We start from the raw sequence: 58,840 nt of genomic DNA on the forward strand, positions 1-58,840 counted from the left end.
CATATTTTGAAACATAGGCAGGACATTGTTTTTATTTACAATATTACCATAACAAGTGTCTTGATTATACATAGAATGCTTTTCTCTGAAACAAAACCTCAGACATCAAAGGCGGAAGTTATATAAGTTGTGAAAAATAAGAATTCCCCTTGGGTCTTTCCCATCAACCTCCTTTCCTACCAACTGTGGAATCCCTCCAATGCATAAACCTATAGTGGTCCCATTAATGTCACAGGAGTTTCTTCAATAAGGAATAATTAGAGGTAGTTTTCCCAGTCCATTCTTCTGAAACATTGCCCGCAACACCTGGTATTCATTGACAGTCTCCCATGCAAGTACTAACCAGGGCTGCTCCTGCTTAGCTTTCAATATCAGACAGAATCTGGTGTTTTTAGTATATTTAGATACTTTTTGTGTGTTTAGTATTGCTTTATACACATATCAATCTATGCTTTGAAGGTATGACAGCTGTGTGATCATGAACAGACAAAAATCTTGTCTACTATTGTGTTTAGCTTCCTGGATTCTCTGCCATAAACTTTCATACTTGGCAGAGGCTAATTTCTGGTATTTGCCTACCACCCACTTGCCCTGTTGCTCTTCTTCCTTGCTGCCACTGCCTGCTCCCTTACCCTGTCTGAGAAGGCAATGAGTGAAAATATGAGACACTGGAACAGTATCCTGCCTTTGCCTTCTGTTCTTCTTCTTGGTGCTTGTGTGCATTAGGTCCAATGGGAGAAGGTCTTCATTCACAGTGATGAGGTGGAGGGCCTCTTAGCAAAGAGTCCCCAGTAGTCGAAGCCAACACTGTAGTACTTCCTGGAATTAATATCTAAATGACCATTTCCCCCCTCACCCTAATGTGGTAAATATATTCAAGTGGCAACATCGTGCTACTTTATCTTTTCTGATGATTTCTTGTCAGGCATTTTGCTATGAAATTGCTGTCTCCACTCTTTGGTGCTGGAGAACAAAACAAACTTTAATGCATAAATGCCCTTTGGGGGCAACTAACTGAAAAATAAAATAAAATAATGTATTAAATTCATGTGCAATATTTGGACTGTGAAAGTGTTTTCAGTATTCCAATGTAAAGTAAAATAGTGATTTTGTTAATTAACCAAAAAAAAAAATCACTTCAATAGAAGGCAAAGGTTTCCCCTGACATTAAGTCATATCGTGTCTGACTCTGGGGGGTAGTGCTCATTTCCATTTCTAGGCTGAAGAGCTGGCATTGTCCATAGACACCTCCAAAGTCATGTGGCCAGCATGATTGCATAGAGCACTGTTAGCTTCCCGCAGAAGTTGTACCTATTGATCTACTCACATTTGCATGTTTTCTAACTGCTAGGTTGCAGCAATATTATAGTTTCAGGATCTTTTATTGGTGTGTTTTTATAGCATTTTAAGCAATTGCAAGTCTCTTAGATGGGAAAAAGTGAGAGAAGCAGTATGAACCACAGCTGAGCTTAGAAATATTTTTTATAAATCACAACTCTCTGAATCCCACAGCTATTATAGCCACTGACACAGTCTCTGACTGTATAGCAGAATAACTGAGAAATGAGATCTGGTGCAGGGAAACAAGAGCTCACAGAGGAACTTTTAGTCCCTGTTAGTTTCAAAAAGTCCCTTTGTTTTCCCATTAGCTATGCAGAACCACACACTTGTCTCTCACATTAAGACCAGAGCAATGGGACAAGAAACAAGAGTTCAAAATCTGCTGAGTGAAGGCCAACTGGCATGGTTTGGTCTCCCCATTCTGTTTTCGCCGTCCTTCTCCAGTGTTGCCAAGTACACGATCTCCAGCTGACCAGAAAGCTTACTATCATATACAGCTTTTGAAGAGGAAAAGATTTCCATCAGATGAATATCTGGCTCTTGCCATATCAATCTGTTGATCTACCTCTCAGTAGATGATGGCAGATTGCAGAATTAGCAGTCACAATTCCAGCTGAACACCAGAATGCACAATGGTGCAGAATCTAACAAAAGGGAAAAATGTACCAATTTTTTAAAATAAAATTTGGAGCCCCCGGTGGCGTAGTGAGTTAAACCCTTGTGCCAGCAGGATTGAAGACTGACAGGTCGCAGGTTCGAATCCGGGAAGAGTGCGGATGAGCTTACTCTATCAGCTCCAGCTCCTCATGCAGGGACATGAGAGAAGCCTCCCACGAGGATGGTAACACATCAAAACATCCAGGTATCCCCTAGGCAACGTCCTTGCAGACGGCCAATTCTCTCACACCAGAAGTGACTTGCAGTTTCTCAAGTTGCTCCTGACACAACAAAATAAATAAATAAAATTCAATAAATGGGAAAAAATGTGGTCTATTGGCTTAAAGAAAATTCAGTGCTACGATCTTATAGAACATTTTTATAAAATGATGAACAGATGGTGCCTGACCCGAGCAAAACTAGCCAAAATGTGTAAGGGAAGAAACAACAAGTGATGGAAATGTAAAGAACAGGAAGGAACTTTCTTCCACATATAGTGGTCCGGTAAAAAAGCAAGAGAATTCTGGGGCAAGGCACAAAAGACACTGCAGGAAATTTTTCAATAAAAGATACAATTTGAGGCCAAATTATTTTTACTGGGGGAAACTAGACAAGTGAGGTTTATATATCTGTGGAATGATGTCCAGGGTGGGAGAAAGAACTCTTTCCTGCCTGAGGCAAGTGTGAATGTTGCAATACATGATCATAGCCGCAAGAACAGTATATGTACAATTCTGGAAAAAGGCAGAGCTCCCAACAACAGAAGAGTGGATGGTTAAAGTCTTTAAAACAGCAGAAATTGAACAAATTAGCAATGATGAACAAAGAGAAAAAACATATAGACTTTATCAAGGACTGGGAACCATTTCGAAACTCTGTAAAAAAAAAAAAGAAGGAAAGAAAAGTGTTTTAGAAGGCTTCATAATTTCACCTGTTAGAATCGGTGTAGGGAATTTATAAATACTGAAAATCAGACCAGAAGGAAGAATAGAAAAACAATGTAATATGAAGGAAGAACTAAATTATAAATGGATATCTCTAAGCCAAGGGATGGGAAGTCACGAAATTGGGAGGGGTGGGAGCAGGGGCGTCTCAACCATTACGCAATGTAAGCATTTGCAGTATAGTTGATTTTGTCCAGGGGCGCTCTTGAGGCGCTCTTGGGGTAAAATAGATTTTGACATATGCGAGTTGTAATTACTGGGATGTATAGTTCACCTACAATCAAAGAGCATTCTGAACTCCACCAATGATGGAATTGAACCAAATATGGCATACAGAACTCCCACGATGAACAGAAAATATATATCAGGGATTGGTTTGGGGTGGGGGGTGGGGGCAAAATTCTGTCTGCTTACCTTTGAAAATTACCTAGGGCTGCCTCTGGGTGGGAGGAGGGGAGAGTATAACCACATACAAATTTTGTATAGATTTTAGGAAGCATTTAGTTTCTCTCTTGTCACCATCTGAACCAGAGATCAGTGTCTCCTAAGCCTCATTTGATAAGATATACAGAACAGCAATAAAACTGCATTAGTGTATTCTGGCTTTCACCTCAATTGATATTATTATTAATATTATTATGTGATACATAACAAGATTAGTACACAGCAAAAAATATCAATACGAGCCTCCTTCGGGCTGAGGAAGGCGGTTTATAAATATGGTAAATAAATAAATAAATATGCTGGCTTTTGTATTTGATCACGTGTCGGATACTACCCATGCGTGCAGATCCGAGTAGGGTGGCATTTGCAACTGACAGATGGTAATTTTGTCAGTGTTGATTGTTTTTAAGTGCAGGCCAAGGTCTTTAGGCATTTCACCTAGTGTGCCAATCACCATTGGAACCACCTTTATTGGCTTGTGCCAGAGCATCTTGGGGCCATTCAAGGAAATGTGTCATTTATTTATTTATTTCAAATATTTGTACTCTGCCCTTCTCTACCCTCGAAGGGGGACTCAGGGCGGCTCACAGACGGCAACAATTCGATGCCCCCCATATATAAACAGTTAAAACAACAGTTACAAAATAGGTAAAACATTAATTTAAATTAAAAACCATTTTAAAATAGTGCAAATTGAATTGGTTGGCCAAATCTAAATCTGAGTTCTACGATCAGCAACTTCGTCCGAAGCCTGTCCATAGTCCATTTTCCATATTATTGTCATCATTTATCAGCCTGCTATTCAAACGCCTGGTCCCATAGCCACATTTACAACATTTTCCTGAAGGAAAGGAGGGAGGCAGTTGACCTAATTTCACTGGGGAGCGAGTGCCATGACTACATTTCAGCGCATTGATTTACATGCTAATCAATTACCAATAAAGTAATATTTTTTATTGTTGTATGCTTCAAGTCATTTTAGAGTCATAGTCCAGCACACTTAAATCACTACACCATATTGGCTTTATAATACATGAGGCTTATTTGTCCCATTACTTGTACCTGCACCTTTTAAAACCTAGATAGATAAGTGTAACCCATGCACCTTTCGCCACATGCCAGTTTTTGTGTGGGGTGGATGCTTTGCCTCCTTTTGAAGCTGAATGAAACTGACTTACCCAGAGTTACCCAATGGCCTTTGAGCAGAGAATCGGGCCATGATCCCTCAGAAGACGAATCTACAGAATGGGATTAATGAAGGCTGATACCACTTTAACTGCCATTGTTAAATGCTGTGGAATCCCGGGCTCTGTAATTTTGGCAGGCACCAACACTCTTTAGCAGAGAATGCTAAAGATCTGATAAAACTACAACTCCCATGGTTCCACAGCAGTTAAAAGTGGTGTAAAACTGCATTGATTCCACAGTATGGATGCTCACAGAATCCTAATCATAGAACAGGGGTCCTCAAACAAAGGCCCGGGGGTTGGATACAGCCCTCCAAGGTCATTTACCCAGCCCTTGCTTAGGGTCAACCTAAGTCTGAAATGACTTGAAAGCACACAACAACAATCCTATCTCATCAGCCAAAAGCAGGCCCACACTTCCATTGAAATACTAATAAGTTTATATTTGTTAAAATTGTTCTTCATTTCAATTATTGTATTGTTTTACTTTTATTGCAATACAAATAAGATATGTGCAGTGTGCATAGGATCTCATTAATAACAATAATAAAAAAAACTTTATTTATTTATTTGTTTATTTATGCACTTTATTAATGATCTAGGATTGTCTGCACGCCCCTTCCCTCTCTGAAAACTCTATCCTAGTCATATTTCACCTGTTCATGCTCAGCAAATTTTAATTATTACGTTTGGCGCAGCCATAGGTTTTTAAACGTTGTTGTGTTACTGTCAATGTTTATTGCTTATTTTTTGTTATGAGTTTTATTTTATTGTTCGTATTACTGTTGTTATTGTTTTTATCATTGATGTATTGTGGGCTCGGCCTCATGTAAGCTGCACCGAGTCCCTTGGGGAGATAGTAGTGGGGTATAAATAAAGTTATTATTATTATTATTATTATTATTATTATTATTATTATTTATACCCCGTCACCATCTCCCCAAGGGGACTCAGGGAGGCTCATGTCATTCACATTTTGTTCAAATTATAATCCGGCCCTCCAACAGTTTAAGGGACTGTGACTTGGCCCTCTGTTTAAAAAGTTTGAGGACCCCTGTCATAGAATCATAGATGTAGAAGAGACCTTGTGGGCCATCCCGTCCAACCTCCTGCCAAGAAGCAAGAAAATCACATTCAAAGCACCTCTGTTCTGGAACAGCTGTTCCAGGAGCTCCAATTTTATTTGCTTTGAACTAAAGGTTTGTTTGCAATCCCGGGCTTGGGATTTTGCAGCAGGGTGGCTTCCTGTTATAGTTTGCAGTCATAGGGCAAGCCCCCTGTCCATCTTCATTTAGCATTGGTTCCGCCCCTTTTCCTGGGTTTTGGTAAGAGAGAGGAACCATTTTAGTCAGTCACACAAGGAAGCCAGCCTATAGGACGCAAATCAGTTTGTCCCATAGGAAAGGCTTCATTCATCAAGACCATCCGGGGTCCAAACTGACTATCCAGTTCCAGGGAAATGGAAGGAAAAGGTCCCAAAAGGCTCTGGCTGAGAGCTCACAGCCTCTCAGCCTCACACCGCCAGGGGGAAAATTCCCACTAGACAGCATCGTAGAACCACGGAATTCCAGCTGCTATATCTTCAAGCCTCAGTCGGTAAGGTCTGCTCGATACCCAGACGCACATGGATTTCGGTAGCAGCACCAATGCCGACTAGGCATAGATGGAAAGCGGCCTGGGAGGGATTATAAAGAATTCTTCCTTATGCTGAAATAGTACAGTTAAACCAAGACAGTTTCAGTCTCTTAAAGACTAGAATAGTAAAGCCTTGAAGTGTTGTTTGAAGATTTGTTCCTTAATAAAGACTTTTTGTACTTTAAAGAACTCTAAAGCCCATTACTTCTGGAAGTCTCTAACAATCTCTCTTCGGGCACCCCAGCTTCCCATTGGGTTTAAAGTGTGCGTCCTATAGAATAAAGACATTGTGTACAGGCCCAGTGGCGACAGAACAACCCCCAACAGATGGCCATCCAGCCTCTGCTTAAAAGCCTCCAAAAATAATTGCAGACCATCACACCACAGTGGCTCCAGATAATCAATTCAGACTTGAATGGAACCACAAGTGTCTAAAGGGGGATCCAGGCAGGTTAATGTCCTAAGAGGAAGCACACTGCCTTTTCTTTCTTTGGAGAGATGCAGGTGATTCCTGATGGGGTCAGGAGAGGAGCAAAGATAAGCCAAATCTGTGCACAAACAGGCAGCCCACGCCAGGTCAGAGGGCAGCCTGGATAAGGACAGGCCCTGTAGAAGAAGAGCCTGCTCCGAGATAAAGGCGGAATGCGAAGTATTCTAGTGGCAGCAGGGATCAAGCTGAAGGGAGATAACCCCAGGACCACTTTCCTCCGAAGGATCAGAGGTCGGCTCTTCCTAGACCGGCCTCAAGGGGGAGGTAGAGCTTTAACAGTGAAAGCCTTCCGTGATTGGCTGGCGGTGCGTGACTCGGTAGCCAATCGACAACCGCCGCCACAACAGGTTGCTTGCGTCACGTTTCCGCAGCGTGCGTCGGAAAACTAAAGGCGGGGTTCCAGCCGAAAGGGGCGTGAGGAGCCTGGAAGAGCGACAACCACGCTGCCCAATAGAAACGAGGCGGAATCGAAAGCGGGGCCTGTCTCAGGACGCGATTGGGGGTTGCTCTGAAGAGGAGGACCTCGCGCAATATGGTTGCTATGACGGCGGAATGCCCACCTTCCCGGCGCCGCCATCTTGTTGTTGATTCGAACCGTCGGGAGCGGGCGAGGGAAGTGCAGGAGCCGGCCTGGGGGGACCCAGCAGCAGCGCCCCCCGGCCGGGCAGGGCAGGTTTGCGGTAAGCGGCCGGGGAGGACGGCGGGGAAGCGGGTGGGCGGATGCACGGAGCCAGGAAGGGAAGGGAAGGCCGCCTTGGCTGAGGGAGCAGAGGGCGCGGAGGGGGCCCTTCAAAGGCCGCCCTCGGAAGGCTGGAGGAGGAAGAGCGGCGTGATCTGAGGCTCTCCCTGCCATAGCAGCCCCAGCAGGTGCCAGGAGCGTCGCCTCTTGCAGGACCCTAGGCTTCGAAGAGACCTCAAGGGCCTCCCATGCAGAAACGCACAAGCAAAGCACACCCCACAGATGGCCATCCTGCCTCTGAGATTCCACCGCTCTCCGTGGCACTGCCGAACTGCGCTAGTTCTTCCTAATCTGGGTTGTTGTAGGTTTTTCGGGGTGTATGGCCATGTTCTAGAAGCATTCTCTCCTGACGTTTCGCCTGCATCTATGGCAGGCATCCTCAGAGGTTGTGTAGTCTGTTGGAAACTAGGAAAATTTCCACAGATCTATAAACCCAATTTTCATAGTTCCCAACAGACCTCACAATCTTTGAGGATGCCTGTCATAGATGCAGGCGAAACGTCAGGAGAGAATGCTTCTGGAACATGGCCATAATAATAATAATAATAAAATTTATTTCTATACTGCCCTATCTCCCCGGGGGGACTCAGAAAATTGGCAAACATTCAATGCCGGCATAACATAACAAACAAATCAAATCATAAACAATAAAATAAACAATATCAGTTGTACTTATAAAACAACTCAAAAATAACAAACTTAGATATTTAAATATATAAATCAACCATTTAGAACATGTTTACTACTAGATCTAATGATAGCAAACACTCAAAACATTAAAAGTAAAAGTATGCAGCCTGAAAAACCTACAACAACCCAGTGACTCCAGCCATGAAAGCCTTCCACAATACATTCTTCCTAATCTCCTTTCCTGCAATTTGAATCCATGTCTCTGAGCAGCTAGAAACAAGCCCGCCCCCTCTTCAATGTGACAGCTTTTCAGGTATTTAGACCTGTTTCTCATGTCTCCTCTTCACCTTCTCAAGCTAAAGCTACCTGGCTCCCTCTTCAAAGGGCTTGGCTTCCAAACCTTTGGTGTTTCTGGTCGCCCTTCTCTGGACATCTTCTACCTCAGGTATGGGCAAATTTGGGCCCTCCAGGTGTTTTGCACTTCAACTCCCACAATTCCTAACAGCCTCAGGCCCTTTCCTTTTCCCCCTCAGCCGCTTAAGCGGCTGAGGGGGAAAAGGAAGGGGCCTGAGGCTATTAGGAATTATGGGAGTTGAAGTCCAAAACACCCGGAGGGCCCATATTTGCCCATACCTGTTCTACCTGGTCAGTATCCTTATTGAATTGTGATGCCCAGAACTAGACACAGTGTTTTCCAGGTGATATCTGGCTAAAGAGGTCTGGATCCAGGTCAGATGCCAGGTTTGAGTGCAGCTGCTGCTTTCTCCTTTGCACGGGGCCTTCTGATGAGGGAATGGGGCATTTGGTTTAACATCCCTTATCTGGAATTGACTTGCGCCGCAAAAATTGGCCACCTGAGTGACTGAGGATGCATCGACACCACTTCAACTGCCATGACTCAAGGCCATAGAATCCAGGGAGTCTAAACCTCCCATTTTATTTATTTATCGTGTCAGAAGTGAGCTGAAGGTACAGTTAAAATGCAATTAAAAACACAAAGTTTTAAAAAGAACTTGGCATTATGTAGATGTCCTTTGACCAGAAGCTGGCCACTTGAAGTGCCTCTGGTGTCGCTGTGAGAAGGTCCTCCATTGTGCAGGGCTCAGGTTGCATTGTAGTAGGTGGTCTGTGGTTTGCTCTTCTCCGCACTCACATGTCGTGGACTCCACTTTGTAGCCCCATTTCTTAAGGTTAGGTCTGCATCTTGTGGTGCCAGCTCCCATGAATTCATAGCATTTAAAATGGTCTCAAACTACATTCATTGTACAGTGTAGGTACATGCTAAGATTGTGACACATTTGCTTTCTGGTTATTCAGAGTGTACAAATCGTGCCTCATGTGCAGTTATTGAAAATATTTTGTATGTGCTCAGTGCTATGGAATCATGGAAACTGTAGTTTGCTGACACATCAGCACTCTTTGGTAGAGAAGGATCAAGACCTTGTGAAACTGTAACTCATGATTCCACAGCATTGAGTATTGGTTGTTAAAGTGCTGTTAAACTGCATTGATACTACAGTGTAGGTGCACCCTAAGATTGTGATACTTTTGCTTTCTGATTTTTCAGTGTATACAAACTCTGCTAGTTGAAAATACTGTATATAAGTTTCCTTCAGGCTATGTATATCAAATATATGGAGAATAATTTTTTTGTATTTAAATTGGGGTCCAATCTGTAAGATTGGATCCCAATTGTTTGTATGTATATATGTATGTGTATGCAAATATACACAGTCTGAAACCTGAAATCCCAAACATTTCTGATAACAAGCATTTTGTATAAGGGATATTCAACTTGTCAATCTGCATTATTAAGTTAAAACAGTGGTTCCAGACCTCTGGTACCCCAGATGTTTTGGACACCAACTTCCAAAAGTCCCAGCCAGCTTGGCCAACAATCAGGCATCCTGGAATCTGAAGCCCCAAACATCTTGAGAGTCAAAGATTGGGAATTACTTGGTTGAGGGAGACAGCAGACAAAGAAGAAAGGCTACCATAATTTTAAATATTTGAAAGATTGGGAGGTGAGTTGTGCGTGAAAAATTGGTACAATGCATTTTACCCAGAAATTGGTACAGTGCATTTTACTCTCTCCTTCCCCGTCTGCCTGTGGAAAGCTTTAGCTAGCAGGAGACAGGTTGAATTTGGAAGGTGATTCAAGATATCCACTAGGAAATGGTACAGTGTTTCAACAGGAGATGGCATCCTGGCACTCCAGCTCCAATAAAGGACACTGGCTCCAATCCAGGGCACTGTATAAGTAGTAGAAGGTTTGGGCCTTGGCAACAGTAGACATTTTGCAAAGGAATTAGATTGATTTCATTGTGGAGATTTGTTAAAGACAATTATAGTACTGAATTGTGCTGCTGCTGAAGTAATAATTAGCCGTTATTCTTTCTTCCATCTGCTGTTCATTGCTTGTATTTTTCCAGAAAAAAAAACAACCACCGTCCAAAATGCTTGTGCAGGAGAATCTATTTATGTAGTCCAGGTGTCTTTCTGTAAAATAGCTTTGCATGAATTTTCCTGTACTTTTGTATTGCATTAGCTTAACAATTTTGGTGTAGAGAAAAAGTCAGTTTCCTTGAAATCAGCTGATAAATGTTATACAAGCAAAACGTACTTACAGGAAAGTGTTGCACTGAGTGAATTCTATTTGCAGAGATGTTTGCAGTTAATAAGTACTTATGGCAAGAATTTATACATGAGTTTGCACGTCCTTTTTAGACTATCTTCAAGGAAACACTAATGCCATCACAAAGATTACCCTGTAATTTTTCTTAAGGTGATATTTCCAACCCAATTACCTGCGGTAGTTAGTAGCATTTATTAGTGTAGCAAGTGTCTTGCAGTACTGCTTGAGCGTATATTTATAACTGTTCATTCGGTTAGATTAGACCAGGGTCCTCAAACTTTTTAAACAGAGGGCCAGGTCACAGTCCCTCAAACTCTTGGAGGGCCGGATTATAATTTGAAAAAAAACCCCATGAATTCCTATGCACATTGCACATATCTTATTTGTTGTGCAAATGACACTTTAAAACAATACAATAATTAAAATGAAGAACAATTTTAACAAATATAAACTTAGTATTTCAATGAGAAGTGTGAGTCTATTTTTGACTGATGAGATAGGATTGTTGTTGTGTGCTTTCAAGTTGTTTCAGACTTAGGTTGACCCTGAGTGAGGACCGGGTAAATGACCTTGAAGGGCCACATCCGGCTCCTGGGCCTTAGTTTGAGGACCCCTGGGTTAGACTGATAACTTGCCAAAGTATTTAGATTTCTCATAGTGTAGATCTGCTTAGGCTTACATTCTTCTTTATCAAATTGTCATTGTTACTGTTATTTATAACCCACTTCCCTCTCTTAAAAGGTTGCTATAATCCCTCTCCAATAAACCTAAGCAATCACAGTACACCATGCATATATTACAGCCTCAATTTTGTGATATTGAATATTGGGAACACATAAAACTAGCACTTCTGCTTCTATACTGTAGCTTTCCAGTGTTGGCTGTAATCTTTAACATTTTAAATGGATAGAAGTTAGTTTGTTAAAATGACTGTGGCCACCTCTCTGTTTTATTACATTTGGCTATCCAATGGGAGCTTCCCTTGATATGCAGATAGCATATTACATTTGGGGACAAGAATATATTTGTTAGGATTCTGACAGGGAGACATAGAATTAAAACTTTCCACCCACCTCCATAGTTCTTAGATTGTGGAGACTTCCCTGCTGCAGCTACTTAACTGTGTGTCAATTGAATTCATGTAGTTTGAGCTTTGAGATCATTCAGCACAAAAAGTCTTAACTACCATCACTATGTCATATCAGAACAGCAAAAGGTATGTGGTTCTGCTTAAAACGTGTTGCAGTTTGAGACCCTTTTTTGGAAACATACAATTTTTGGCTGGGTTCAGAAAGCAATGAATAGTAAAGATAAAGGGCTAACAGCTTGGGTTTTTTAGCTGAATTGTCTATTATTTGCACTTGCCTGAGACTTTAGTAGTTACTTTAGTAGAGACTTTAATAGTTACATCTTAATTCACTGATGATTCTCTCAAGCCTGTGTGATAGAGCTATGCATGAATCATTACACTGTTTTGTTGGATGAGTAAGATAGAAGGTGAATATTTTTAGTTGTGAAATAGAGGCCGAAACTGGAGAATATTAGTTATTGTTAACATTTCATTTTCTATGTTAGTTTCAAGATTTAAACATTGATCCTTCTCATATCTACATTCTTTGTAGAAGGTGCAATCTAGCATAAACGATTTCCATTCTTATATTATTTTCATTATACGCATATATGCCTGAAAGGGCTGAGGCGTTGAAGAGCTGGCAAAGCTTATATAATTTGTCACAGTAATAATCCAGTCATAGTGCCTTCTTAAATCAAGCAGTCACCCTTATCTCCCTGTATGAAGTCCTGAGGGAATCCAAGTAATACAGATTTCAGGGCCAAGAGTTTGAATGTTACGTCTTGTTTTGCTCATATTATGCCTATTCTGTAAGAGCTCCACTGGTTACTTGCTTTGCTCTAAACCTAATTTAAGATGCTAGTAAAAGCCAGCTTGGGGCCAAATACCATGGTACACATTCCCCTATCAATGCGATCATCCTTTAAGGCCATCTGTCAAACCCATATATCTTTGTCTCTTTTGCCTTGGATGAGGCTGCCATCAGTAAGAATGAGACTTATTTGACTTTGTTGTGCTATGTATTGAATGCCAACTGCCAGAAGAGATTTGCCTGGTACAAGGATTGCAGCATTTCGGTAGTCAGAGAAAAACATTTTCTTTTTTTTAACAAGGTATTTTAATTTTTGTCTTTTCCAAAGTTGTTTGTTTTTCTCTCTCTTATTTTTATATTATTTCTTGAACTTGTCTTATCGTTGTATTATACTGGGCGTCATTATTTTTTCCTTTATACCTCCCTTGAAATTTAACATGATGTAGAGTACTGTATAACTTTAAATAGAGAGCTGCAGTTAGTGAGGTGTTGAAATATTTGCAATACTTTTAGACAAATAAAATAGTTTTTGCAAACTTTCAGTCAAGTATTTTCAATGTTGGTTGGTTGAAGTCCTCTTGTAATGTAATGAGCATGTGCAAGAAGTTCCTATTTGAAAACAAGTGATGCATGGGGTTACCTCCGCATATTTGGGTTGGGGTTTTCAAACATCTTCTTTATAAATATTGTTAAATGTCTTTTGAGTAGTCTGTAAGCAAGGCTGGATCTTATATAATATTTAAAATTCGCACTTCTGCTGCTTCCTCAGATACCAAATAGGATGGCAGATAATGAAAGACTGGATATTTGTCTCAGAATGCTTTAGTTGAGAATATTTGGAATAAATATTCTACAGTGGCTCCTAGTTTCACAAGTCCTCTTCCTGTACTAGATCAAAGAGGATGACCTTTCTGGGATGCATATGATGGCATTTCTCCTTCAGATACCACAAGATTGCAATCCCGTATATATTTACCATGAGCACAGTACTGAATGCACTGGATCTCATTATAAGTAAAATGCCCAAGAATTTACCTGAATATGGTTCTGAGAATGAGCCACTTTAGGCAGACATTTGGGATAGAATGCTATTTCTGGGCTGGGGGGCTGGGGGAGTCTAATATGGGAGTTCTACTCTGAGATCTGTATTGCAGTGATGCAGATTTAAAATGTTTGGCTGTATCTGTGTTTGCTAAAGATTTCAGAATTCCTGTGCTTTTTGGCACTGCTTCCCTGCCACTGTTTCTCTGTCACTCCTCTGGCACAATATAATCTAGTTCATTATGTAACTTTCAACATTGTATGAAAACTGAATTTGTATGAGTTCTCAGTCTCACTGTTCTCATTTCTCCGGACAGCAAGAGAAGTAGAAATAATGTTTCATTTCCTGTTATGTGTCATGCCAAATCACTAGTAGGTTTCTTTGGCCAAATGGAAGAACCTTCACACATGAAATATACTGACCAGATTAGGAAGAGGGTTGTGTGTAAGTAAACATGTTGTTGACAAGAGAGGGCCGGATCAGGAACCACGTAGCCTGAATATGTTTATAAGTTGTAAATGAAAATCCATCTATAGCTCATGAAAATCTTTATGATGCATCTTCTTAATTGTAACCTAATCTCTTGGTAGTCAATAAAAATTCATGATTGAACAATTGGACTGGCACCAGCTTTTGGGTTGCACCCAATTTGAAATTAGATATTGGGCTGCATTTTCTCTCATGAGCAGTTGTGTTACCTTGGCCTGATGGGAATTACACTTTAACAGCATTTGGAGGACCAGAGATTCCCCAGCTCTGATCCATGTCGTCTAGCTGTCAGTAATATGTGTTTTGATAACTTTCTCCCTCTGGATATTGTTGAATTCCAGCTCCCATTGCTCCTCAGTTAGCTGGGCTGGTTAGGAATGAGCGGAGTTGTAGTGAGAAATATTCAGATAGGCACAATTGTTCATAGTTTGTTTGCAGCCATTTTCTTGTAGGAGAAGTGCAACAGATGCTACTATTCTTAGAACCCACCATTGGGTCTTGACCTTTTTAGCAGGGACCACACTGCTTTTTTAAAATAGCTGACAGTCTTTCAATTCTGATGAATGACTGCTTGCTTTGGAGTTACACTGTTTGCCACCAAATGCCTACAGCATATTCATTGACAAGAATATAGGACTTACTTCTGGAAACGGCATGTATAAGATTGGACTATTAACAATCTTTCACTCCCCAGCTTACTGCAGATGATATATTCACAAAAGTCAAGCTATCAATGTTACCTTACAAAGACCTAAAGCCCTTAAAGAACTCAGCAGTTTCTACTTTGGGTTTCTTGTGTGAATTTAGCTAGAATTTTTATTTATTTATCGTATCAGAAGCAAATTGAGAATACAGTTATAACTAGACAGTGACTACAATGAAAAGAGTCTCAGAAGAGTGGTTGAAGTCTTGGGATGTAGAGAAAATAAGAGACAGGGTGGAAGAGTAAAGGGTGAAGGAAGGAAGCCGAACAGGAAAGGGGCTGAGAGTTAAATAGTATGCTACATTAAGTACATACAATCATCCCTTCATGTTCACTGTGGTTAGGAGCTCAGGACCCCCATGAAAGTAAAACTGTAAATAAAACAATTGCTGTTTTTCCCCTCTGAAAGAACATCTCTCTAGGAATTTCGAAGTCTTCCAGCAGAACACTATGGTAAACATCTTCTAGAAACTATTGAAAACTTTGGAGGAATTAGGTATTCTTAGAAAAAAATCATTTTAAACCAAATCCGCAAATGTGGAGGGATGGTAGAGTTTTATATCCCTATTCTTTAGCATTAAAGCACACGACCCTGCTCAAGATTACCCTATATTAGATTCATGCATAAATCTAGAAATTATCGTTTAAAAAATCAGTCCAAATAACCTGAGTCAACTTATCCATGGATTAATATGAGTACTGTCCTGTAACTCTTGTATATAAATAAAAAGGAACCATTCCCTGGGTAGAGGAGTGAAAGGGAACCTCCCAGGGAAACCTAATAAAAATCTCAATCTCCTCTATTCTTTCTGCCATTTTGCCCTTTCTAGCCTTTTTTGAATTCCTAAGTGGAAAAATGTTGATAGTAGCTAGAGGCAGGTGGCCCCTTGAGTTATTGGTGCTTTCTCCTTTGCAGAATGACCCTCAGCTTATCTATGGGACATATAAAGTTCCAGAATTTTGGCCGCCAAACCTGCCCTTGACTTTTGAGGTTGACTAATACATTGAGTATATACAATAGATCCTGCTTTCCAATGTGCGTTACTTATTCAGGGCATTATGTAATGTAGCCCTATGAAAGAGGAATGGCAGCTTTCTAGGAAAATGGGTGGAGGAGATAAGTAACTGAAACTTGAAGGAAGGTTCACAACATTTCAGGTCAGGAGAGCACGTGTGCTATTGCGGGTGAGGGAAAGAGGGAAGAGCAAAAAGGAGGGTGGTGAAAAGACTGCATATCTCAGAAAAGTGGTTGCTAGCTCTGGAACTGAACTTTGATAGATTCTGCCAGTTATGACTTCAGTTGCCAGTGAGCACTGTAACATGGCAACCCATACTAAAGAGCCCTGCATTTGAAGTGTGTGTGTCAGTTCTGCATTGATTTTCATTGTCTTCTTGTCTTCTGTCTGCCTAGTGGTGGTAAAACCTAAATGCAAACAAATCATGCATCACTGAGAAAGGCTGTCGTACAAGGTACCAGAGTTAGGATGGGGCACTTAAAATACGTTTGGCACTATTTTTTCTTGCATGTTTGCTGATTGCTGCCCTTTCTTATCCAGAGGGAGTTAATAACCAGTATTTCAGCAACAGTTATATTTGAAAAATGCAAAGAAGTTACTGATTTTTTTAAAAAAATATGGAGGTAATGCAAAGTACCAAAATTAAGTAATTTCACTACCTCCCCTCCAAATATAAAGAACAAAAATTGTTATGTTTATTCATTCTCATGGGGGGGGGGGGGTGTTTTATTGGGACATTTGCAGGGGATTCCCTCCCCCATAACAGATTTGTTTGTTTCTGAAAAGTAATGAGTAAATTTGTTTCAGAATATAGATAGATAGATAGATAGATAGATAGATGAATTTCATGTTTAGACTTAGGTTGCATCTCAAAGATATTGCAGTATGTACAAATAAAGGTATTGCAAATCTGGAAAAAATGGAAATTGAAAACATTTCTGCTCTCAAGCACTTTAATTAAATAATACTTTTATTTCCCCCCCCCCCCCCCCGAATCCTGGCTTGTCCCTCTGTCCGCTCCCATGATCACTCTGTACTTGCAGCTCATTATGCTGCAAGGAGGTGGCAAGTGAGTGCAGAAAGATGCTAAGAAGGTAGTTCACTGAAGAGGACTCATATTGAGATAAGTCCTACAATCATGTGGAAAGCAATGCATAAGTTAACCTGGTTGCTACCATTATTACCTGAGGCTGCAGCTAACCAATCGGTTTTTAATGGGATTCTAACTCTACATACTGTGCATAGTCTGGAACGGTTTTTGCTCAATGACCTACAGCCCTGAAGCAGCACAGCAGCTCAAGATTCACATTGGCAGCACTTTAAGAGGGGCACTCTCTGTTTCCATGACATATAAAGTGTCATTTCTCTGGCAGGACATGCTAGAAACTACTGTTAATTTGAAAGTTCTGGTGCTACTGGCAGCTGTGTAGTGAGGTAAAGATTGCCTGTGAGTGAAGAAATTGAGGTTTAGACTCGACAGTACAGGAACTCCATCTGCACTGTGTTCACATTTGTTTCTGGAAGTATTCTTTGCAAAAAGAGTTTTGTTGATTGTTGCTTCTTTCCCTCCCCATGCTGTTAATCATGTTAGCACTTATATTTGTGAAATACAGAGAAGTAGATGTAACTGTAACAGATGCAAAGCTCCTGAAGACAATCTCCCCCAATTCCTTGTTTACATAAGGACCATCACTTCTATACTACACTTCTACCCACATCTTAAAACTAACACGTATTTGTCAGGTTTGCACTTACCAACCAAAACTGTATTATGCTGTATAACTTTTGTTTTTTGCAAATGGTTTTTAAATTGATATTTAACTGGCAGTTAATAACGTATGAATCAGCACCAGTTCAGAAACCACCACATTATGTAGCTCTGGTCTAACACAAATGCCCTTTCTAAACTGTCATATACAATCCTGATTATCTGTTTTGAACTGGATTGTATGGCAGTGTAGACTCATACAATCGAGTTCAAAGCAGATAATATAGTTTATCTGCTTTGATAATCTGGATTATATGGCAGTGTAGAAGGGGCCATATTTGCCTGATCATACTGTGTTTTCATTGTACCTGCTATGTTGATGTTGTTTATATACACTATGGTAATTCATTAGCGTACTCATGCCATCATTTCTTGCCCATATCACGAAGTGAAATATTAATTAAATAGATTATAGTTTAAGATGTCTCATGACATAAGAGGCTGAAATAGTACTGTGGTGGCAACACTTCCATTATAAGGAATTGTTTCCTTAGGCATGAAAGCAGGAATGGCAGTTGTGAGATATCTCTTTCTTTAAAATGACTTAATTTAAACAAATGGAAAACTCTGGGGAAAGCATATGTTTCAGATTATTCGGCAAAGGAGTCATATGAAATTGTCCTTAAGTGTTTTGTCCTTTCCAATGTCCTTTACCACAAATAGTTTTTTAGGCCAGTCTGCTGTTCTCCATTTATTCCTCCTGAGAGAAGTGGATTGATTGCATTACAAAGTCATGAACAAGGAGCATATCACTTTGAAAATACCTGAATTGTGTTCATAGCCATGTTTCCAGAAAACAAGCATTATATGTAATATATATTATAATTTCTCATAGAGTATAAAGGCATATTTCTAGTATATTTTGATGGGGGATGGTGAAGGAGAGGGAGGAAAGGGCAGAATCCTCTGTTGGCATTAGGCTCCCATCTTTGCAAACATGCAAGTTTCATAAATTCAGCATCATTATTGTGCATGCTTCAATAAGACTTAGATATTGATCTCTCATTTATCCTTTTTTCCAAGTGTGTGTTGTTGCCGGGGGACGGGGGGACGGGGGGGGGGGGGGAGATGACATGAAGACTCACCAAGTTAAGTAGGACTTATTCCCTAATAATATACAAATTGCAACTTATAAGGTCAGCTCTTCTTTCCAGTTAAAATAATTTTCTTTTCTATAGTTTCTTTGGTAAGTTTGTTTTCAGCTAATAGTCTATTTTATTTATATGCCTCTAGAATAAGAAAATATCTCAAAATCTACTTCTTCATTGACCTCCTGCAAGCATTTCAGATTTGGTAGCTTTTCTAACTGGTAAGATTCATTGCCACAAAATATTTTCTTTTGTAGAAACTTGTAATAAACCAGAAATAACTTCCACTCAGTCTTTATAGCTGCTACTAATTTGAAATGGAAGAAAAATGGAACAGAAAAATAATGACTTAATTGGAAAACTGCATAACCATTTCTGCTGCTGTTTTTCCCCATCTCCATCTTTGGTTTGCATGGGCAGATAAAGTACTGTACTGTTAACTCAGCCATGGTTATAAAAATCGTTGTGTAGAATGCATCCATGTGCCATCAGTTCATATCTTCATGTAGAGGCATGATTACATGAATAAAATGCAGCTTAAACTGGTTCAGTTTCTCAGAAAGCACATTCACCCTGTTTGATAAGCCATGGCTTGTTGTAGATAAGCAGCTTTCCTTCATGTGATGTGAACATAGTTACCGCTGCAGGGGTAGAATCAAAAGGTTTTTTTAGGTTTTGTTTGTGAATTCCATCACAGGTTTGTTGATAGAGAAACAAATGGGGGAAGAGGGCATCTGTTCCAGGGTTTGCATGTTAAACTGTGGAGCGTGGCCATATGGCCACTCATGCTATAAGCAGAAGCAATGAAATTGTGTGCATCAATTTACTCTGTTGTACAAAATCCAGAGTTCTTAGAAATCTCTGACTTGTTGGGTCATGCAAACACACACATACATAATGTTCTTCCAATGTTCTTCAAAAGGATTTTACTTACCGTTTTATCATGCAGAATTGTTTCAAATTGCATTAGAGCTTGCCCTTTCAGATTACAGAACAAGCAATTTGCATGCATACCGGAAAGATGGCAGGATTTTCTAAAGACTAATTTAGATATTCCATTTTGCGATATTGCATAAGTGCTGACTCTTTCAACTATTTAGGATAGGTTGTTTTTCTTAATTTTAATTTTTATGAAATAAGAAATTTATTATGACTCAATAACTTTTTTACTGAATAGGCTTCAGACAATATAAAAACCAATATATTCATCAAATGCAACAGTGAATATATTAAAACATCAAGATTAAAATAATAAAAATACTGAAAATTATATATACATTTTAATATAAATAAGATATATTATTAAAACAGATACATGATTCGTGCAATCTGAATGTGAGACTTTTCTCTTAAATTATCCTGTTTCAAAAAGGAGAACTTCTAAATCATTAACTGGCCAAATCTTTAAAGAGAAACTTAATTTTTACCTTCAATCTCCCAGTTTCTCATATTCCCAAGAAGCCAAGAGAAATAATATTCCTTACATTTTGCATGTAACTGGCATTTTAGTAAATAGCAGGCCAGGTCTTGTGCTGGAATGCCCTTAATTTTTCTTTATTGTATCATTGTGACCATATGTTGATTCCATTTCATTGGAGGAATGGGTATTCTTCCTGAATCGGGTCTTTGCCCTCACTAGCCATTTCATAAATGTTTTAATTGATCCTCCTGGCTAGTGTCCATCTAAACACTTGTGTAGAATATTGACATACTGGCTGTGGTCCATCTGTACACTGCTGCCTGGTATTCATTGTTTAAAAACATGTCTTATGTTAGAACTAGAAACAATGATACTTAGAGTAGTGATCCATGGACCCGTACTGGTCCACAAGCCATTGGCATCCAGTCGGCAAGCTTTTTGGAAATGAAAAGAACTATTGTAGCTGTCAAATACATATATATTACTGGTTCTAGGTACGTTGGGAGCAATGGGAGCCCGTCCCCATGTCGGCTTGAGAATCAGTATCTTAGAACTTTCACATTAAAATAATAATTAATCAAGAATTTTGAGAAATTATATATCCAGATTTTTTGAAGAATTAATCCACTTTTTAATTTAATACGTTTATGGCTGCTTTTGTTTTTGTACTATGATTTGTTAATTTGAGTTGCTTTGGTTGCTGATTATTACTATGTTAGTATACTGCCCCGAGTCCCTTTTGAGGGAGGGGGTGGGATACAAATAAAGTATTTTTATTATTATTATTATAAACCAAAGATGGGTATAGGGCACCCCTGGGGCACATGTGTATTCCAAGTTCATGCTTGTGGTCTTCAGCTGTTCTAGGCTGCCCTGGACTTGCTTTTTCTGTCCAGAAAAAATGGGGAGCTGTCTCGTGATAGCCACCAGGACTCATAACTCACTTTTTCAGTAGGTTGCTTATCCTACATATCTTTTTCATTTTTAAGAAAACTTCATTCCCCTCCCAGCAACCAACAATGCATCTCAGTCTGCTGCCAATTTTTTTGGGAGTTGGTGCTGTTTCTTGAGTCTTTCTTTCTATTAAGTTAATATTTGTGAGGTCATGATGTATTCCTCTTTTAATTTTTAAGTATATGCCTATCTGTATAAGGCCCTTCACTAAAAAAAGGAGTTTCTAATTTACACTTCAGTAAGTGTAAATTAGAAACTCCTTTTTTAGTGAAGGGCCTTATACAGATAGGCATATATAATGTATATAACACCATCCCTGTACATGGAGTGTTACAAGTAGAAGAACAACAGAACAGTTCCTTGCCAACAGGTTTACTGTCCTATTAAGACATGACAAAAAAGGAAAAGAGGATGGCAGTGTGGAAGATGATTAAGTCCACCAGATATTGCTTCCTCTTCTCTCTCTCCAAAGCCACAGCAGGGCAATTGAAGAAGAAAGAGTCAACAAACAGCACTGACTCCCAAAAACCTGGAAGCAGAAATGTATAGTTATGTGCGTGAGCATGATGGAGCTCTCTGCCTCTTCTTACTTCTCTCTGAGGCTGGGCATGGCAGTTAGTATGGAGAGAGGGCCTTCCTCTCCTTTGGGATCAAGGCATGATAGAGCTGTGCCTGTCTCTTCTTCTCCATTCAAGGTCAGGACATTGGCAGTTGGGATGAATTAAAGGCCTTTCATCTGCTTCTGGTCCAGGGCATGATGGAGCTGTGCCTGCCTGTTCTTTTCCTCTGAGGCTAGGCAGTGGCAGTTCAGAATAGGGGTGAGGGGCTCCTGTCTGCTTCTGCTCCCTGGCAGGATGGAGCTGTGCCTGTTTTCAGTACTTTTTCCTTGGGAGATTTCTGTTTATCAAATCAAAAACATATTTTAAATCAATGAATAACATGTAAAGTTGTTTACCCTTAAAATTTTGTTTTGTTACTAAATTAGACAAGAAAAAACATTTATCAGTAACAGAACCCATGTGCATAAACCTTGCCTGCTTTTAGGATGAAATAGAATTCTGTCCTATCTAATATTTTGCTCTTTTAAAAAGAAATTTAACATTGTATTTCTCTGCTTGTCAGTTAAGCAAACTGATCTTATTATTTCTAGAGTCCCCTCATTTTCATTTTTTAAAACAACAACAACAGTGGGCCTACTATTCTAACCTTCCATGTATCCGCTATTATTTATATGGATGAATAAGCTGACTTGTAAAGCTGTGCTATATTTAAAAATCTCAGGTGGCATCTAATCCTCTTTCGGAGCTTTATTATTCTTTAGTGTCTCTACAAGAACCTTTTATTTCCTGCATTGTAACAGGTGACCACTTGGATAAATTGTTAATATTTGCAAAATAAACCATCCATTATAGGAAATGTTCTTCATTTTTTGTCTTTTCCTTAAATAACTCTAAATAAAAATCTTCCCAGACCAATCTTAGTGTCTCAAAATTAAAACTCAGTTTTCCTAGTCTGTCAGAGCTAAAGATGCACTGAGTGTTCCTATCCTCCATTTCTAATTCAGCCCAGCTTTTAGCAACATACTCCATTCCCTTAGTTTTAATTTATTTTCATGCTACTTCATCACACTAGAGAATGAATCCACTTTAAATCCGGTTTCTGCCTCCTACAGAATTCTGAGGTTTGTAGTTTAGTGAGGCTGTAGTGTGATATGGTCCTATAGTCTTATCTATGAGCAAGCATAGATGTATAAGATCTGTAATCTGGACTATCATGTGTTTTTATCATGTGCTAAGATGAACACTATTAGAGCGAACATATTTCTACTGCAGGAAATAAAGAACAAGTATTTACTACCTATTCATGGTTTCTAAAAATTCACAAAGGCAGGAAGAAGATGCACACTTCTGCTTTGTGGTTTCAAAGTTGATTTTTTTCAATTATTTCTGCTGCACAAACTGGAATTGTATACTATTTCAGGTCATGGGGATTTCTTGCCAAGATTCATTCTGAAGAGGTTTATCTTTTGCCATCTTTTGAGTCTGAGAGAGTGTGGCTTGGCCAAGGTCACCCAGTGGATTTGCATGGCCAAGTGGACATTTGAAGCCTGGTCTGAAGTCATTGTTCAGTACATGATGACAGCGACAATATTTATTTGTACCTTACTTTTTTCTCAGGACTGATACCCAACACTAAAACTATACAAACCACTACATTCACTAACTCCCTTTGTTTATTAATGTGCTTGTCTATTACTGTTTTTTTTAATTATAAGACTTCATTTAAAATTACATGATTTTAAAAACTGACTTTCTTAAAGTTGAACATAATAGGAACAATTATTGATAGGTTACTATTGTTCTTTTGAAATGTGATTTCTGTTATGTGCTAAGCAGAGGGAAAACAAAACTCTTTCACTATAACTGAGGTTTAAATGATATTTACTCACAGGTCATGCACACAGTTTTTTCTTATGTATGGTGGTGAAAAATATCTTCGTGACAGGTACATGCTTTGCAAGCCTACGATACTAGATTCAATCCAGGCATCTCTAGTTCAAAGAATCAGGTGGCAGGTGATAGGAAATAATATTTCCATCAAAGACCTTGTGTTGCAGCTGACAGCAAGAATATATAATCCTAGATTTAATAGACAGATATGACCTAGTATTTCCAGCATCCAGGTGCCAAATCCTGGATGCGGCTCATATTTTTGACATACATTCTGCAGCAAATTAATTATAGTAGCTCAAAGGGTCTCTGGAGTTCAAGACAACTTACAGAAATTAAAATATATACAGATGGTAACAGATAGGTAAAAACATATATAAGGTTATTCTTAAAATATAATTACACTACCTGTAGATTGAAAACAGCTTCAGACATATCCATGTGAAAAGCCTTCCATGACTTGGTCCACCTGGTATGTTGGGAAATATATACAGGTGGTAATGTTTCTAGAAAAACATTAGGTAATGATATAAGAGAAGCTGATTCATATGCATGATCACAGATGCACACAACAGAATATGAATATGGAGCTCACCCATGTAGGATTTTCTAGTCCTTTTTTCTGCCAAATGCCATGGCCTCAGCAGTTGTGTGATTTGGCTCTTAGCCTATTTGAAGGCTGAAAATAAGAATAACATTTTGAAAACTCCACAATATAAAAATAACCTTCCAAAGTCATGCTAAATAGGAACAAAGTAAAAAGCTTTATTGTAAATTGTCTTTTATATGTTGTACACCGCCGTGAGTTGCCCTAGGGCTGAGAACGGCGGTTAACAAATGCAGCAAATAAATAAATAATAAATAAAGTGTTTTAATATTAAGAAGCAAGTATCTGGAAATGGGCCCTGAAATATATTTTTTGCTGGAAGATCCCTAAATATACTGGACGCTGCACAAAGACAGTAGAAAAGATGCAGAACAAGGTGCACAGGTAGATTTATTGCCAGATTTATTACATTTGTTGTTTATTCATTCAGTTGCTTCCAACTCTTCATGAACTCATGAATATATGCTAAATATATGCTAATATTGTGTGTGAATATATAAGCTATGTGTGGTTTGAAAAGCAGGTGCTGAGTGAGGAGAGAAAGATGGCATATAAATGCAATTTAAAAAAAATAAGGAAATAAAAGAAGAAATATATGGCTTTGCTGAGAGTCTTGGGTATGCTGTGTGTGTGTAGGTAGGTATGTGTAGTTGCTTTCAGGTCACATGGTGGCCCAATTTCATAGGATTTCTTAGGCAAGGAATACTCAGAGGTGGTTTATCATTGCCTTCCTCTGAACCAGAATCTAATCATGTATAGGACCATCCTCATCGTTGTTGTTGTTGTTGTTGGTCTTCAGGTGCACTCTTCACTTATGATGAGCATTTTATACAGTCTGAGGCAAGGGATGTGGTATTGCATTACTTTGAATGGAGCTTACAGCAGTGCTATTCAAAATAAAGGGTAGTCTTTGGGCCATTGACTACTTGTTCCTGGCAGGTATCCAGGAAAGAGAGAGAGGAAGAAAGAGATTTTGCTAAAGGACACAAGTTTAGTGCCGGTTTTCGGCACACTGGAAAACAATCATTTGCTGGTCCCCCACATCACATAACTTGAGAAACATTGCACTGCACCACCAAGCTATAATCACCTGGTAATTCTCCATTTAAGTACTCACCAATCTCCTTAGCTTCTATGATTAGATAGAATCTCAATTAAAAATGAGGGGGGAAATATCAAAACCATTTTATTGAAAGCTGCTTGACAGTAGAATATGCTGCCTCCAAGTGTGGTGGAGTCTTCTGCTCTGGAGGATTTTAAACAGAGAAAGGCCGTCTGTTGGGAGTGCTTTGGTTGTGTTTTCCTGCATGGCAGAAATTGGACTGGATGGTCCCCATGGTCTCTTCCAACTCTTATTCTTGGATAAAAATATTTTATTAAAAGAAATGAATGGACCTTTTGAATGTATAGTCTGTGCAAAATTATATTTGTCATTCCTGGTGAAGAGCTTCACTTCTTTTCCAAAACTACAAATTCACCAGTTTCTTGCACTGGGAGTTTCTAGTCCACCTCTTTCTCAGCTTTGATCTTACAGCGTCCTGTTAGCATGGCATGTCTTCAGTTATGTCTAGCAGTCGGAAGGAATGGGCTCTGTCAGCAGTTCCCAATTATTTGTTGACAGCCTTATGATCCACTAAAGTAGAATTTGATCTCCTGTGACACATAAATACTCTGAAACTGTTCTGCAGTTGGTGGAGCCAGTATGTGGTGCCTGGGTGCAAGATTGCCCAGCACGTTGTTATATCTTGGCATATGTTGTTTCAGAGTGTGTTGCATTGGGGGCAGGGAAAATGTGTGAAGGAGAAAGCTTTCAGCCTCTGAAATAGAAGAATTGTGGTTTTGCTTGACTGATTTTGTGCGCTGGTTGAATGGAGCCTTGTACTTCAAATAAGATATTAGCCTGTCTATATTGTTGTCATATGCTGTCAAGTAGGCTTCAGTTTACAGTGACTATATGAATAAGGGACATCTGAGAGCCTGTTATTAACTTGCAAGCCGAGGACTTCAATTTCCTTGGTGGAGTCTATTCACCTATACTGTGTTTTTCCTCTTTCCCTATTCCTTGCATTTATAATGCTGAAAACACATTAGAAAGCAAATGATACTTTGAATTTTCTTTGTAATTCAGATAGAGCAAGAATGTGATGAAACACTGAGGAGAGCCAATTGTTCTCTAATTCAAGAAATTAATTTCTAAAGTAGCAGGCATTTTTTATTTCAATAAGACTACTCCTTTATGCAACTTTTGGTTTTTGCTATATTTTAAAACTAGTACTGATAATTGAAGCTGGATGCATATACTATTAATGTAGCCAGTGTAATCAAGCAACTAAGGAATTATATATTTAGTGTAGAACTTATATAAATCTCTAAGCCAGTCAGCAATATATTTGTCACATCCCATTTTAGTTAGTGGCTTGAAAAAAAATGTAACTTTATAATTGTTTTTCTCAAGCTTAAGGTTCTGAATTAATCAATGAGACTGGATGGCTGTTGGGTAGCTACAAAGACTGTAATAGTTTATAAACACAATTTATATTATTCTACCTCACCATCCTATGTGTTTTTATTTCAGATTAAGAGTTAACCTAAGAAAGCATAGGGAAATATTTAATGGTGATGTATTTTCATTAGTTTCTTTGTCTTTTGAAGAATATTAATAAAACCAGATGCTATCTTGAGCTTCTGGTTGAAATCCTTATGTATTTTTTTATCTTTCAATCACACATATCAGTGTTGTGATTTAAATGTAATTTCAAACAAAGTAATCTTTCCAGAAATAGAATTGATTTGAAATTGAATGCTCTGTGTTTTACAGTGTTGAAAACGTTGTGCATTTCCTCCATTTACAGGGTAACAATGTTGTCCCTGTCTGCAAAGTGTGACAGTCTATTTGTTATTGTATTGTCGAAGGCTTTCATGGCCAGAATCACTAGGTTCTTGTGGGTTTTTTCGGGCTATATGGCCATGTTCTAGAGGCATTTCTCCTGATGTTTCGCCTGCATCTATGGCAAGCATCCTCAGAGGTAGTGAGGTCTGTTGGAATTAGGACAATGGGTTTATATATCTGTGGAATGGCTGGGGTGGGGCAAGGAGCTCTTCCTTGCTGGAGCTAGGTGTAAATGTTTCAACTGATCACCTTCATTAGCATTTGAAGGCTTGGCTGAGCCTGGGAAAATACCCTGTTGAGAGGTGTTAAGATGTGCCTGGTTGTTTCCTCTCTGCTGTTTTGCTGTTATAATTTTATGGAGTTTTTTAATACTGGTAGCCAGATTTTGTTCATTTTCATGGTCTCTTCCTTTCTGTTGAAATTGTCCACATGATTGTGGATTTCAATGGCTTCTCTGTGTAGTCTGACATGGTGGTTGTTGGTGTGGTCCAGCATTTCTGTGTTCTCAAATAATATGCTGTGTCCAGGCTGGTTCATCAGGTGTTCTGCTATGGTTGACTTCTCTGGTTGAAGTAGTCTGCAGTGCCTTTCATGTTCCTTGATTCGTGTTTGGGCGCTGCGTTTGGTGGTCCCTATGTAGACTTGTCCACAGCTGCATGGTATACGGTAGACTCCTGCAGAGGTGAGAGGATCCCTCTTGTCCTTTGTTAAACGTAGCATTTGTTGGATTTTCTTGGTGGGTTTGTAGATTGTTTGTATGTTGTGTTTCCTCATCAGCTTCCCTGATGAGGATACTCCACCTCAGACATCAGAAGAGCTGCAAGACCAAGAACAAGCCACGAGAGTAAAGATGAAGATCCACCCAGAGGAAAAGTGTTCCTGCCATACATAGGGAAGCTGATGAGGAAACACAACATACAAACAATCTACAAACCCACCAAGAAAATCCAACAAATGCTACATTTAACAAAGGACAAGAGGGATCCTCTCACCTCTGCAGGAGTCTACCGTATACCATGCAGCTGTGGACAAGTCTACATAGGGACCACCAAACGCAGCACCCAAACACGAATCAAGGAACATGAAAGGCACTGCAGACTACTTCAACCAGAGAAGTCAGCCATAGCAGAGCACCTGATGAACCAGCCTGGACACAGCATATTATTTGAGAACACAGAAATGCTGGACCACACCAACAACCACCATGTCAGACTACACAGAGAAGCCATTGAAATCCACAAGCATGTGGACAATTTCAACAGAAAGGAAGAGACCATGAAAATGAACAAAATCTGGCTACCTGTATTAAAAAACTCTAAAATTATAACAGCAAAACAGCAGAGAGGAAACAACCAGGCACATCTTAACACCTCTCAACAGGGTATTTTCCCAGGCTCAGGCAGGCCTTCAAATGCTAATGAAGGTGATCAGTTGAAACATTCACACCTAGCTCCAGCAAGGAAGAGCTCCTTGCCCCACCCCAGCCATTCCACAGATATATAAACCCATTGTCCTAATTCCAACAGACCTCACTACCTCTGAGGATGCTTGCCATAGATGCAGGCGAAACGTCAGGAGAAATGCCTCTAGAACATGGCCATATAGCCCGAAAAAACCCACAAGAACCTATTTGTTATTTATATATATGTGCGGAATGGCAGTCCTAAAAGGCAGTGGTTTTCCACCTTGGGGCCTCCAGGTGTTTTGGACTTCTGCTCCCACTATTCCTAACAGCTGGTAAACTGGCTGGAATTTCTGGGAGCTGAAGTCCAAAACAACTGGAGACCAGAGGTGGGAACCCCTTCTCTTTGGAAAGACCATCCCATATTGGATCTACCTGTGAAATTACTTAGTTGTGGTTAGCGTTAGGTGATCCGTGGGTGTAATTATAGTTGCTGAGTTAGGACAACCCACATTTGTATATTTGTAATTTAGCAAATGCATGATGGTCAGTAAGAACTCTGTGTAATAGGCAAATAAAAGAAGGAAGCAAAAAACATCTTGATTACAGTAAAACCAGAGTAACAGTGATGTCAGACAATGGCCTTGACAATTTAGAGCTTGGTAGAAGAATGTCTTTTTTGCTAGCTGTCCAAAGGAAGATTAATGCGGAGAGTGCTACATTGGGTGGTGCCACACAAAAAACCCTGTCTTAAGTACTAGCCAAGCTCACCTTTCCACCTGATAGATGAGTAGCAAGCACTTGGGAGAATTACAGCAAATTGCAGACAAGAGTCATATTGCTGTAACAGCTATCACATATTTAGTATTGGCTTACCTATAGGTTTAAGATCAGAGTCAGATTCTTTCATGTTCCCCAACTCAAATTCGTGTTTTGACTAGGTCAGAGATATCTCTTTGTTTGCTTGTAGTGAAGGGTTGCAGGGTAGATGTGCTCATGGAAGTTCCTGTGTCTTATTTTTTTAATGCTATGCATTAATTGGGTGCCAAAATATGGTAGCATACAGTAAATAATCAAAGCTCATTTTAGTACCTTTTATGTAGCTTTTATGAGGTGCAGACCATGTTTATGTGCTTGTGTATTTTATGTTTGTTGCACTCTGAGTGCTTTTGTGAGCCACCTCAAGTACCTTTGAGGAGATGGTGGTGGGATGTAAATAAAGTGTTGTTGTTGTTGTTGTTATTTGATACACATCAAGAGTAGTACACAGCAAACAAGGTCACTATGCTGGCTTTTGTATTCAATCACACACTTCCCAAGTATCTAGGGTTATGTGATTATCAGCGAATAAGGAGTGCAGATCCAAGTAGGGTGGCCTTTTGCAGCTGACAGATGGTAATTTTCTTGGCACTGATTGTTTTTAAGTGCAGGCCAAGGTCTTTAGGCACTGCACCCAGTGTCCCGATCACCACGAGATCATCTTTAGTGTCCTTGCAGTTCGATCTTTAAATCCGCATATCTTCTAAGCTTTTCCAGTTGCATCTCATCAATTCTGCTGTTGCCTGGGATTGCAACTTCGACAATCCATACTTTGTTTTTTTCCACAATCGTGAGGTCAGTAGTATTGTGCTCCAAAACGCTTGTCAGTCGGGATTCAGAAATCCCAGAGTAGTTTTATGTGTTCATTTTCTGAAACTTTTCCAGGCTTGTGATCCCACCAGTTTTTTGTTTTTTTTGTCACAAACAGATGGTATTTGTAGCATAGGTATTATTATTATTATTATTATTATTATTATTATTATTATTATTATGTAGAATTTGTGTGTAAACAGTATGTACTCACTATTAAATTTGGTCTCCAAATCCAAAATTTTGATGTGAATTTTTACACTTGTGAACATAAGGACATGAAAATGCAATTAAGGGGGGAAAGCGCCTACTTTTGCAGAACAAAATAATTTAATATGCATCTCTCTCTTATGCAATTTATTTATTTATTTATTTATTTATTTGCAGTATAGCATGAAGCTCAGCTCCACCGCTGCTTAAGCCTTTAAAAGCATCTTGGATTCATCTGATTTTTCAGGCACTGTTGAACTAAGCATTTTCCCTTAAACAACTCCCTCTCAAAAGTCAGTCTTTTATTTGAAGTTTAAAAATGTGCTATTCTGAAGGTAACATTCAGCAGCAAGCTCAATGCAGTAGTATTATACAGGAGAAGGGAGGCTAGAACTTCCTTCTTTCTGACCTTCTTCACCCATTCACCCATTCAGAGAAGCAGATGGCGGAAACAGAAGAACAGCTTGCCTCAGGGGAGCTGCTTGCTCCATCAATGTTCAACATTTACACAAATGACCAGCCATTGCCAGAAGGGACGGAGAGCTTCATCTATGCTGATGATCGTGCCATTACTGCTCAAGCAGGGAGCTTTGAGATGGTTCAACAGAAGATCTCCAAAGTTCTAGGTGCCCTTACTGCCTATTACAGAGGAAGCCACCTGATCCCTAACCTATCTAAAACACAGACATGTGCTTTTCATCTCAAGAACAGACAAGCATCCTGAGCTCTGAAGATTACCTGGGAAGGAATCCCACTGGAGCATTGCAGCGCACCCAAATACCTGGGAGTCACTCTGGACCATGCTCTTACCTACAAGAAGCACTGCCTGAACATCAAGCAAAAAGTGGGTGCTAGAAACAATATCATACGAAAGCTGACTGGCACAACCTGGGGATCACAACCAGATACAGTGAAGACATCTGCCCTTGCGCTATGCTACTCTGCTGCTGAGTATGCATGCCCAGTGTGGAACACATCTCACCACACTAAAACAGTGGATGTGGCTCTTAATGATACATGTCGCATTATCACGGGGTGTCTGCACCCTACACCACTGGAGAAATTACCCTGTTTAGCCGGTATTGCACCACCTGACATCCGCCGGGAAGTAGCAGCCAATAGTGAAAGGACCAAGGCAGAGACATCTCCAGCTCATCCCTTGTTTGGGTATCAGCCAGCACGTCAACGACTTAAATCTAGAAATAGTTTTCTAAGAGCTACAGAGACACTCGCTGGAACACCTCAGCAAGCGAGAGTCCAAAAGTGACAGGCTCAAACCCAGAACCTCAATCAATGGCTGATACCAAATGAGAGACTCCCCCCATGGCACACAGAAAACTGGGTGATTTGGAAGGCACTGAACAGACTGCACTCTGGCACCACGAGATGCAGAGCCAACCTCAAGAATTGGGGTTACAAAGTGGAATCCACAACATGCGAGTGTGGAGAAGAGCAAACCACAGACTACCTGCTGCAATGCAACCTTAGCCCCACCACATGCACAATGGAGGACCTTCTTGCAGCAACACCAGAGGCAGCTACTGGTCAGAGGACACTTAATCAACTACCAAGCTTGCAAACTCTGTTTTGTCTGTTTGTTAAAAATTTGTTAAAAATGTAATACAATTGTGTGGTTGCTACTGACACGATAAATAAAATAAAATAAATAAATTCACTCATTCATGTGATTAGGTTGCTAATCCTTCAGTATTTCTTCACCTTCGCCTTCAAGTCACCAGTCAAGTTATGATAACCCCATGAATTTAATTGATTTTTCTTAAACAAGGAATATTCAAAGATGGTTTTGCCTATTCCTTCTCTGAAATATACCTTATAGCACCTGTTATCCAAGTATTAACCATGACTGAGCCCGCTTTTCTTCCAAGATCAGTTGTTTGTGGTTGCAATTAAGTGTGCTGATGTTATGCCATCTCCTTTTTGTGTTTACTATATATGGATGTTTGCAGGTTTTCTCATTCACTAATCATGATATTAGACATATTCAAGGCATTTTCTGAGCTTTTAGAAAATTATACAATGGATAATCTATAATATTTTGTTCTTGCTCAGTGAAGAAATGAAGCATATAAGAAGGGGTCACGTGCTTTCCTTTGAGCTAGAACCAGAGTGAAGTTTATGGCTTTTAATCCTGCCCATTGTGAGGAGAGCCCTCAGTCCTTTGTCTCTGCTCCCCAGAGCATTAGAGTCCTTGCTCCTAGGATGCGGGGAGTGAAGCAGTTTTGTATGTTGGAAAGGGGAGGAAGACAATTTTGTCTTCTGGAAATTGTCACTTCTGTCTTGTTAAAACACTGTAGGATACAATTTGTGTCTTTGACCAAATGTTATGCACCTTATCAATTAGTAGATGGATGGAGACTTGGGCTGTAGTAGGTGTTTCATCTCCTCATTCTTGCTTTTAGATCACAGTAGGAATGGGAGGAATTCAGGTGTAACCTATTATGTGTGTATGTCTGAAAATTGGGCAGCCACTATATTACTCCTTCACTTGCTTTCACAAATGTCCCCATGAAGAAAGATTTCCTCAGGGCAGCTGAGAATATATTCATGTTTGCTGTGTATATGTTCTCCTTTCAACAAGTAGGAGAGGCATCAAATCACACATCAGCACCTGATCTTGTGAGGTGTTCTCCAAGTCTGATCAGCTTATAACACAGGATGACTGGCCAAATCAGAGCTCTGCTGTAGCTACTTATCAGTGTGGCAGTTGGACTAGACTGAAATCATTTTTTCACCCTCAGTCACCTTCTATTTTGACCCTTTATTGAGATATGAGAAGCACAAGTCTGATTGCATCCTATGGGATCCTGTGATTTGTTGTTGTTTGAGGAAGCCACTAGAGCTCTTTGGCTGAGAATTCAAAATGCCTCTTCTAAACTGCAGTGCTTGTCACGGGAGGAAACATACAGCATGTGTCTTTCAAGCAAGCAGCCTTCCCCACCCCCCTAAACTTCCAGGAGAGAGTGTTGGTCACCAGTGAAATCCTGGCCAAGACAGTTGGAGCAACTCTGGGACAGTAGTGATTCCAAGGTCTCCTTGGTGTAGCTGTAGTGCTTGTGACATCAAGTAACATCTTGCTTTGGGAGCTGCAGTCCTTTGTCCTAGTAACTGCAGTGTGGTACAGTTTGTAAAAGGACAGTTTTAGAAAAATAGCAGTCCATTTCTAGTAATCTTTATCATTAATTGGAGTGAAGGGAGTACTGCTGTCAAAAAAAGGAAGGATGTGAGTGAGCTACAGGTAGTCAGAGAGAAACCCTACTACCAGTGGCTAGTTTTCTGGAATGTACAATGAATGCATTGTATGTATACATATGTGCATGCATCTAAGATTCTTAGGACTTCTGATAAACTTTGATGGTGTTTCCTCTCTGTTTTGCAGACTTCAGACGCATGTTTACTTTCTGGGCTCTCTGAGTGGTGGTGAGTTTACTCCTTGAGAGACCACTCCTTCCACCCCATGCAGCTCTCCCCATGCCTCCAGTGTGTGACAGGCGTCCTACGCAATGTGTGTTTGTCAAACCATGGAGGTGGGGAAGCACGGCAAGAACGCAACCCACACAGGGGGCCGAGGGGTCCTGCTGGAGCCTTTTATCCATCAAGTGGGCGGCCACAGCAGCATGATGCGCTACGATGATCACACGGTGTGCAAGCCTCTCATCACCAGAGAACAACGCTTCTATGAATCCCTGCCTCCAGAAATGAAAGAATTTACACCCGAGTACAAAGGTGAAATGCCCAACACTTTTGGCGAATCCCCCTGCTTTTCTGGTATTTTGTGCTCATCATCTATTCCAAAAATCTCAAGCAGGATCCAAGTGACATTCTCCCCTGTGTTTTGAGAAGATGTCATTCATAAGAACCATAACTTCATGTCCTGAGGCAGCTATTTACTAAACGAACGCTTTATGTCATAGAAAGTTGTTATTAGTTTTAGAGCCCAGCCCTGAACATGTTTAGTTCCAATAAGGCATCTTTGGTTCAGTGGAACTCACTTTCTTCATGCTCAAGGCAGCAATCTCTAGGTTACATGCTAGATTTCTCAATCACCAGAAAAAATAACATGTGTGAGACATTGAATTTAGTCAGCTTCCTGGTGGGGAATCAAATGTGGCAAGGAAAAAAAAAGGTGTCACTGAGCTCATATGTATTTACTGCTGGAAAACATATATCCTGTATGAGCCTACTTTGTGTTAGACAGGATTCCAGGTTTTGTTCCCTGGACCTTAATTATGTGATTTTAAGTGAATACAAAAAAAAAAATCCAATAATGCAAAAGGTAGATATTCAATTTGAAAATGTTTATCTATAGTAAAAAGTTTGTTTTACGGGATTTTGAATCCCATGCTGAGAGAAAGACAGGATAGCAGTTAAATAGCTACTTGAGGAATTCTTGCCTGTAAAGAATTTCTTAACATAATGCAGGGATTTTGTTCAGAGCTCTCTTAGTGTGTGCAGTTCTGCCAAGTTACTTGGCACCGAAAGCATCTCTTACCATTTCTGATAAACAAATATAGTATAATTCAGCTATCAAAGAGGAGTGTTCACATTCTTTGCAAAACTTTTTTTGGGCTTGGAAATGATACTTGGTGGTGCAACTACGATTTCCAATTCCAGAAACTTGAAAGCGGTGTTAAATTAATGTTATCTTTAACAAAACATTGATGAGGAGAATGATTGTTCTTATAAGTCAACAGAAGTGAAATGGAACACCATGAATGGGCACAGCATTCCTTATGAATGAGATTGTGCATCATGTCATAAGGGAGGAAAAAAATAAAGGTGCGTCACGTTACAGCAAAGGAGCATGACTCTTCTCAAATGCATGTTATTCTTTTGATAGGGTTTAATAAGCTATACATTTAAAAAATGCCGATGTAGGACAAAGGAAAGGCAGTCTGCTATTTGTGACATTGATATAGTGTGTGATAAAATTCTTTTCTTACTGAAACATTATCCTGTCACCAGTAGAAAAATTAGATTGCATCTCAGCCTGAAGCCATTCCAATTTATTTTAAGGATCGTTCCCAAGAACTTGTGATTATGCCAACAAATTGACAGAAGTGACCTATGAACACTTGAAAGACATTGTTTGGGCAGATTCTGTGGATTTGAGCTACAACTGAAACTGTACCAAAAACAGAGAAATATTTACTTACTTCGTCTTCAAGGAATATGCAGATAAATCTCTCATTGTAAAATACATTTAACTACCAGTCTAGTGGAGGGTTCTACTTTTTGTTTTTTAATAAACTGAGACAGATTGAAAAGGACTGATTTTCTGATCTGGAATTTAAATTCTAGTATTTTAAAGGTTACATTTCAAACTTATTTCACATTTTTGTAAGACAATTTTAGTCATGGGGTTTATTGCTATTGCATTGGCTGTACCAGAGATATCCATAATGTATGTCCCACTGATGAATTCCTTCACAGAGATTCAGACACCATAGTAAAAAACACCATCTTGCAGTTGAGAGTCTTGTATAGTGCTTCCTATGGATATGTCCATTTATCTGTTACCTACATACTTCATACACAGTTCCAAAGAGATACAACATCAAATTGTATAGTCTTCCATGCAAAAAGTCCCTTCTCCTTTGTTGTTACTGATTGCAACTAGTCACTTTTTTCCTAATAACTAAGTAACTGGTATGCCTTCAAGCTATCCTCTGGACAGGTAGCTGCTTATACAACTCGTTGTCAATACTACATAATTATTTTAAGCCGTATTGTCATTTAATACAAAATATTTATTGATTTGCTTGCTTGCTTGCTTTTTATCCTGTCTTTTTCCCTGTTATGGACTCCAAATCCTATAGGGACTTTCTACTATGCAGCAACAGTCCATGCGAGTAATTGTTCAGGTATGCAAAGAATACCTGAACATCTCGTTGTTTTTGTGGCTAGAACAGAGAGCATGAAGTTCCTGGACAGAAGTCACAGTTACTTGGTCTGTGGATACACCTGTACCCACACAAATGCAAAAATCTCATGCCTTCCCTTCTTTTATTTTCTTGGGAACCTGTTTTATAGTAATCTCTAGTCCAGTCCTTGGCGGTAGTATCTTCCTTGCAGTGCCAACTTTGTAGTTGTTGCTGTAGTTGTTGGTAAGAGTTGTCTTCTGAGACATGTCTCATACAGTCCTTGTTTCTGGCAGGTGTGGTGTCTGTCTGTTTTGAGGGAGACAGCGATGGCTACATTAACCTGGTAGCATATCCCTTTGTGGAGAGTGAAGCCTTGGAACACGAGGATACACCAGAGAGGGACCAGCCTCGTCGTAAGCACTCTCGCAGGAGCCTCAACCGGTCAGGCAGTGGCAGCGATCACAAAGAGGAGAAAGCAGGATTGCCTGCTGATTGCATGGAAAGGTATAATGTGTTTCTGCTTCTTCTATATTAGTTCAATCATAGTTTATTCAGAGGTTGTTAACCTTTAATCTTCCCTTTGTTTTTAGTTTGATTAAATAATACACTTGTGTGTCCCTATTGGGTATCTTCTGAGACAGTGAAATGTCTGCAAAGAGGAGATAGTTCCTAGCCAATAGGTGAAGTGTGTAAACTGCCCCATTTCCCAACTTAATCACTTAGGGAAGACAGCTGGGTTGAAAATGTTTGATGTTTGCATTGAATTTTTGCCGCTACTTGTTGTTAACCGCTCTGAGTCGCCTAATGCCTGAGAAGAGCGGTATAAAAATTAAGTAAGTAAATAAATAAATAAAATCCAAAAATCTGTTTTAATCTAACAGCAGCAAAGGTCTTACTTGTGAATTATGTTGTGCCAACAGCAACCAGGACACAAAGAGTATGAAGAGTTTCCATTCAGATGTTCCATTTCAGATGCTAGATGGAAACAGCAGTGTGGGTTCTGAAAAGATCACCTTTAATCCATGGAGCCTGCGTTGCCACAAACAACAGTTGAGCCGCATGCGTTCAGAGTCCAAGGAACGAAAGCTCTACAGTATCCTCCAAAGCCAGAACTTAGCATACTATAGTGTATATTTGGTGATTCCTTTCATGGTGAGAACCTTGGGCTTTGTGGTGAGCAGAGTTTTTCCTTCAGCTAAAAGAGACTCCTGCAGGCTTTCATGCTTCTAGATCAGAAACTCCCTTTTTTGCTTATCTGTGGCCTTTGTGCCCTTTTTCTGTAGCCCAACACCAACATCTGCATGAAAGGAAAATGGGCTATTGCTTTCAGAATTAGGATTTTCTCCTCCATTTATGGGGTCTTTTCCACTGAATAGGCCACTTAGTTTGAAGATGAAAGGCTGATTTCCTACATTCCCACATTTTTATCACTGGAAAGATTTTGTGTTTGATTTCTTCCCTCTTTCTGTTTGAATATATATTATCTGCCAGAAGGTTCTCTGGAAAGCAAGAGACAGGCCCTTGGGGATCTATAGTAATCAAGAAAGGCAGTTTGCACCTTGAGAGAAAAATTCTCCTTGACCATTCCTTCAGAATTCCTTTTGCTGGAGAATGTGGTACATCACTTTAAACTTCCCTGCGTGCTTGACCTGAAAATGGGGACCAGACAGCATGGCGATGATGCGTCGGAAGAGAAGGCTGCTCGACAGATGAAGAAGTGTGCACAGAGCACCTCGGCCACGCTAGGAGTACGAGTTTGTGGAATGCAGGTATTGTATGAGCTGCTACTAAATTGTGGCTGCTGATATCCTCCTGTGCACAGGACAGATGTTGGGATTTGACAACTGTTGTAGACACCTGAAGAATGTTGCTTCCTGATAAAAACACTATATGAGAGAAAGAAATGACAGAGGAAGACTTGTATGAGGGATAGTACTGGTTATTATTAACTTACTTTATTGATTGTTTTGATTTAATTCTATCCCACCTTTCTCTTGAGATGAAAATCAAAGTGGCTGACAATCATTTTTAAAAGATTATGCTAAAGCACTGGTTTACAAAATAAACAATACCATTAAAATTACATTGAAAACATCTTTAAAACAAAATTGTTAGTAAAGGATTTAAAATCATATCACATCACTTCACACACAGACTACTGTTCCACAATAAAAATTCCAAGCCTACCTGAATAAAACTTCTTCACTTGTCAGCAGAAAGAGAGCAGGACGAGGGGCAGCCAGACCTTGCATGGAAGGGAGCTTCACAGCCTGAGAACAACCACTGGGAAAGCTCTCTGGAATCCTCACCAAAGGCACCTGAGAAGGTGGTATGACTGAGGAAAAGCCCCCCTCCCCTGCAGATTGTAAAATTCAAATTGGCTTTCATTAGGAGATAAAGGTTTTTCAGATAGTCTGAACCCAAGGCATGTAGGTCTGTAAAGGTAAAAATCTGCACTTTGAATTCTCCTTGGAAACAACTGGTAGCCAGTGGATCTGTTTCAGCCGGAAAGTCACATGATCCTTCTATCCAGCCCCAGTCAACAATTCAGCCAAAGCATTTTGGAGCCACTGAAATTTTCAAACCGTTTCCAAAGGGAGACCCATATTATAGTGGCCTAAACAAGATGTGATCAAAGCATGTTTCACCAAAGCCAAATCTGACTTCTCGGTGAACAGGCACTGCTGGTGCACTAGTTTTAATTATGCAAATACACTCCTAGCCACAGCTGAAGGCTGGCCATCTAGGCTCAGATCAGAGTCTAGGAGTGCATCCAAGCTGTGAAACTGAGATTTCGGGGGCATGTAGTCCCATCCAGTACATGATGAATCCCTAATCCATGATCTGCTTTTGGATTGACTAGGAGCACTTTTCTGTTTTGTCTTCGATTGGATCTACACTGCCATATAATAATGCAGTTTGGAACTTTATGATATGGTCAGTATAGACTCATATAATGCAAGTCAGTGCAGTTAAATTGTATTTTATAGATCAGGACTGCATAAAAGTTTATGTTTGTTGACCCACATCCAGTCCATTGTTGGCAGTAAACACTGGTATAATGTAGAAACAGCTTCCTTGGAATCAGATGGAAAGGAGAGTTGTGTGTTATCAGCCTGCTTATTTATCATATCAGGAGTGAACCAAGGATACAGTGGTAATGCATTTAAAAAAATACAAAGTTTAGAAAGTTGGCATTATATTAAATGTCCTTTGACCAGTAGCTGGCCACTTGGAGTGCCTCTCGTTTTGCTATAAGAAGGTCCTCCATTGTGCATGTGGCAGGGCTCAGCCTGCATTGTTATAGGTGGTCTGTAGTTTGCTCTTCTCCACACTCGCATGTCATGGACTCCACTTTGTGGTCCCATTTCTTAAGGTTGGCTCTACATCTCGTGGTGCCAGAGTGCAGTCTCCTGTGCACCCAGCAGGGAGTCTCTTATTTGGTATCAGCCATGGCTTGAGGTTCCAGGTTTTACCTTGCCACTTTTGGACTCTTGCTTGCTGAGGTGTTCCTGCGAGTATCTCTGTAGATCTTAGAAAACTATTTCTTGATTTAAGGCGTTGGCATGCTGGCTGATATCCGAACAGGAGTGGGCTGGAGATGTCACTGCCTTGGTCCTTTCATTATTGGCTGCTACTTCCCGGCGGATGTCAGGTGGTGCAATACTGGCTAAACAGTGTAATTTCTCCAGTGGTGTAGGGCGCAGGCATCCTGTGATAATGTGGCATGTCTCATCAAGAGCCACATCCACTGTTTTAGCGTGGTGAGATGTGTTCCACACTGGGCATGCATACTCAGCAGCAGAGTAGCATAGCGCAAGGGCAGATGTCATCACTGTATCTGGTTGTGATCCCCAGGTTGTGCCAGTGAGATTTTGTATGGTATTTTTTCTAGCACCCACTTTCTGATATTTAAGCAGTGCTTCTTGTAGGTCAGAGAACAGTCTAGGGTAACACCCAGGTATTTGGGTGTGCTGTAAGGCTCCACTGGGATTCATTCCCAGATAATCCTTAGCGCTTGAGATGCTTGTCTGTTCTTAAGATGAAAAACACATGTCTGTGCTTTAGATGGATTAGGAATCAGCTGGTTTTCCCTGTAATAGGCAGTAAGAGTGCCTTAAGCATCAGAGAGCTTCTGTTCAACCATCTCAAAGCTTCCTGCTTGAGTGATGATGGCACGATCATCAGCATAGATGAAACTCTGTTTCTTGTTGAGAACACTACAGCCTAAATCCGGATGATACCTCCCAGCAATTTCATATAAATATAAAACAGCATGGGAGACAGAACCGTGTCCCAAGGGAAACCACAGGGCATGGTGTTGGATTGGCATCTCCCGAACCACCTTCTGATTTCATTACTCCAAAAAAGACTAGAGCCACTGTAAAACGGTGCCGTATTTTGTAGTGGCTGTACTCTTACAGCAGTGAATATTTATTAGCTTACCAATCTTGTGGATACTCACCTGAGATTAGGGCCCACTGCACATAGTGTCAAGTAACAATAGGATGACACCTTTGAGTGGAGCTGAGGACTTGGTGCAGAATACTACCAGCTATTTAACAGCAGAGATTCCAGTGCCTTGCACTGACTTCCTATCCTAAATTTGTTCAACCCCCTTGAATTGTTACTGGTGTCAAAACAAGCAACTCAACTGGGAATTGGGCTCCTTGAGGTGGCAGGCATGCTTTGAGGTTATTATCTTAAGATGTTTGGTGTTGTAAAATGAGTAGGAGAACTAAACATGGAAAACAACACGTAATCTCGGGCACAGATATTTATAGTCCATTCATGGCCATGGTTGACAAGACATTTCGTATTATGAAATCATGAAGGGCTGCCTGGTGTTTCAAGTGTGTGGTGTCACACAGCGTCCCAGACTCGGAAAATGCACGGAGTATCACCTCACAGGCAGTTGCCTCTCTTGCTTTGAGTGACAGTGGTCCCCCAAGCGTACCTTCACAGCTTGTATGGTAGTGCCCTCTGCTGGAGAGTGGCTGTCTGAAATATCTTGGTTGTGTTCAAGCTTTCTATGGATTTTGATGGCGGCTGTGATTTTGTACTATTGATTTCATGTATTTGGATCTACAGTATTAAAGAAACTAATGATTCTGTGCCTTCTTCATTGGTTTGTTTTACCCAACAGATTTACTTACCTGAATATATTAATAAAGCATTTAACTAGACTGTTAGTTTTTCCACAATTTGTGCTTTGTATTCAAAGGATTCTGTGTTGTCTTGTGGCTAGTTACATTCTGACATATTTAGCAAGGAAGCAGAAAAGTTTTTTCCGTCCATGAATGGGGCACTGAAGAAGTTTGCATCCATTTTAATGCCATGATGGAATTGTTATAATTCTTGTGGTTCCTTAAAGGAGTCAACCAGATTTGGCCAGGCAGTCTGTGGAGATGTGTCATCATATTTATTTTGGCTACTCAGGATCTGCCCTGCTTGATTCTAGCTCTGGAGTGTCTTAATGGACTGTATAGAACATTCTTTAGTAGAGGTTTGAATTGGCGAAGAGGTCACTTCCTTATTGTACTTGTCACCCACTATGCTTTGAAGATCTGGTCTGATATTTGTTTCCTTTGGCCAAGACACTTCAATACTGGTGTCTCAGAAGTGCAAAGGTTTTCTTGAGCTACTGTAAAAAAGAATCACTGATCAGCATTTGTAGATTCTTATTGTACTTGACTATCCATATAAACCATGTAATGCTTTGTCTCTATGTTGCAGGTATATCAGTTGGACACAGGGCATTATTTGTGCAGGAATAAATACTATGGCAGAGGGCTTTCCATTGAGGGCTTTCGCAGTGCACTCTACCAGTACCTGCACAATGGCGTTGAGCTACGAAAGGACCTTTTTGAGCCCATCCTTAGCAAACTGCGAAGTCTGAAAGCTGTATTAGAGAGGCAGGCCTCTTACCGGTTCTACTCCAGCTCCTTGCTCATCATTTATGATGGAAAGGTTGCCCGGTCTGAGGCAAACATGGAGTGCAGACCAGAGGCGCGCCTGAAGCAAGTGGACCTCTCTCACCCTGAGAGCCTACAAGATGCCAGCAGCACAGAGTCCTCCACCACCAAGCCTAAGGTGGATGTACGTATGATTGACTTTGCACACAGCACATTCAAAGGCTTTCGCGATGACCCTACTGTACATGATGGCCCCGATATGGGCTATGTGTTTGGACTAGAGAGCCTTACCAACATAATAGGACAGATGCTGGATGAGAACCAATAGCTGTGCACTGGACTCTTTAATCTTCTCCCCCAATGATAGGAACAGAACGGACTACCACCCTTACAGAGAAAGCAGACCCTGCTGCTTTGAAAATATTCTGTTGCTCCAGTGCATTTAACCTCATCAAAGGACATATCCTGGATAATCCCGGCAAAAAGGCTTTCACCATCCTGGCCTGGACGATTTGTGGGGGGAAAAAGTCCACGGACTCCAGTGTTGGGCATATTGTACCTGAGGGTTGGCATTCATTGTGTACAGCACCTTGATTGCATTTGCTAGGCATGTGGAGACTGACTCCACAGGAAAACACCGATGTGGCGTTTCAGGGGTGTAGATTTTGGGGATTCCGGTGTCTCTCTTCCTTATCAACTTTCCACTGAGGCACTATGGTTTGAACTTCTTTCATTTGAAAAAGGCATTCAGATCCAAGGAAACATTAGTTATGGGGCTGACTGAGGCACATGATTTGCACACACTCCACTCTGCTATTGCTGCCCCTGAGCAGATGTGTGAGAATCTTCTAAAGGTTACAGATGAATACTTCATTTATCTTCTCCGATCTGGGAGTTATCGGATCATCCTACCTGGGGAAATAAATGACCAAAGGAAAATCAGTGCAGTGCTTTAATGGTTTTGCTTTGCATCCTGTTGATGAAGTGTGCCAACCTCCTTCTCATTGTTTCCTGAAATCGATAGAAATTCCAGAAAGGCCTGGTTAGGTGTCAGCCACACTGTCCCACCTCTTAATTCCTGTAAGTTTCTGGCTAGCTATATATTGTTTGATAGCACAATCAGACACGGTAGTCATGTGTTTATTAGGTACCAACCCTGCATGTCATTTTGGGACGTGTAGGTACAATAGTATCTCTCCAGCCTTACTCAGATCCAAGCACTATGGTGCTGGATGGCAGTATTCCTTCCCCATCTCCTAATTTCCTACCAGAATGATACACTTCCATCCACATTAACAAATTTTTGATGAGGGAGTTGATGAGAAACTGAGGGCACATTCATTTTCAGAGCATGTTCCTTCTGTAGAGGGGAGCATCTGCCTGGCTTTGGTGGCCTTCTAATGGAATGAGCTGCCACCTGTGCTTGTTTTCACCTCAGGGAGTTGGTGTTTGCCGGCCTTGTTCCCATGATTAGTGACGTCTTGAATGCAATTGGGCCATATTCTGGCCCTGCATACATGGATGGGCTTCTGTGTATGGGGTAAGACAAGGCATTAGTGATTTTTAATATTAACCTTGACAGCATTAGTTCATTTTGTGAATGATCACAGTTAATTCATAGCTCTTGGAAGTGACAACCTTAAGAGCTGTTCCACAGACTTTGGATAATAGTTGCTCTAGTTAGAGCTTGGCCTAATATAGATGGATGCACTAGACCTCTTGGAATGCACTTTTTGGGGAAGGGAACAGTTCTATGGAGAACTGATATTGAGGCATTAGGGTTGAGGACAGCAGTTGTTTTAAATGTCCACAGTTGTATACTTACAGAAAGGGTTAGTTTTTGTCCTGAAACCCCTGCTTGTTGGAGGCATGTGGGCCTCCCTTAGGGTAGTTGTGGCCTTCGCAGGTCTGTCCTGAAAGTGTTCTTGGATCTTTTTCAAGGAGCAGCTGGCGGAAACCTATTTCTCTCTCTTGCCAATGTGTAGTCTGCAGAAGCAAAGCTTCCTGACTCAGTTCTGCAAGAAGAGCAAATGAGAGAACCACTTTGTGCATTGACCAATCTAGCATTAAAATCGGATCTCACTTTTTTCCAGTGGGAGCCTCTGTAGTGAGACATTTTACACTTTGAAGAAAGTAATGCAATTTTTCCAACATTACTTTTGATTCCCAAATCTTAAGGAAAAGCTTTGCTTTCTGCCAGCCACTGCTTGGAAGTCTCCATATTGAGTTTGAGGTATCACAATAATTTCTGTACTTTTCATGTTTTGGTTAAACAAAGACCTGTAACATATGAGAACATTTTTTACTTCTTCCAAGATGTACTTCAGTAACATAGGGAAGACTATGGAGAACAACTCTGTTTTAAAGTCTAAATTTTATCTCCTGTTGTGGTGACCACCTCATTTTAAAATCCTTTTACAAAACAAACAAACAACAAACATATACCCACAGCTCTCTGGACTGTTCTGAGCTTCACTCTGCGAATTCCAGAGCATGTATATAGCATTATCCCTTTCCTGTTGCTAGTTTTTTTCCTCTTTTTTTTTTTTTAACAAAGCTAGTAATTCTATTAGTTTGCTCCATAAGGAACCAAAAATATTAAAGGACACAGTTTTCTCTGTATTTTAGTGTTGTGGTTACTTTCAGCCAGCATAACTGCAAAGCACAGTCTTGTTCAATAGCAATAAGCTTTCCAGGTTCAAGTTCTTTGAGTTAAGAAAGAGACCTGGTTGTGACTGTTCTTTGGATTGAGTACTTTGCTTGTCCTGAAAGGATTTGCCTCCCTCTGGCCCAGAGATCTGCTTGCAGCCAGGCAGAATATTGATGGATCTAGCTTGTTTTGTTTGAATCTTTACTCGACGTGTGCCTGTACATTTCACGTTTGCAGTTTTTTTATATGCAGGTATATTTGTGTATAACCTATATATTTGTGTATAACCTGGCAGTACTGGAGTAGCTGGATGGAGGCATATTAGTAAAGCTATGTAAGAAAACATCAACAGAGCTCTGTAGGAAAGTACCCATAACTGTCACAGTAGATAAATGCAAGTGGACTCCCTTTGAAGAGTTATTGTTAAGCCATCCCTTTGGGCATGCCGCGGAATCAGTCTCTGCAGCCTGACATTTGCTTTTGGTTGAAAGCAGCTCTGCAGAGTAAAAGTGCCTTTTAACAGGCACCCAGAGAGACAACAGGAGATAGGATGGTCGGAAGCAGGAAGTTTGCTGTCAGTGACCCTCTTCCCAGTTGAGGGACACGGTTCACTATAAATTCGAACTTGCACCTGTCAAACTAATGGAGTACATTAGGCTTATTGCAATATCGTCTGGGGCTCAACCCATTTAGGAATTCATGAAGTCGTGCTAATTATTTATTTTTTCTTTTGGTATTATTCCTCTTGGCTACAGTGGAAGTTCCTGCTTGTTTGCTGGGGGTGGGGGGGGGGGTGGGATTTGAGGGTGAGGGTGGATATATATGCTGTGTTTAAAGAAAGTTGTTCAGAAGATTAGCACACCCCTATGATCCTGTTCTGCCTTGAAATAAAGGGAATTGAGTCTGTCCCAAACGAAGCCAGCTTGCCCTAGGGCTCTGTGGAGTATCCCATCCCATTCTGTTTGTTAAATGAATGTGACAATATGTTTGCTAAGATAAGACCCCCATCTGTTACGCTGGAGCCAGTCTCCTTATTATATTGGTCATTTTGTGAAAATCTGCCACTTCCCAGTTGGTTCTACCTCATTATCTCAAGTAAATAATTCAATATAATAATTACACATCTTGTGCCATTTTAGGGACGTTGCCACAGAGGTGGAAGCTGTATTGCAGGTGTGTAAATACCTAATGCTGCAAAACAAAATAGCACAAGATGACATTTGGTTGGCTTTCAACAACTTAATGCAAGGCAACTTTTCCCCTTTGTCCTCTTGTTAGAACTAGGGTTGTGTTGCTTGTTTGTGCTGTGTTTAGCTCACCAGGAGGTTAGAGTGTGAGAGTCTGTCCTGGAAATGCATAGAAGACCACAGTGAGAGTAAACATATTTTAGGAAGAAGATGTTGATCTGGACAACAATGTCCAACCAAGCCATTCTGCATGCATTATATACATTCAGGTCCTCTTCTGAAGGCGTTGTAAATAATCCTTCCAGCCTGTTCTTACAGGAGCAGCATAGCCTCTGTTTGTTGACCTTTACAGCTTGCTGACACTTTTATGTCCAGTAGTGTTGACTCTTGTAGCAGGACTTTGCACGTACTGTGTTGTTGCCTTCATGTAGATGATAAATTAGCTTTTCAGCCTTCTGGAATACATAGCCAGCCGTCTCTCTAGCAATACACGGAAACTGCTAGCATTGGTTTATGAACAGTGTGAGGAGTCCCCTTATGTTACCGATAAGGGCCAACTGCAAGTTCACCTGCTGAGAACTCAATTTCTTTTTTATATTGGTGGCAGCTGCTGCCTTGGAAGTATCTCTTCCTCTCCTCAGCTAGAGGTTACTACTGCACTGTGCTTTTTGTTAATAACTGATCTTGCCCTTTTAGTTGGGAGCAGGAGCCACCATCTCTTTATTAGCACTTTTGTAGCCTAGACCTGCTGCATGATCTTTCCGAAATATCAGTTGAACAATTCCCTGTGAATGACGGAGAGTTGCACTTTGGATAATGCTCAGTCTAGATGACTCCAAAGAAGGCCCTTTGTGTGTCATGGAGATGATACTGCTAAACTTGATCCTTATACTGTATGTGCATCTCCACCTGAAAGAAATGCAAGGAAGATAACAGAACTGGCTTCTGTTGAACACTGGCAAAGAGACTCAATGTCAGTTTCAATTTCTGTAGCCTTACCCACCTGCCTGCAGCCATGTACAAGCTGTGCCTCCACAGAGGACCAAACCACAGTTTAGATCAAAGCCCTGCTGCCTGCCTGCTGCTGCTGCTCACAGTTCAGGGTAGATTGGCATACTATTAGAAAGCCAACAGGCATATTTTCTGCAGAGCAGAGGTGCTCTGGCCATCTGAGATCTCATCTGAGCACGGCACCAGCAACTTGCCATGAACTCTTGGGGTGCACCTGCCGACGCATTCTGCTGCTATTGGTGTTTAAAGTGGAGGTGCAAATCTGTGGGCCTGTTTCATGACTTGTTTGTAAAAGGGTCTCCTCAGATCATAACTTTTTGGATGTAAAAGGAGAAGCAAGTTTTATTAGTTTCATAGACTACTTTTTGACCTTCTGGAGGTAGCAGGGAGGGAGGGAGTCTGGCTGTAGGCCTATGTATTTTTGTTTTGTTTGTTTTACTGTAAGTCTGGAAAGAATAATCCAAGTCAGGTACAGACTTTGGTTGTATTTGTACTATTACTGCATGCTTATCTCAGGAGCAAAATGTTGTTTTTTTATACTTTGAGAAGTTTAGGTGTGGAATGGTCTCTATGAGAACTGCCTGAAAGGGAAGAAATGTTACTGTGAGAGCAGGGAGCAGAGCTGCCCCCTCCAGCATAGTTCCCATCTGTCTCTTCAGACTCGCCTGGGAGAAATGCAACATCACATAACAAACGTTTTGTATATTTTTCATAGTCTGTTTCAGTGCCACTTTGTTGGGCCAAGTCAAGCTTTTGGGCATGAGAAATAACAGTATCTGTACTCCACACATTGCACCCCTGGCTCTCCTGTTGTGTATAAACATCTGTGTATATAAATAAACTGCTAGACATTTAGCTTAGTGTTTTTGTATGGCTATCTTCTACAAGTTTAAAAACTTTGTTCAAATATCCCATTTGTTAGAGTGGGGTTACTGTACACTTTAGACTTAGCAAACATGGTTCAAAATGGAACCAAATGAATCTGACAGCATGGGAAACTAAGTGAGAGAATACTTATATAACCATGAAGTGTCAGATGGTGCTTTCTTCACATATAATATCGTTCTTTCTTGCTTTGCTCCCTGTTTTCATTCAATATTAAAAGTTAAGTCGACCTTGCTTCCATTCTAGTTGTAATAGGCCTCATTCTGCACACACTCCTAGTAATCAAGGTTAAATTCGCACTGTTCAGTGTGGATTATTATTAATGTCCAGTTCAAAATACATTACTTAAACTGAAGCAGTATACCTATATTAATGTTACTCTGAAATCGAGTTAACATAACTTTTATTTATTGTCTCTAATGTCCATTTCTCTTCTTTTGAGGTTCTGTTTCAAAAATGATGACTAAACTTAAAGGATGTAGGGTTAAAGGAAGCAGAGAATGAAGAAAAACATTTGGATACATCTCTGCCACCATGCAAGACTTTTAAGGGGCTGTGAAGTCATACCCAAGATGATGAAATAGCAGAGTGGCTGATGCACTAAACAAGAAAAGAAAGGCACTTGAATTTATCACATGGTACTTCAACAATATCATCTTCCTTAATCCAATCCACAGGAAGGGCTTTCAGGGGAAAGGGGCCCCAACTGAAGTATAATAAATTTTGTCAGTAGCATCTTCTATCATGCCACAGAAAATAGTTATTGCTGTTCCTATTAAGTAAATTGAGTTCTAGAAAAACTCTTAATACAGGCGGTCCCCAAGTTGCAAACATTCAACTTACAAATACTAGGGGTGAAACAACAGTAAGTGTACCCCTAGGAGAAGAAATTCACGGCCGATAAGAGTTATGATGGGGAAAAGGTGTCTCACCTGAAGCTTTATCATAAATTCTTGTTTCTACAAGAAACCAAAATGTTCAAAATCTATCACAGGAACAGAAAGTGAGGTGAAATCTTCTGAACAGGGGCACAGAAATACCACAGGGTTTTCATTCTTCCCTATGCTATCCAAAGCCCCCCCCCCCCCCCCAATATATTTGGTTGAAGTGACACTTTAAAAATTTGCCTGTTCCAACTTGCAAACAAATTCAACTTAAGAACAAACCTATCTTGTTCAAAACTTGGGGATCGCCTTTATAGGGGAAGTTAACAACCATGCAGATGGAAAACAACACTAATTGGTAGTCAATTCCTGGCAAAACTGCAGCACTAGCGGAAATTTAAAATGTGTGAGCTGAACATTTTCACTTCTCCCTGGGAGGCTCATTGGCATTCTTCACAGGAAAGCCTGTTGTGGGTATAAGCTCAGCAGAACTCAGAACAAAGAATCATCCTTCCCAGAGCAATGCAAGTGGCCTTACATAACCATATCATCATTGTGCACAATCTTCTCTCTGGATAGTCCAGAGAACATGAGTTTGTACTCTGATTTCCTGGGAATCAGGAAAACGGTCAGCATTCGGGCACACCTGCATTCAGTTCCCAAAAATCTGTGGTGGTTTTCAAGGTTTTTTAAATCACTCAACCAAGCTAGAAAAAATGCAAAATAATAACCAATTGAGGAATAAAAATGCAAAATGAAAATAAGCATAAACTATATAGATCACAAAATTCTATTTATTTCTGCATAGTGGATGAATTTAATTGTTTATGCAGCACACACAGTTTTGGATCACATTCTCCTGATAAATTGTCACGCTTTGACTGACTGATAAAAAATATGGTACGTAGAAACAGATAAAGGTTTCCCCTGACATTAAGTTTAGTTAGAGCTCATCTCCATTTCTAAGCTGAAATGGAGATGTCCATAGACACCTCCAAGGTCATGTGGCCAGCACGACTGCATGGAGTGCCGTTACCTTCCCGCCAAGGTGGTACCTATTGATCTACTTACATTTGCATTTTTTCCGAACTGCTAGGTTGACAGAAGCTGGGCCTAACAGCAGAAGCTCACCCCACTCCCCGTATTTGAATCGCCAACCTTTAAGTCAGCACGTTCAGCAGCTCAGTGGTTTCACTCGCTGTGCCATCAGAGAGCCCTGGTGGCACAGATAACATACACTCTTTTTTCTTGCCCTGCCACTCAAGGAAAGGAAAGGTTTTTTGTTTTGTTTTTTTGCATATTAAAAGTTGCCTCACTGTTCCAGATACATGCTAATAAAAACGCTTCATTACATTGCTGGATTTAAGGAATGTATGCGAATAGGCTACAAAGCCCTTCTGCTGCCTCTACAGTTAGGGGAAAGGCTGTCTTGTGTTTGCGTGTGCACAGCACACTCCCAGTAGCTAAACAAATGCTCTATCAACTTGATAGAAGGGGAACACAAAGAACTATTGTCAAGATTTGCTTTGATTTTCAAAATAGGTTACTAGCTTAGGGAAGACGTTTCCAGTCATGTGCTAAAGAAAACATGAACCTAGCCTGCATAATTCCTGCCCCGAAGATCACTGAGGGTAGCTTTAGATGTGAATTTAGCACATCAAAGCCAGCATGGTTTCATACAAATATAGATTTCACGAGAACGTTCTTGTCTTTCCTAGTATCACAAATGTGTAGAAAAAAATGTCATTCCTGGGACTCGCAAGAATTACTTGGCGTTCCTGATTCCACTTCCAATCTCACTGGCTGTCATGCAATGCTGTAAAACACACTATCATAAGATACAGGGGTGATGGGATTTCACTGCTTTGGGGGGAAGGATGCTTTCATCAAATGGTCTTCTGTACATTATTCTCCATGGCTGAGCTATGGCTTCTCAACTCTGAATCTTACCATAGTTTGGTGACTTATTAATTTCACTAGGTTCTCTTAGGCAATGGATACTCAGAGGTGGTTTTCTCGGTTCCTTACTCTGAAATATAGCTCACATATCTGGGTATTCTTTGGCAGTCTCCCATTCAAGTACTAACCAGGACTGATCCTGCTTAGCCTCCAAGACTGGATACAATCTGGTGCCTTTGGGGTATTTGGGTACCTTTACCATACAAGCTATTATTGTCCAACAAGGAATGCTTATAATGGACCTGAACGTGGCCTAGAGATCAGTATGATTGTAGGAGTCGGGTGAGAAATCACACACCCCAATACGATGGCTGATGGATTTTATTTACCTAATGGGCAGGATGGCCTTTAGGAACAGAGTGAAACAAAGTGGCCATGAAATCACCATTTCCTAATGGATGGATTCCATAATAGTTCCACTTTAAATGGTTGTTGGAAGTAGCCATTAAGGATTTTAGCAGTTCCTTTCTTCTTCTTATTGAAGGGTAGGACAGGGGAAATCAGGGTATGAGACAACACGTGTATTAATGAGGCATGTGGGATGGTGGAGCCATTCTGTGTTTAGTATTTTGCCACTTGCAAGAATGCAGTTTCACCATTCTCTTCTTGACTGATTATACTATGTAACATGACTGTTGTTCCTAGGTTATAAATGTCATTTCCTAATTGGTTCTATTAAAAAAATGGGGAAAATTTATTAAATTGCAAAAACTTTGCTTTTGTGGGACATCCTGCAGCACATTTTGAATATTTGACACAGTCTCAACCAATTCAACCCAGAAGTATTTTGGAATATATGTATATAATGAGCATCCTTGAAGATGGGGCACAAACCTCATTTCAGATCATTTTTTTTCATATACACTTTGAACTGTACACATAACCTGAAGGTAATTTTATACACAACAAAAGGTAAAGGTTTCCCCTGACATTAAGTCTAGTTGTGTCCAGCTCTAGGAAGTGGTGCTCGTCTCCATTTTTAAGGCGAAGAGCTGGCATTGTCCGTAGACACCTCCAAGGTCATGTGGCCAGCATGACTGCATGGAGAGCCGTCACCTTCCTGCAGAATTGATCTACACACAGTTGCATGTTTTTGAACTGCTAGGTTGGCAAAAGCTGGGGCTAACAGCGGGAGATCACCCTGCTCATTGGATTCGAACCGCCCATCTTTCGGTCAGCAAGTTCAGCAGCTCAGCGGTTTAACCCATTGCTCCACCGGAGCTCCTTTATACACAAAGCTCACTACCTCTGAGGATGCTTGCCATAGATGCAGGCGAAACGTCAGGAGAGAATGCCTCTAGACCAGTGGTTCTCAACCTGTGGGTCCTCTTCAAGGTGTTTTGGCCTACAACTCCCAGGAATCCCAGCCACTTTACCAGCTGTTAGGATTTCTGGGAGTTGAAGTCCAAAAACATCTGGGGACCCCAGGTTGAGAACCACTGCTCTAGACCATGGCCATATAGTCCGAAAAAACCTACAACAACCCAGTGATTCCGGCCATGAAAGCCTTCGACAATACAATATATGTTATTCATTTTTTGCATGAAACAAAGTTGGTGTATACTGAACCATCACAAAGTGACACGGGCTGCCTCTGCATAACTTTGAATTGCCATTGTAGTTTGGTGAGGCAGAGAAGGGCAGCAAAACTACAACTCCCAGAATCCCATGGTTGGCCACGCCAGAGTGGGATTCTGGGAATTGTAGTCCAGCCGGGAAAGAAGCGTCCAGGTTTTGCCAATAAGCCTCCGAAGCGGGCGAGACCTTTCCGGATCAGTCTTTTGGGCTACGAGGGGCCTTTCCTACGCACTGAGAGTCCCTCGAAAGGCTCGCTCGAAGTCCAAGGCGCCTCCCGCGACCTCCAGAGTGACTTCGCCTCCTGTCCCCACCACACTTGTCTGGTGGCTCTTTGGTGCTGAGCCGGAAGTGCAGCACTTCCAGAGAGAGAGAGAGAGAGAGAGAGAGAGATGGAGCGCGCGCGGAGGGGCACGTGGCCAGCCGAGGGGCGGGGTTCCTGTGCCCAAGAGGAGGGAGGCGTCAGGGGTCTCCATGGAAACGGCGGGGAGGGGGTCTTTAGAGCATGCGCAGTAGCTTACTTACTTAGGCGATCCCTCCTAGCTCCAGGATGGTTGTCTTCCAGATGTGGTGTCTCGGCAGGATGGAGCCCTATTCTTCCGCATCTTCTCCTGCAGTGAGGACATCGGTTTCCAGACTGAAGGCAGTCCCGGTCAGGGTTGGCTTGACATGCCTTCCTCTTGGCACGATTCTCCCTTTCGCCCTCCATTTGTGCCTCTTCAAATTCTGCAGCACTGCTGGTCACAGCTGACCTCCAATTAGAGTGCTCATGGGCCAGGTCTTCCCAGTTCTCAGTGTCTATGCCACAGTTTTTAAGGTTGGCTTTAAGCCTATCTTTAAATCTCTTAAGGTTCTAGCGGATGGAAGGGGGGAGCCTCGCTAGCCAATCTTACTTACTTACTTAGGCGATCCCTTGTTGTCCGAGTAGGATAGTCTTCCAGGATCAGTGTACTGGCGATGGGTAGGTAGGTGGCTGTGGAGCCCTGTTCTTGGTTTACATCAGTGGTTCTCAACCTGGGGTCCCCAGATGTTTCTGGCCTACAACTCCCAGAAATCCCAGCCAGTTTACCAGCTGTTAGGATTTCTGGGAGTTGAAGGCCAAAAACATCTGGGGACCCCAGGTTGAGAACTACTGGTTTACATCTTCTCCCACAGTGAAGGCATTGGTTTCCAGGTGGAAGGCCATCCCGGTCAGGTTTGGCATGATGTGCCTTCCTCTTGGCACGTTTCTCCCTTTCACCCTCCATTCGTGCCTCTTCAAATTCTACAGCACTGCTGGTCACAGCTGACCTCCAGCTGGAGCGCTCAAGGGCCAGGGCTTTCCAGTTCTCAGTGTCTATGTCAGAGTTTTTAAGGCTGGCTTTGAGCCCATCTTTAAATCTCCTTTCCTGTCCTCCAATGTTCCGTTTCCCGTTCTTGAGTTCGGAGTAGAGCAATTGCTTTGGGAGACGGTGGTCGGGCATCCAGACAACGTGGCCGGTCCAGCAGAGTTGATAGTGGAGGACCATCGCATCAGTGCTGGTGGACTTTGTTTCTTCTAGCATGCTGACATTTGTCCACCTGTCTTCCAAAGAGATTTGCAGGATTTTCTGGAGGCAACACTGATAGAATCGTTCCAGGAGTTGCATGTGACGTCTGTAGACAGTCCACGTTTTGCAGGCTTATAGCAAGGTTGGGAGGACAATAGCTCTATGAACAAGCACCTTGGTATCCCTACAGATGTCCCGATCCTCAAACACTCTCTGCTTCATTCAGAAAAATGCTGCACTGGCAGAGCTCAGGCGGTGTTGAGCAAAGAGAGAGAGTTTGCCGCCTTTTCTTGAGAGCTCCGGCAAGGCGCTTTCTGGGACAAGAGGCCGTGGCCTAGTGGTTTGAGCTCCGTCTAGGAAACCCACTGGGCGACCTTAGGGGTAAGTGTAAGCCTCAGAGGAAGGCACAACTCCCTCAGAACCAATGTCGCAATAGAAAGCTCACTACAAGTTTGTTTACCGCAGGGTTGCCTGCCGTAAATGGGAAATGAGGCAATGGTCACGTGACAGAGCCCCTTTCGGCCCAGTAAACAAACAAAACCTCTGTTCTGAGACCAAAGGGAGCTAGAGGGACGTAAGACATGAACTGCTTAGGGAGGCGCTGCCTGCAGTACCGGCCTTCCCCAGCAGGTGTCGCACTTCGTTCAAAGATGTGGCCAGGAAGGATTGTCAGGGTCAAAGGCCTTGTCCTGTTTCCTAATTTGTTTCCTTGTCCTATTTCCTAAATTTTAAAGCAGGCCTGGGCCAACTTGGGTCCTCTAGGTGTTTTGGACTTCAACTTCCACCATTCCGAACAGCCTCAGGCCCCTTCCTTTTCCCCCTCAGCTGCTTAAGCGGGAAAAGGAAAGGGCCTGAGGCTGTTAGGAATGGTGGGAGTTGAAGTCCAAAACACCTAGAGGGCCCAAGTTGGCCCAAGCTTATTTTAGAGCCAAGTTTTCCAGTTTACATACCTGGCTATCGTTTGCCATGCAAATTTAGTGGCAGAAGTTTTGCATTCAGTTAAGATGCAAACAGTGGTGTTTTGTTGAAATCTTTTTATATATATACCTGAAGGAATCAATTTACACGTTCCTATCTATCATCTGGTTGCTTAATAGTCGCAGAGCCATATTATAACGTGTTAGTTGATTCCACTGAACAGCATGGCTTTGCATCAGACTTGGCCATCCTTTTCAGTCAATACAACTATGTGTCTGTGATTTTTCTGGCTTGTATGCAGGGGCGGCTCAACCCATTACACAAAGTAAGCATTTGCAGTATAGTTGGTTTTGCCCAGGGGGAAAATAGACCTTGACATATGCAAGTTGTAGTTACTGGGATGTATAGTTCACCTACAATCAAAGAGCATTCTGAACTCTACCAATGATGGAATTGAACCAAATATGGCACACAGAACTCCCACAACGAACATAAAATATATATCAGTGATTGGTTGGGGGGGGGGGGAGAGAGAAGGGCGCCAAAATACTGTTTGCTTACCGTTGAAAATTACCTAGGGCCGCCTCTGCCTGTATGTCTATGTTCCAGAAGCATTCTCTCCTGACGTTTGGCCTACATCTCTGGCAGGCATCCTCAGAGGTTGTGAGGTCTGAGGATGCCTGCCAGAGATGCAGGCGAAACGTCAGGAGATAATGCTTCTGGAACATGGCCATACAACCCAGAAAACTCACAGCAATCCAGTGATTCTGGTCTTTAACAACATAATAGAACTAAGATTTGGCACTCCTAAACCTGGGTAAATCTGGATCCAGTCATTGGGCTGGAAGGGGGATCTTCATGGTAATTTGATCTGTAATGGCTTGTGTAAGTAAGTATGTAATGGCTTGTCTTCTTCTTCTGATGATGATGATGATGATGATGATGATCTCTTACCTGCTGCTTCCTAAGGCTCAAGGTGAGTTACAACATAATTAAACCATAATGCAGACAATCCCAGAGTTACAAACCTGACATAGACTCATAGTTAAGAACTGGGGGGGGGGGGGCAGGGTAAGAGGAAGTGAGAGAAATCTGCCCCTTGGAGGGGGAATTCACTCCTGAACAAGTTATCATGGGGAAAAGGTATCTCAAATGAAGCTTTATTACCAATCCTTGTTTCCAAAACAAGCCATTTTTTTCAAAATCCAATGATCACAGGGACAGAAAGTGAGATGAAACCTGAGTGTGCATAGATAGCAAAACAAATATCACAGGGGTGTTCACTCTTCCCTATGCTACCCAAAGCATATATATATGGCTGGAGTTATACTTAAAAAATTTACCTGTTCTGACTTACATACAAATTCTACTTAAGAACAAACCTACAGAACTTACCTTGTTCATAACTTGGGGACTGCCTGTAGATAATATTTTAAAAGTTGGAAATGACAACCTTCTTAAAGCCTTCTCTAGTATAGTCGGGTCTCACTTATCCAACCTTCACTCATGCAACATTCTAGGTGGGAGTCTGCCTCCCACCTAGATCCACAGCTGTTTCAATATATTGCGATGTTTTGGTGCTAAATTTGTAAATACAGTAATTACTACATAACGTTACTGTGTATGAACTGTGTTTTCTGTCGATTTGTTTTAAAACATGAGGTTTTGGTGCTTAATTTGTAAAGTCATAAGGTAATTTGACGTTTAATAGGCTTTTCCATAATCCATCCTTATTATCCAACATTTTCACTCATCCAACGTTCTGCCGGCCCATTTATGTTGGATAACCAAGACTGTACTGTAATGTGTTTATCTATGATCCTGTTGCTTACTTTTTCCTGTATGTATGTTCTGGTTTGCAGCTTCCTTTACTCTATGGTTTCTGAGGGGTTACAAAATGGGCCGCAGACCACATATTTTCTTCTTCTATCTCCTTTTGACTATGTGACCTGTTGATAACTGTTTTGTTACAAGAGAGATGCCCTGGTTACATACCACAAGAGAAGATTCTATTCTAAAGAGTGTTTGGCTCTTCTCTGAAAGGTCATGCATTTCTAAAAAGTTATGATCCCCAAAAGTAGTTATAAATGCCATTTTCCAAAATTAAAACCATTTAAAACACATAGATTGAAACAGATAGTCATAAGATTAAAACACATTTCTATAGCAAGACACCACAGCACTGCAGCGAATCAGTGTTCATAATGATTTGTGAAACTCAGGACCCTTCCACACAGCCATATAACCCTGAATATCAAGGCAGATAATCCACAATATCAGCTTTGAACTGGGTTATCTGAGTTCACACTACCATATAATACAATTCAGTGTGGATCTATCTTATACAGCTGTGTGGAAGGGGCCTCAGGCTGACAGTTGAACTACAAAATCTGTTCAAGGGCAGGCAGGACTGGAGAATACCTGAAGGCCTGAGACCTGGAGCCCATTGCCAGGCAAAGTAAACACAGCTAGCCTAGTTTTCACTCCCAGAAACCGATTCTCCTCTGGCCTAGGCCCTATGGACACAAAAACGATCCACATACCAAACTGGAAAGTTACTGTTTCTGAGTTAAGGCCAGAATAGATTACCAGAACTATACCCTACATCTGCCAGTGCAACACTTTTGCCCTTTGGGAAGAATGGGCACCCCCTTTCTGCCCCTAATAGGCCATCAACATGGTTTAAAATTATATGGAGGACATCACTTTTGGTAGGAAGGTATTTATATTCAGCAACAGCTATATGACCCTCAACTGCAGATAAGACTGGATCAAGGTCACCTACTTATACTATACAATACTTGCATGTTATGTGTCTTCAATTTGTAACCTATAGTGATCTTGTTAAAGGGGTTTTTTTGTTTGTTTTTTTGGCAAGAGTTAAGAATTGTCTTCCTCTATAGCAGCCTACACAACCTGTGGCACTCCAGCTGTTTGGGCTTCTAATTTCCAGAATTCCTGGCCATTGGACAAGCTGGCTAGGGCTTCTGGGACTCAGAGGCTACAACAGCTGGAAGGACGCAAGTTGTGCTGAGAAAGTACAGCTTGATCAAGGTCACCTAGTGGTCTTCATGGCTCAGTAGGGATTTTAACCTCAGTCCCCCAGAGTCCTGGTCCACCAGTCAAATCACTACATCACACTGACTCCCAGTACAATGCTTACCTGGTATTTCATAGCTTGAATCCAGACTGAGCATTGCTTGAATTGAAGGGTTTCTTGTCATTCAGGGCGAGTCTCCAGAACCATTGGAACTCCACTAGACACAACACTGGAGCCATAATTCTGTGTTTTTATCAGCTGTTGATATTTTTGGGAATTCATATTGCTGTAGAAGAGGGAGTCCTGTAATTGACATGGACATGGGAAAGGGAATAGCCGTTTTCATGGAACTCCAAAGGGAAGGGCTATAAATGCTTACTTTTGTCCGGATTGAGCCTTGGAGCCTAAGGGCAGGGGCTACCGCTGGCACCCAAAGGGTGGACTGGGGAGCTGGTACTGGGCTGCAGCAGCTGTCGTGTCGGATCCTGGCCTGGTTCTGCTGAAGAGGCTTAGGGGAAAGGCATACTTGTTAGGAAGCCTGTGCTTGTCTTTCCATGCCCATTCCTTGGAACAGTGTGTGCAGAAACACTTGCTGAGCTCTTAGTGCCAGAGGGTAATCCTTTCCCACCGATCTGTGGGCTTCCCAGATCTGGGTCTCAGACACAGCTCTGTTGTCAGTGGTCAGCTGCCCAACAGCTGCTAGGGAACACTCTTCTCACCAAGAATAGCAGATAGCGGGCCAGAAGGGTAAACCCTTGCAGAGAAATAGCCCATAAAACCTGGCTGGAGTTCCTCAGTGTCATGCAGCCATCCTTTCTATTTGTCTTGCTACAGAATTTCTCAGGATGTGTTTCTCTTCCTGCACACTCCTGGATGCCCTATTTCCTAAACTTCACCTCTCAAATCCAGGATGATTTTTTAAAGCATGCTTGGGAGACACATCACCTTCCAGATGTGCTTGGACTGCAGCTTCCATCAGTCTTAGCTTGCATAGTTAATGGAGCTGATGATGGGAACTGCAGTAACATGTGGAAGGGCGCACAACTCCCAGACCTGTTTTGAAGCCTCCTCACAGTCCTGTGACATCAAAATGACCGACTGGCTTTTCAGCTACTGTTCCTGCTGCATACCGTTCTCTCATGCTTTCTGTAT

The 58,840-nt window shown here is 41.1% G+C and overlaps 1 protein-coding gene and 1 long non-coding RNA gene across 3 annotated transcripts; one reads left to right on the plus strand and one right to left on the minus strand.

The window, feature by feature from the left end:
* The first annotated feature begins 7,261 nt into the window (after positions 1–7,261).
* On the plus strand, positions 7,262–44,596 carry IP6K1 (inositol hexakisphosphate kinase 1). 2 transcript variants are annotated; one of them, XM_060765711.2, is made up of 7 exons: positions 7,262–7,378; positions 18,837–18,912; positions 33,651–33,997; positions 36,429–36,639; positions 37,056–37,228; positions 37,729–37,904; positions 41,872–44,596. In XM_060765711.2, exons 3-7 carry the CDS (start codon positions 33,775–33,777, stop codon positions 42,376–42,378), a joined length of 1,290 nt encoding a protein of 429 aa, XP_060621694.1. In that variant the 5' UTR covers positions 7,262–7,378; positions 18,837–18,912; positions 33,651–33,774; the 3' UTR covers positions 42,379–44,596. The 2 variants fall into 2 exon arrangements, with proteins under 2 accessions (XP_060621694.1, XP_060621692.1); XM_060765709.2 differs by lacking the exon at positions 18,837–18,912.
* A 4,377-nt stretch (positions 44,597–48,973) lies between these two features.
* LOC137096043 (uncharacterized) lies at positions 48,974–58,292 on the minus strand. The gene is made up of 3 exons (XR_010909172.1): positions 58,068–58,292; positions 57,812–57,974; positions 48,974–49,374 (listed from the first exon to the last, which is right to left on the minus strand). It is a non-coding gene; the product is annotated as an uncharacterized lncRNA (long non-coding RNA).
* Between the last annotated feature and the right edge of the window lie 548 nt (positions 58,293–58,840).

The sequence above is a fragment of the Anolis sagrei genome, chromosome 2 (assembly GCF_037176765.1).
Source record: "Anolis sagrei isolate rAnoSag1 chromosome 2, rAnoSag1.mat, whole genome shotgun sequence".
Taxonomy (NCBI): domain Eukaryota; kingdom Metazoa; phylum Chordata; class Lepidosauria; order Squamata; family Dactyloidae; genus Anolis; species Anolis sagrei.

Coding starts and splice junctions, on each gene's coding strand:
- IP6K1 (XM_060765711.2), top strand. CDS start 33,775: ATGTGTGTTTGTCAAACCATGGAGGTGGGGAAGCACGGCAAGAACGCA. Junction 36,640..37,055: donor CCTGCTGATTGCATGGAAAG/GTATAATGTGTT, acceptor TTGTGCCAACAG/CAACCAGGACACAAAGAGTA. Junction 37,905..41,871: donor TACGAGTTTGTGGAATGCAG/GTATTGTATGAG, acceptor TCTATGTTGCAG/GTATATCAGTTGGACACAGG.